Source organism: Lampris incognitus, chromosome 5 (genome assembly GCF_029633865.1).
Source record: "Lampris incognitus isolate fLamInc1 chromosome 5, fLamInc1.hap2, whole genome shotgun sequence".
NCBI lineage: Eukaryota > Metazoa > Chordata > Actinopteri > Lampriformes > Lampridae > Lampris > Lampris incognitus.
The window spans coordinates 23,371,269-23,430,331 of NC_079215.1; the positions used below are offsets into that span (position 1 = coordinate 23,371,269).

Consider the following 59,063-nt stretch of genomic DNA (forward strand, 5'->3'; position numbering starts at 1 on the left):
CCTCAGAGCCATAGAACTGAGCAGTGAGTTCTTCTGAGGTGGGCAGTGGATACTTATCAGGGACCACTGCCTTATTTACTGCACGTAGATCGACGCAGACACGCAGGCCCCCCGACTTCTTCTTAGCCACCACGAGGTTTGAGACCCAAGGTGACGCGTCCACCGGTTCAATGATGCCAGCTTCCAGCAGTTGTTGCAGCTCGGCGGAGACCGCATCACGGAGAGCCAACGGGATGCGGCGCAGTGGTTGGATGACAGATTTCACAGCAGGGTTGAGGAGAGGTTGATGGGTGAAGGCGGAGAGGCAGCCCAGCCCCATAAACAGCGATGGCCACTTCTGCTGCCAAGGTGTGGCGACAGTCAGGATTGCTGCCCCCCTTGTGTCTAAGAGGGAGAACCCCAGAGCGGAGAACAGGTCCAGGCCCATCAGGTTGGCCCCACGGCGTGCCACATGAAAAACTGCATTAGGCACCAGCTTGGTTCCATAGCGGACAGTCAGTTGGAGAGAGCCAACCAGATCGATTTTGGAGTCACCATACCCACAGAGGACAGCTGAGGGTGCGGACAGTGGCAGTGAACCGAAAAATTGACTGTAGGTATCAACATTCAGGAGAGACACACTTGCACCGGTGTCCAACAGCAGGGGAATGCACACATCATTAATGTTGACTGTGCATGATTTGAATGACACTGGCGCAGAGCTCACCTTGTGAATGACGGCGGTTGAAGACTGGGGGGTGTGGCCCTCTGACCCAGCCGGGGAAGATCGACAGACGTTGGCAAAGTGATTGTGCTTACCGCAGCTACGGCATGTCTGGCCACGGGCAGGGCAGTTCTGAGCCCTTGAAACATGAGACCGAGATCCACAGTTACCACAGGACTGTTGAGGGCGGGGCCGAGAACGCCGTCGTTGCAGTTGCAAGACGTCCCCAGTGGAGTCGGCGCCCGCCTCGCTCTGGCTGGGTTGCGTCCCGAGGGGCAGCCGTGAGTAGAGGGAGGAGTCGTTGGCAGCTTGACTGGAGGTGGCCACTTGCTGTGTATTTAGCATAGCAGCACACTCAGCTGCTACCTCAACCTGTAGTGCGATGGTAATTGCTGTGGACAGCAGCAGACCGTCTTTTTCCAGCAGGAGAGTCTCACGCACCTTTGCGTTGTTGGTGTGTTCGATTAGCTGGTCGCGAACCATCTCGTCCTGAAGCGCGCCAAACTTGCATGAGCTAGCTAGCCCTCGCAAATTAGCTACGTACTGCTGCACAGACTCACCTGGCAGTTGGTGTCGCTGACGGAATATAAATCGCCGAAGGAGGGCACTCTGTGGAGCAGCGAAATGGGTGCTCATAAGTCCCACAGCTTCGGCAAAGCTTGTGACGTTCCCCAGAGACCCGAGCACACGATGACCCTCTGCTCCCAAGCAGTGTATCAACAGAGCCGTCTTCCTAGCCTGGCTCACGTCGTCGAGCCCTGAGGCGATGATGTAATTTTCAAAACTATGTTGCCAGCGAGTCCATGGTACCGGAGGCTCGCCAGGTAACGCCAGGAAGGGGGCAGGTGGTGGGAGGGAGATATCAGCCATCCTCGTCGCCAATATTAGGTTTAGAAATCACGTCAGGACACAGCGCTGTCGCTCGACACAACCTCTCCGTGGCATTCTTTATTTAGACTGACACAGCATCAAAGGCAGACCCGATCAAACAACCCAGAGCCCGCAGGCATCACCAATCGATCCCAGCACAATAGAACAGTACCAAATCAAATGCAGCACTGTCGATGTGTGCATACATAATACATACAAGTCTAAAATAGCATAAAAACCAAAATAAGAACAATGCTCTCCATAACGCACAGCGCAGCGTGGTTGCCGCCAAAATTATACTTTAACTCGGTTAAAACACTTACAAATCACTTTCTATCGTTACTTTTCGAGAGCATTAGTTAGTACAACTTATATACATTTATATCCAACCCATAGTTTGCAAAGAAAAACATGTTCATTTATTAAAATATCAAATTATTCACGGAGCGCTCCCAAAGCCTGCTTACCTCCAGCGGAGATGGTCTAGCTCTAAGGTACGGATAGCGCAAATGCCCAAAATGTGTCAAAGCGAAAGTAAATAGACAAACAGTCGCGCAGCCTCATATTTAACCTTAGTGAATGCGGTACAACATCTGGGGTTTACACAAACCATCAAAAAGCATTGGATTACAATAACATGTTAAAATACAAATTTTGGGAGAATTCACTTTATCTGAGTGAGGTCATTTTCAACTCTGTTACACATACCCCTTTCACTAAGTGGAACAATCAACCAACTGTGGACTGTGTGTGCTCTCCTAACAAATTTTCAGAGACCACTGTTTTAAACCTTTGTTAAATTCAGCTGACAAGAAAATAGTGCACACAAACCTTAGATAGACTGAAACATATTTAACTTCATTTCAGTACAGTCCCATTTTTAGCCCACACCTTGAGATGAGCAATCACTATCTTAGTTTAGTAAACAATTGATGAGTTGAGTTGGTAGCGAGTTCCAGTTTATTGCTACAACAGAATGACAGTTGACCGAACATATTTTAGTTTAAAATGAACCAAAAGTTTTGTTAAAGTTAAAGGACAAAGAATGAAAATATTGTAGATGGGACAATCTAATGTATAAATATTGAATGTACAGAATAAAAATGAAATGTATCTTATTTTTTATTTTATTGTGATTAAACAGCTTCTTTGAATACAGCCCTGTGTGTGTGTCTCTCCTCACTGGCACAGGAGAGGCAGAAAGTACTCGAAAAAGAAAAGATCCAGCTTAATTTTCATATTGTGGTAAATGACGGTAGGTGCTCGAGGTTGGTAGTCCAAACCATGTTTGCTGCTGGCCCCGGTTGCATTGATTTCCGATTGAGTAAGAAGGGGGCGCGGCTAAATTCCCACCGCTTGGTTTTTTTAATCCAAGATGGCCGCGGCGTGAAATGGGCGTATTGCCTCTGGCGATGGGTAGGCCCTTCATCGGTCGATCAGTGACTGTCAGGAACTTGTGGGCCTATTGGAAGGAGCGGAATGGTGCCAGAGGGCGGGACTTGTGTAACTATGGGGGGGAAGAAAAACATGGCGGCTAACTAAGATAGACGGTGAACGTTTGAGCGTGGATAAGAAGTTGATGTTTGATTGTGATAACCTAACCAAAAGGTTAGTGGCAGCAAAACGGAGTTGTGCGAGTTCGGGTAAGCTGTCGAGACACAAGGAAATGAATGACGGCTGCCGTGTTTGAGGTGAACTGACCGTGCTGCTGTAGGAGCGGCATCATCAGCGAAATCTGTTCGGCAAGTTTGGATGTTTCTCCCTCCCTTTACTCTCACCTCCCTCCTGTGAGTACCCCCTGCCTCTTGGCTTCGTCCACTTTAGCACTGGGTTTAAGGAGGAATTCGTCTTTAGAACAAGGTTTTCGGCTATTCGGCGTGCGGCGAGGCGCTGCGCTGCTGTTCTTCATCCAGCGAAGCGGACACTGTTGACGGTTTAAATGAGTAGAAATTTACGAACTTTATACGAAAGATGTGTAGTTTCTTTTTCGTTATTTTTCCTGGAAACTTAACTGCTGTGTTAAGTTTAAATAAATCTGTTAGTGTTCCAGTTCACCATTCTACCAACTCTAGTGTGCTAGCTAGAGAGAGAGGGTGAGAAGCTGTGAGGTTCACACATTCACTTAGACCAGGGGTCAGGAACCTTTTTGACTGGGAGAGCCATAAAAGCCAAATATTTCTAAATATATTTCATTGAGAGCCATATAGTATTTTTAACGTATAATAAATTAAATATGTCTTACTTTTAATGCGACTTCTGGTGCTGCATGGCGTATCAAAGTGCCACTTTATATTTGACCGTTTCATCGATGCAATTTTATCATTGCATATTAGACATACCGCAGATCCTGCTCTCTCCACAAATGCAAATTCCTCTGTCCACGCAGCCTGGAATGCACGGTAATCATAGTCTTTTTTTCTTTTCGCCATCTTTTCCGTTACAAGGGTTGAAGCGGATAAACTAGCTGGCTATCTGATAAAATGGATTTCTTCACCTTTACAATGACCCGGACATGCTCGCGAGCCATTGGTTCCCGACCCGACCCACGGGTGACCCGTGACCCGTGAAATTTATCTTCAAAACTAATTTCTGTTTACTTTAAAATGACACAGTATTATTAAGAAATATCACAAGTATTTTAAAATCAGTTCCAAACTGATTTTTTTTTTCAACTCAAAATTGTCTGGGAGCCATATGCCGTCACCGGAAGAGCCATATATGGCTCGCGAGCCATAGGTTCCCGACCGCTGACTTAGACCTATAGTAGCACACAAAATGCAACACCCCACTGCATGGGTGTGGTTTACCCGTTACATACATATTGGTGGTGGTTGAGGTGTTTCCTCCCTTCACTGTGAAGCACTTTGGGTGTCTAGATAAAGTGCTATATAAATGTAATACATTTAATTACATATTATAACAGTTACACCAGCAGTCTTGCTTAGAGAACCAAGAGGATGAGTAGGAGTGTGAATGGTAATAAGAAAAAAAATATATATATATTTTAATATGAATATACATTTCTTATAAGACATTTCAGAAAAATAGCTTTTTTTGTGTGACAAGAGTTGGGTGTGGACCAGCTGTGGACCACCTGAGTTTGGCTAATTAACTTATCAGGACTTAGGCTAACTAACTTATCAGGACAGATGATCTGGTTCCACACCCCGACCAAGACACACCAGAGCCGGGGAGAGGGTCAAAAGCTGCGGGGATGTGGACCCACAGGGCTCTCTACCCACTGAAAAGACATTTAATGAACATTTGCTCTTAGTGGTTTAACACTGCCGTCTTGTTTGTCCAATGTAGTAATAATATCTGGCATTGATTTGGAGTCACTGGGTCACATGACATGGAAACTATTGGAAAAAAAAGATGAATTTTCCATCAAAAAAGTGTCGTCATCGTTGCCGTCTCTCGTGTCCGAGGATCCATTCCAAGAGATTAAGGTGTGTGCCTTGAAAAACTCTTGGAGCCATTTGCTAAAGCCTTGATTAAAGTGGTGATCAGGTCACGACGCTGGTCCCCACTGCTTGGCCTGGGAGGATCTATAGTTCCATGGCAACACAAGAGTGAAGACGATGGGATCCACCACAGGTTGCACCCAAGTGTTGGTCGGATTGGGAGTCCGGACTGCCCACTTGTTAGGCACTTACGAGCCAGGGATGTGTGGGATTTTTATAACCGCCAGTCCGTGGTCCTGATAGGCTTTAGCCAGCTGAGTGCTGCCCAGGTTATGCCAACTCCACAAGTGAAGTCCGGTCAATACCGCGAAGAGGAGCCTATCCGGGGTTTGTCACGCATGCAGGAATCGGTAGCCTGTACCTTTCAGCCTACATCACGTGACGCTATAGCAACCCCAAAAAATTATATATAATAGAAGAAGCACCAAAATCCAATATAAAGGGGTGTGTCTTATTTGTCCAGTGTAGTAATACAATTTGGAGTCACTGGGTCAAATGACATGGAAGCTTTTGGAAAAAAAAAACTGCAGTTATTTTTTATTCAAATACTTATGTAAAATAAATTAATTACACATTAGCAATCAAAATAGGTGTGATACATGAGACCAATTTAGTAAAAAAATTTAATCATAATGTTCACTAATATGGGCAAGTCAGTAAGAAGGATGTTAAAAATAATAAGGGTTATGTGTCATTCAAACAGTAATTTATTGATGGTCCCTAAGTGAAACGCCTGTGGTTAAGAGCGAGCACTCTGAGCTAATTATCGTCCTCTTAACTGTCAACACTGGGTGAAACTGAGTAAGAAGAAGCCCTGGTGCCCTCATTAACCTTCTGTGTCTGCCTCTCTGTTTCGGGAAACCCATGACCAGGGTTCCCCGCGCAGATTTACCACAGTCTTCATGTCTCACAATATTTGGCAATCATATATAAATGATTAATCAGAATTACATACATGGATATGAAGGCCAACAAGAGAGAAACCTCTCATTTTCCTTTACCATGTATAGAAAGTCAGATTGGCTTCTCTCAAATATATTGTAATTGATTGCTCTCAAACAGTTATGTTATGATAGATGCCTGTACATGAATAATGATAGTATGTGCATAGCTTATACTCAATATATATATATATATATATATATATATATATATATATACACACACACACACACACACACATATATACATACATACACATATACGATATATATGTGATACATATATGTGTGTATGTGTGTATGTGCTTGTGTTAGTGTTTGTGTGCATTTCTGAGTATGCGTATGCGCCTGCATGCATGTGTTAGAGGAAAAAGGAAGTTGCGGGATGAAGTTAAAAGCCTCGCGCTCACTGCACTTCTGCAGAACACCCACCACGGAAGAAAGGCGGTGAGTGCGAATTGCCATGCGATAATGAAAGAAAGACAAGAGCGCTGAACATAAAGTGAAGAAAAAGATATAGTGCCACGAAGAGATTCAGACGGTAAGGGCTTATTTTAATACTGAATGTAAAACTGATCCTAAATCTGGGTGCCACGGTGAAATTAAAGTTTATGACGAGGTCTGGAGGCCCGAGTGACAGCTTTGTTGTTATTTAGATTTAGGTTTACTGGAGGTCTCCTCAAGGACAGCGACGCGGGGAAAAAACCCCAGAGAAAGCACTTCTGTATGTGTTCTGTGGTCTAGACCAATAACATTTACAAGCTTGTTCACTGACTGAATGGTTGATAAGTGTGATGATTTTCATGTCAAGAGGGGTTGAAATGGAATTAAAACTTGCTGCGAGCCACTGCTTGTGTAATAACTTCATAGTTATCTGGATGTGACAAAAATGTCTTTCTTAAAGAGTCATTAGGTGGGAGGTTTTGATGTGTTTGTACCACTGAGAGATTGAACACTTCACACCTGTCTGAACTGCATGAGAGGTCTGCCAAAGCACTGTTTCTGTTTAAATTTATGCAAATTCTGCTGAGCTCTGCTAGCCAAGGGTGCTTTCAGAGTTGGATTTACAATTGTGTGTCGAGCAGAGTAACACAGCCTCAGTAGTTTGGGGTAGCCATTTTACTATCTTTTTATTAATGTTTACTAACCTCAGTGATCTACAGGGACAGTGTTGCTTGTCTAGAAATCTGTGTCCCTACTGTGGTTCCAAATGTTTGATGCGTCTCCTAATTAGTCTGTCTTAAGATAATAACATCAGATGTGCTCTTTGCTACACCTGCCCAAGATGGAGTTGTGGCGCCAGTGTGCAGCATGGTTGATCGAGTGCCGGGTCCTGCCTGAAAACCACAGGGTCACATGGGAAGACACGCAGGTGAGTGAGTGAGTGAGTGAGTGAGTGAGCTGTCTCACAGCCACGGACATCCACACACCCGCTCAAGCACCTTTTCACATACAAGCACCGCATTGACACATCTAAGCTGTTTCTTGGTCTGTGTGTGTGTGTGTGTGTGTGTGTGTGTGCGCGTGCATGGGCGTGTGTACAATGTGTTTCCACCAGGTGCGTGAGCTGGCGCATGCTCTGAGAGACGGAGTGCTGCTATGCCAGCTGCTGAATAACCTGCTCCCACAAGCTGTTAATCTGAGAGAGATAAACCTGCGCCCTCAAATGTCCCAGGTAACACACACACAAACATGCTCAAAGGTTTTCCTGTTCTATTTTCATAAGGCCATTTCCATAGTGACCAGGAGACAGTACTTTAGCCACCATCTCCTCCCCCTCCTCACCCCCTCGACCTCAGATAGGAAAATGCCAAGATTCTTATCTGTTAATATCTGAGCATGTGTAAAGCGAGTTGTTAGGAAAGTAAAGTATCGGCACAGTGATGTGGACAGAGGGTTGCGTGATATCTGGTTCTAATTACTTTTCCGTACACTTCTGATGATAACTATGTGATCAGGCAGCTGGGCGTTGGAGCTCAATGTGCGGCAGCTGAAATCCCCTGTTTGTGCTGAATTAAACTGACCTGAAGCAGATGGCTAGAGCAAGCCCGACATAGAGAAAGAGAGAGCTAAAGAGGGACACACAAACGAAGAGACATACACGGAGATAGACAGAACAGACATCGACAAACCACAGTAAATGACGACTTGTCATGTGATTAACTGGGTCTCCAAAGGAGGCTGACCGTGATGTGTCAAGTGTGTCTGCTGAGAATGTATGCAAGCACACGTGCAATTCTGGGAAACCTTATGAGGTCTCTCTCTTGCTCTCTCTCGCTCTCGCTCTCTCTCTCTCTCTCTCTCTCTCTCTCTCTCTCTCTCTCTCTCTCTCTCACACACACACACACGCACACACACTGTAACTCTTGTCACCTGCTACACAAGTCTTCCTATCCACAGAGAAGAGCAATTTGTAAATGTTAGATGTTCTGACTAAAGTAATTGGGTATGTAATCACACTTGTGCGGGTACTTGAGTGTTTGTGTGTGTGTGATTGTGCATTAGTGTTAGTCTGTGTTACTCATAACACAATGACATGTAAGAGCAGTAATATCAAGCAGAACTCTACATTTCCCCTTTTCTTAAATTGGACTTCTGTATTTCCTAATGCTGAGCGGAGGGAGACGGAGAGAGAGAGAGAGAGGGAGGGAAGGAGAGAGAGCAAGAGGAAGAGACGGGGCAAAGAGGGGGAGAGAGAGCAAGAGAATCCACTTGCAAGAGACTAGACCAGGAAGTTATGCAAAATGGTGCAATTGTATAACTGCCAGGCAATAATGTGCATTTTGAAATGAGTGTGAACGCCAAGGTTTTATATTAACGCCTATATTGTTGTGTCTCGGTGTTTAGTATCGAAATGATTGGGTTTGTTGTACTTATCACAGCTATTAGCAAAGCTGCATATGCCTGACAAGAAATTATTCTTACACTGAAAATGTTTTTCAAGCCAACTGTCATTCATTATGCAAGGAGAAAGATTTAACCTGGGCCATATCCACAATTATTTACTATTCGTGTGTGTGTGTGTGTGTGTGTGTGTGTGTGTGTGCTTAGTTCCTGTGTCTGAAGAATATCCGTACATTTCTCAGCACTTGTCAGGAAAAGTTTCACCTGAACAAGAGTGACCTATTTCAGGCCTTCGATCTCTTTGACGTTCGAGACTTCGCCAAGGTACCGTCAACAGCTCACCTATCTATCTAGCTATCTAGCTATCTAGCTATCTATCTGTATGTCTTGTCTGTCTCAGCTAGCTGGATTAGCAGCATGGTATCATGTTAATGTAGTTTGTGTAAGCTGGCGTCTATTTTCATGGAGCTGCTTTCACTAACTTGCACATAATACTTACATTTAAGTTCAACAAATTGCCTCCGCAAACCCAATTTGGTTTTGGTCACAGGTGCGTCGTTGAAGAAAGGTAATGCCTGATAGTGAAATGAGATCTCCCTACCCTGTGTAATTCACGAAAAAGGACAATTCATTTTTGTGACGTTTCAGTCATTTGACCTTCCTCGCCAAAGGGGTCAGAGTTCAACATATACATGATTTAGATCATTTCTCTTTCGGGCGATCACCATGTTTGTGTAGAATACTCTTCAGTATGGAGTTTCTGATAATATTGATTGTTACCAAAATGTCTATTGTAACGTTTTGTATATAAAAAATTGGGGCCCCCCACTGGATCATGGAAGGATTAACATAGGATTTGTTCCCAGTTTGAGATTTCTATTTGTTTTCTACTCATCATAGGGTGCAGTTTTTCTGTGATCCGTGGGGAGACCCAATGTAATCTAATTTTCAAATTCAGAATATCATGATAGATATTCTGGTAACAAACAATATCATCAAATGGTCTACTGTAAAGGTTATTCAGCATTAATCTGATAGTAGTAGTAATTTAAAAAGTAATATTTGTTCTCTATCTATGCACTGGAACCAACACATAGAAACTCTGACCCTTTTGGCGATGTGTTCGAGAGACTATATGTGGTTATAGCGTTTTGTCTGAAAAAGATCAAGCAACCAAAATGTCACAAAAATAGTCCCTCTTTGCAAGTTACACATTATGCAGGAGTTCTCGTTTCATACTCGCCTATAGGTGAATGGGCTTGATTGGCTTTTAAATTAGTCACTGTACAAAAAAAAAAAATATATATATATATAAAAATATATTTTTATAGTAAAAATATAATATATTGAAAATATAAGAAATATATGCTAAAAACATACATAAAGGTTGTCTTTTAATTCCGCTGACATCTATTAATCGCAGGAACTGTTCGACAGATAAGCGCAAACACAAGCTGTAGAGAATTCATCAGATTTGATAGCGTTTGCATGTTAAACATCTGTGATGTTAGAAGTAGCCAAATGAGGTCATCCCACTGTGGTTTTGCAGTTTCTGCTATGAGGTGTGGATGTAGTCTGCTTCTGCTGCTGTGTAAATGTAGTCTTACATATGAAGCAACTCATGGACCAGCGAAGCGTTCGTTTGCATGCTTGTGAATAGACGGTTCATCTCTGCAGGGGAAGGAGGGAGCAGAGAAACAAATAGAATAATGATAGCAGGGCTCTACAGTTAAAATGTGCTCTGGGAGGCTTGAGAGGCTTGAAGAAGATGAAATTACAAAACTGTTTGGACCTCTGTGAGTCCTTCTCAAAAGGATCGCGTTGTTTTTCCTCCTTCGAGCTGCTTACAACTCTTTAGTGATGAGTCCGGTCAAGTCAATGACCTGACTCATCACTAAAGCCCAATATCACAAAAGCCCAATATCACAAACTACAAATTTGTCTCAGGGAGCTTTAGAGTAACCCAACATCTTGTCCTTAGACTGAACACATAGAGTAAGGTTGTGCGCCGTGAGGACCTATTTTTCATGGCAAGCCGTTATCACTTTGAAACGTTTTTATATATGAAAATATACAGTTCAGTTTTCACTAATACAAATATCGATTTTACATATCATAAGTTGAATTACAACTAGTTAGAGGGCGTCCGGGTAGCGTAGCAGTCTATTCCGTTGCCTACCAACATGGGAATCACCGGTTCGAATCCCTTGTTACATCCGGCTTGGTCAGGCATCCCTACACCGTAAAATCCTGGGTGTTAATTTAACTTTCTGAGTGTTAATTTAACTCTGAGGGTGTACAAATGGACCTGAAAGGATCCATTTGTACACTCTCAGAGTTAAATTAACTCTCAGTGTTTTATTGTATACAGACATAATTGGCCATGTCTGCGGGTGGGGAGCAGGATGTGGGTATGTGTCGTGGTCGCTGCACAAGCACCTCCTCCTGTCGGTCGGTCGCCTGTAGGGGGGAGGGGGAACTAGGGGGAATAGCGTGATCCTCCCACACACTACATCCCCCTGGCGAAACTCCGCACTGTCCGGTGAAAAGAAGCAGCTGGCGACTCCACATGTATTGGGGGGGGGGGGGCATGTGGTAGTCTGCAGCCTTCCCCGGATCGGCAGAGGGGGTAGAACAGTGACCAGGATGGCTCAGAAGAGTGTGGTAATTGGGCAGGTACAATTGGGGAGAAAAAGGGGGGTAAAATCGATCCATCCATCCATTATCCAAACCGCTTATTATGCTCTCAGGGTCGCGGGGATGCTGGAGCCTATCCCAGCAGTCATTGAGCGGCAGGCAGGGAGACACCCTGGACAGACCGCCAAGCCATCACAGGGCCCACACACACACACACACACACACACTTTCACACCTAGGAACAATTTAGTACGGCCGATTCACCTGACCTACATGTCTTTGGACTATGAGAGGAAACTGGAGCACACCCATGCAGACACGGGGAGAACATGCAAACTCCACACAGAGGATGACCCGGGACGACCCCCAAGGTTGGACTACCCCGGGGCTCGAACCCAGGACCTTCTTGCTGTTAGGCAACCACACTAACCACTGTGTCGCCGGGGGGAAATAAATAAATAAATACATTTAAATTAAATTAAACAAATGTAGGAAAAAATAATTACAACTAGTTAGAATTCAGTTTTAAGAAATAAAGACTCCAACTGGTGACATCAAAAATTCTGTTGATGATGCCAAATGGAAACGGTACACAAAAAGTTGACTTTTTTAATATTTTTTGCATTTGCATATAACCAGCAAAATCAAAGTAACTTGATTTCAATTTGTAAATATAACGTACGCTTTAGATAAACTCTAGTCTATAAATACATAAATTACGTCACTTCTTGTGCAACAATAAAGATTTTGCAGGAAAGTATGGGACGTGCCCAGCAATCTGCGAATAGGCAAATCAGTAAATCCACAGTACAAAGTTTTTGTTTTTCATTATCACTGGGGCTTGGGGATATTGTCAACACCAATAGCAATTAATGTAGCTTTTAATAATGATTTTACCTTTTAAGTTTCGGTTACATCTGCTCTATTTCTCATGAATTTCAAATGTCTGTCATGATATAATTTACACGTTTAAGTTTTTAATGTGGCACGATTATTCCAAGCCCAATGGCAGATCATGAAGCATTTAACATTTCATAATTTAATTTCGATATTGACACCTTTTATTTTTTGGCAATTTCTGAGACTTCAGTATTATTTAACTCATGGCTCATCTCAACACACATTGTAATTTTCTTATCTCAACTTTACAGAAAAAAATATGAAAGTCGGATCTTTTCCATTTCTTCATGGAACTTTAAGCAATTGAATTGAACTGTAGCTCTACAATGTAGTGTAAAGTCATGCATTACATGTACAGATTGTTACACCCTTGTGTGTCCTATACACTTTCAGTTCTGGTCCAGGTCTGAGTAACCCCAGGGTGGAGCAGAATGGCTCAGTTCTCCAGTTATCTGCTTCTATACCTTACTACTACTATATCCCTGTGTGTGTGTGTGTGTGTGTGTGTGTGTGTGTGTGCATGTGCGTGCATGTGCGTGCATGCGCGTGTTTTACAGGTAATAGACACATTGTCAATCCTGTCCCATTGTTCTATTGCTACACAAAGAGGATTCCAGTAAGTCATTTCCAGCAGCTACACAACCGATGTGCTTGTCTGTGATTCTTGTTTTCTAATTTAGTGCTGTTGAAAGTATTTCATCATTTCCATGACATAAGTCAGTGAATCCCTTTGGGGTAGTAAGAAAAATAGGAATAACATGACAACCAAAAGCATACCAGCAACAACTGAGAACCAAGAGTCTTTACGAAAGGACTGTTGACTCATATTGCACGGAAGCCCTGAGAGGCAAGTGAGAGAAAAAAAAAATTCTGTTGATCCATTTTCTAAGTCTGATCTAAAATTGTTTTCTCTCCTTCCTGTGTATATGACTCAAGAACAGGTGGGGGAAAAAAGGGTTTTGCCAGGATAAGCTTTATAAATCCCATAATTTTTTTCATCTGTGAGATAGGTGGGAACAAAAGTTTTGCCAGGTGAAAAAAAAAGTTTTGTCAGGATCATTTTTCTAAGTTACTTTTTTCATTTATGAAACCAGGTGGGGGGGGACGTGTGGCAGGTGATTTTTGGGGGGGGGTCAGGATTCCTTTTCTGAGCGGTTGTTGTTGTAATACTCATTTCGACCACAAGAGGCTGCAGCGCTCCACTACCCATTTTCTAAATAATAATAATTATTATTATTATTATTATTATTGTTATTATTATTATTATAGGAAAAAAATGAAAATAGGACTGAAAGCATTCATTCAAAAATAAAAATAGGACTGAAAGCGTTCATGTTTTCGTCCAGGTGAGTTTTAACTTCTCCATGCACTCCAAACACAAGGTATGAGTGTTAGCAAATTATATAACATTACTGTTATGTCTTTCTTTTGGCTAGAAATGCATTTTGATTGGTGATCATCTCACGTTAGCCTTTAGCCCACTCGCTAGCGAGGGAAAAACATTTCTCATAGCTAACGAACAGCCTAGGTTAAGTCGACTGCATTTCTCTCGCTAGCTAGCGGGCTAACGTCAGTATAGCTAACTGCAGATTAGCGCCGATTGAAGTAAATTTCTAGTCAAAAGAAAGACATGACAGTAATGTTACATAACTCTGTAACATGTAATATATGTACCTTGTGTTTAGAGTGGGTGGAGAAATTAAATCTCCCATGGAAGAAAACTTGAATGCTGTGTCCTATTTAGAACATGGGGAAGTGGCGCACTTCAGCCTCTTTAGGCCGAAATGAGTATTACAACAGAAATAACCTGTTGTTACATGACAAAAAAGCAACTTAAAATGATCCCGGCAAAACTTTTTTTTTTCCACCTGGCAAAACGTTTTCTTCCACATCTTTCGCAGATGGAAAAAAAAACCATTAAGGAACTTAGGTTATTCTGGCAAGACCTTTTTTACTTGTTCTTAAGTCGTAAACACAGGAGAGAAAACCATCTGTCAGACTTAGAAAATGGATAACCAGAATTTTTTTTTTCACTTGCCTCTCACGGCTTCTGCTTCTGTAATAAACACAGGAGAGAAAACAATTTAGATCAGACTTAGAAAAATAGATCACCAGAATTTATTTTTTTTAACACTTGCCTCTCAGGGCTTCTTTGAAGTTGTTGCTTCACTCCTTTTTCTTTCCTCCCCCCTGCCCTGAAACATTCACACACATTATCCACACACAATCTCTCTCTCTCTCTCTCTCTCTCTCTCTCTCTCTCTCTCTCTCTCTCTCTCTCTCTCTCACTCACTCACTCACTCACTCACTCACTCACTCACTCACTCACTCACTCACTCACTCACACACTCACACACTCACACACACACACACACACCACTTTCACCTCTAGGCCATTTCCATTGGAAGGATGCACTCCTGATGATGAAATCTACACCAGCCTGTCTGACCAGATAGAGTATGTCTATTTAATGTGTCCATTATGAATGGCAATGTGATTAATCTTATCATCAGATATACCGTGCTAGATGATCCTACAATAAACAAAACAAAAGAATAAAATTACGCATTCTGCTTTCACCACAATTGGTTTGGATTGTGTAACTGTTGTCGGATCAAATTGTTTATGCTAGTGAGAACAAAATGACCTGAGAGATGTGAAACAAGATAATATAATAAGAGATATGAAAAATATATACTGCCATCCTTGCAATCCATCAAGGATGCAAGTCCATGGTTTAATGTTTATATCTGAATTGACTTTGGGATCGATAGAAGATTTATTTTTCCTTCTTATTATCATTATAGCAATGACAATGATGATTTCTATGGGAGAGAAAGATGTTGAGGCTGCTGCTGCTGATATTCTGTGTATGTGTGTGTGTGTGTGTGTGTGTGTGTGTGTGTGTGTGTGTGTGTGTGTGTGTATTTCAGTGACACAGTGGATGATGACCTATATGACTTTGTGGATGAGGAGAATGAGGGAGATGATATATATGAAGATTTGATGAGGACAGAGGAACAACATGAAAATGTGAGTCATGTAAACATTATTCTTTTCACAAGAAATATTCTTTGGGGGCTCTCTGATTAATAACACAGAGAACAGATAACCTTTATAGGGTTTATCCCTAACATGGGCAGTCTTCAAGGTGAATCACCGCTTTAGATATCATGTCATGAGTTGACATTACGGGATGCAACTCTTTCCAACTCTCTGCTGCCTTAGTCCAGGGTGTATCCCCGCCTGCCGCCCAATGACTGCTGGGATAGGCTCCAGCATCCCCGTGACCCTGAGAGCAGGATAAGCAGTTTGGATAATGGATGGATGATATTTATGCTGACTTTGATGGGTATTGGTGATCTAATATTAAGGATTATGATGATTATGTGGTGTGATGTTTGTAGTGATCAGGGGATTTGAAAGTAAAAGTTAGTGTGGGTTTAGTGGCTGGAGGTCATAATATTGTATGTAGTGTGTGCATGTGTTTCATGTGTGTGCATGTGTGTGTGTGCGTGCGTGTGTGTACATGTGTTTGTATTTACAGCAGCAGCAAAGGACTGTGGTAGACATGAGAGAGTGCTGCCTGCAGGAGATCAGACAGACAGAGGAGAAATATTCTGATACACTGGATTCTATATTACAGGTTCTCGCACGCACAAACACACACTCACCAAGGCAAAGCCTAAATCCATGCACACATAAAAGTCACTGAAGATAACAGGCACAAAAACAAATATGCACCCAGCTAAGACTAATAGTCCTCTGAGAAGGAGTATAAACACAGACACACACACACACACACACACACACACACACACACACACATACTGTCACATAGAAAATTACAAGCATGATTTTTTTTTGCAGCACTTTATGAAGCCACTTGAAAGATTCCTTCAGCCTCAGGACATTGAGTGCATCTTCATGAATATAATGGTATGGAAAGCAGATTTGCACTCATGGTCTTCATGTGTTCACATCGACATTATGTTTGCTTGTTCTAGTCGTAATGGCCTCTGATTGTTTTTTTTTTTTGTGTGTGTCTGTGTGCGTGTGTACGCAAGTGTGTGTGTGTGTGTGTGTGTGTGTGTGTGTGTGTGTGTCATTTACATGTTTGCAGGATTTGGCTGAGACTCATCGTAGTTTCTTGGAGCAGATTCGAAGCTCGATCTTGAACTATGGAGCCGAGAATCTCTACCAGGTTTTCATTAATTATAAAGAGAGGTATAGAAAACAAATGCACACACACACACACAGAACCCATGAACTCTCATGAGCTAACCATCTATAAAATATGTTCTGGTGTTCCCATCTTAATACACATAACTAAGCAAGTTCTCTGTCTGTCTGTTTGTCTTTATCCCTTTTCTTCAGGCTGTTATTGTATGGTAGTTACTGTAGCCAAGTGGAAAATGCAACTAAACACATAGACAAGCTCTCTGCCATGAGAGAGGATATCAAGATGAAGCTGGAGGTGAGGAGAATGAGTGGACTGAATGGTCGGCTGGCCCCGTGTTCGCTCTTCACTGTGGTGTGGCGCCATCTATGGCGGAAACAACTCTTGAGGATGTGCAGTTGATTTTAGCTAGCTGTTTTTATGTTAGCAGACAAACATCACATGTTCAGCTACTGTAGAGTCTACATAAATGACACCAGGCTCCATGTACACTAACAGGCCAGGTGTACAAGCATGCAAGCTCACTTCACAAGCTTCTTTACCTCACTCCTACTGAGACACCGAGACACTTGGGGAAGAATTAAAGTGTCGGTATACTAAGTTCAGTCTTCATGTTATGCATTCTGGGTAAACTTGTCAAACATTCTACTCACCAGTGCATGACTACCTGCAATTGGTTTATCATGTCACATGATTACTTGTGTTGGTTTGTGAGAGAGGGCGGCACGGTGGTGCAGTCAAGTCAAGTCGATTTTATTTGTATAGCCCAGTATCACAAATTACAAATTTGCCTCAGTGGGCATAACAGCAACACAACATAAAAACCTTTACAAGGAAGAAAAAATAGAAAGAAACCTTAGGGAGAGCAACAGTGCAGTGGTTAGCGTGGTCGTGATGGCCTGCGGCCTGTCCAGGGTGTCTCCCGCCTGCTGCCCAATGACTGCTGGAACAGGCTCCTGCGGCCCTGAGAGCAGGATAAGCGGTTCAGATAATGGATGGATGGATTGTTAGAGAGCATCTCCATTTCCTTTGTGTGCATATATGTGAACATCTCCATGCTTCCAATCTTAGATAAATGAACTATATGAAGCAGTAGCTAGTATACACATAAGCAGAGGTTGCAAAACCAGGTCCAGAAAGTGAAAATCCTAGCCATGTATTTTTTGTATTTTTTGTATTTTTTTTTGTATTTTTCCCCCCTTTTTCTCCCAGTTGTACTTGGCCAATTACCCTCTTTTTTCTGAGCTGTCCCGGTCGCTGCTCCACCCCCTCTGCCGATCCGGGGAGGGCTGCAGACTATCACACGTCTCCTCCGATACATGTGGAGTTGCCAGCTGCTTCTATTCACCTGACAGTGAGGAGTTTCGCCAGGGCGGACATAGTGCGTTGGAGGATCACGCTATTCCCCCCAGTTCCCCTTCCCCCCTGAACAGGCGCCCCGACCAACCAGAGGAGGCGCTAGTGCAGCGACCAGGACACATACCCACATCCGGCTTCCCACCCACAGACTAGGGATGGGGGCGTGTATACGGTTAATTAATCACTATCCGTTTAGGGCGGATTAACCGAAATCTTAATTATAAATAATCATATTAATTATTTAAATGTCATGTTCCTCATACAATATTATATTCATATATTTAAAGAATTTAAATATATCTGGATCGGAAATCTCTCGAGTCAACGGAAGTAACGATGATGGGAAAAATGCTGGAGTGAGTCACTGAATATGAGTGAAAGCATCAAAATGAGCGACGGAAAAGCTAAAGCCTGGAATTATTTTACAAAACAAGTCGACGGCAACTCAGTAAAATGTACACTCTGGTGTCGTTTTAAGTGTGAAAGGCGGAGTACCGGCTCAGTGAACAATCATCAGCGATTAAAACACACGAACATAGTGTAACGATCACGGATGAATAGGCTCAGTAGCCCTTGGCTAATGGGTCGGACCCTTTAGTCGACTGGTTAACGTTGTCGCCCGTGCTGCGGAATACACGAGTTCGCGCCCCGGCCGTGACGGTCCAGCCGGGGACGCCCTTCCCAAAGGAAGGGGACAATGTAACGATCACAGATGAATAGGCTCGGTAGCCCTTGGCTAACGGGTCGGACCCTTTAGTCGACAGGTTAACGTTGTCGACTGCAGTGCGGGAACCCCAGGTTCGCGTCCTTGCTGTGGCGATTCGCGGGGAGGAAGGGGGCAATGTAACTATCACGGATGAATAGGTTCGCTTAGCCCTTGGCTAACAGGCCGGACCGGTTAGTCGACTGGTTAACGCTGTCGCCCGCAGTGCGGAATACACGAGTTCGCACCCCGGTTGTGACGGTCCAGCCGGGGACGCCCTTCCCAAAGGAAGGGGGCAATGTAACGATCACGGATGAATAGGCTCGGTAGCTCTTGGCTAACGGGTCAGACCCTTTAGTCGACTGGTTAACGTTGTCGCCCGCGGTGCAGGAGATATGGGTTCACGTCTCGGCTGTGACGGTTCCTGGGCTGCCCCCCTAATTCGCTGCAATAGATTTTGAACAACATGCCACGGTGGGTAATGCTAGCACCCAACCCAGAATAGGCTCTTCTTCAACAAGTGCACTCCACAGAGAGCTGCGAAAATCACCCTGATGATCGCAGAAATGATTGTGAAAGACACAAGATCGTTAAGCGAAGTGGATGTGCCAGGCTTTAGGTCTCTGATGGAGTATGTTGAACCATCATACTCAGTCCCAAGCCGGTGGATGATTACACAGCCGATTAACGAAATGTATGATCGAGCCTTGGAGGAGAGAAAGAATCAGTTAGGGAAACAAGAATATATAGCGATCACAACTGATTCCTGGACAAGCCTAGCTGTGGAATCATATACCACAGTTACTGTCCACTACATCGACAGTGAGTCGAAGACACAAGGTGGAGTGATCGAAAATGCTGCAATGCCAGAAAAACACGGCTGAAAACATTGCAGCCTGCTTACATGACATTACAGACGAATTCAACTTCAAGAGGAAGGTTTTGGCTTGCGTGCACGACAACGCATCCAATATGATGGCTGCAGGGAGACTGTGCGAGTGGAAAGACGTGTCCTGTTTTGCACACACTTTACAGTTGTGTGTGAATGTTGGATTTGAAAAGTCTGGACTGAAGATCACCGTCGCAACAGCCAGCAACCTGGTCTGGTTTTTCCACCGCAGCACAGTGGCTTCAGCTGCTTTAAAGGCGAAGCAGACGCAGTTTGATGTTCCGAAGCATGCCCTGGTCCAGTCCTGCCCCACCCGCTCGAACAGTATTACATGTTTGAGCATCTGGCTGAACAGAGGTGAACATCGTGCGATTTCCCTGTTTTAATTGAAACCAGTATTTTTGTTGTTGTTATAGCCTACGTTATAGTTATTAAGCAGTTATGTGTAGCCTAGTCTTTCATTCAAAATGTGACAGATTATTAAAGGCGATTTTAAACATTGAAATGGCAATCGTTCATTCAAGAATGAGGCTATGACTTTATTAATTAAGATAGCCGATAAGTCTTGGCTACATGCCGTCTATCAGTCAGTGTGTTGTGGCTCTATGAATTAAATTTTGTTTTCTTTTTTTAAATCATAGGTGGCCTATCTCTGCGGGGCTCGCAGATCGAGTGGTTGTGAAGGCAGACGCAAAACTGCTGGAACCGGAATCAAATCAATTTTATTCGTATAGCCCAATATCACAAATTTGCCTCAGTGGGCTTAACAGCAACACAACATCCTGTCCTTAGACCCTTTCATCGGATAATGAACGACCCCCCCCCCCAAAAAAACAAAAACCTTCTATCAGGGAGAAAAACATTTTTTTGCCTGCCAAACAGACAGGCAAAAATGCAAACAAGAATTAACAAAATACTAAACACAGGAAACACGCCCTCACACAGAGGAGGCAGACGAGGGTTCAGGAGACACGAGCTTCCGCAGACCGACGCTAAGCTTCTCCAAGACTCGGCGAAGTATGTCTGCAAAGCACCCGGTCAAATAGTCCCCAGCACAGGTGCACCTAATCACAGGCCAATCAAGGGCAGGTGCCACTCATACTGGCTGACTATACAGGCCGATAGGGAGATGCATCACCTGCTAATGGCCAGTGATTGTGTCAGTACCCCCCTCCCAGGGACGGATTCCAGATGTCCCAAAATCAAAAGGACCCAGCAGGATGGACAGAGGGGCCCAGGGGGAGGACGAATGGGGCCAGGGATCTCAGGCGGGCGGCCCAAGGGCTCGGACCGATCGGGAGGGCGACTGGAACGTAGGAGGCAGAGCTTCTCCGGCGGGCGGCCCGAGGCCGATCGGGAGGGCAACCAGGCTTCGGAGGCGGCAGGGCAAACTGAAGAACTCGGAGGCAGCGTGGCAGCTGCAGGGCTAGCTGAACTCGGAGGCGGCATGGCAGCCGCGGGGCTAGCTGAACTCGGAGGTGGCATGGCAGCCGCTTGTGGAGCAGGTTTTGGAGGCGCCCCGGGGACGCTGGGTTCCCCAGCCCAACTGGTCGGCAGGAGTGGCCGGCCGAAAAGGGACCCGTAGACGGAGTCGGCCGGTGATTGGTAGTTGGACAGGACGTCGGCCAGCTGCTGGGAAACAAGGGACTGGTGGAGACTTCGGGGACCTCCCCGGGCCAGGTGAGTTCCCCATGATGGGTCCTGGGCTGGAGACGGCTCAACACCACCCCTCGATCGGTGGTTTACCGGGCGGTAGGCAGGATGGCGGCTAGCGGGTTCAGGGCCAGCAGACCGGGAGGCAGGCTGCCGGTTATTCAACCGAACAACGCCTTGCTGGAGGCCATTCCCCCGAGACACCGGGCTCGGCTGACGTTGTCTCCGCTGGGTCCACACTGGTCGGGGTGGGCTTCGACGACACAAGTGGCGCTGTCTGGGTAGGCAGCTGCCACTGGAGAATGGTGGCAAGGTCGGTGATGGCGGCCATCATCTGCTGCTGTTGAGCCTGGACCTGCTGCAGCTGGGAGTAATACGTTGTCTGCTGCGGAAGCATGGGGCGGATCTCTCCAACAAGGCTGGAGATGGAGTGGATGCTCACCTTCGGTGACTGCAGCTCGGTGTACTTTTCGCCCAGAGCTGCACCTTGAGCAGTAACGGCGATGCGCAACTGCTCCAACTCTGCTTGGTCCATTTCTGGTCAAGTCTTGCTGTAACGCTGTGTGTTTGGAGCCAATCGCAGAGAAGAGGCAGAGGCAGTTGGCAAGTACCAAGTCACTTTACTGGACTTCGGCAGACACACAATAACCAAAAAACCACTTCCAAACAGGCAGGCAAAAATGCAAACAAGAATGTATATACAATACTAAACACAGGAAACACTCTCTCACACAGAGAAGGCAGACGAGGGTTCAGGAGACACGGGCTTCCTCAGACCGACGCTAAGCTTCTCCAAGACTCGACGAAGTATGTGTGCAAAGCACCTGGTCAAATAGTCCCCAGCACAGGTGCACCTAATCACAGGCCAATCAAGGGCAGGTGCCACTCATACTAGCTGACTACAGGCCGATAGGGAGATGTATCACCTGTTGGTTGCTGATCCTCTGGCTAGTGATCGTGTCAGGTCAAATTTCCTAGATTTAGTTAGGATTCTAGCAGCAGCATTCTAAACCAACTCAAGACTTTTAGTACTAGAATGTGGCAGACATGAAAACACAACATTACTGTAATCAAGTCTGGATGAAACAAATGCATGTATTAGAGTCTCTGTGTCAGCCATGGAGAGAAAAGACCGAATTTTAGCTATGTTACATACGTGAAAAAAGGCAGTCTCGGTGATTTCTTTGCTTATCAAAGAAAAGGCTGGGATCAAACGTAACACCAAGATTTTTGGCTGCCACACTTTGTGAAACCACAGAGTTGTCGATTGTTATCATTACTTGATCAAATTGGTGTCTATGTCTTGCAGGGCCAATGACCAGCATCGCAGTTTTATCCGAATTTAAAAGCAGGAAGTTAAGTGACGTCCAGTTTTTCACAGTAGCCAATCGGGCCTCTAAGTTAGTGATTTGAGTATGATCATCAGCCCTTATAGGCACATATAGCTGAGTATCATCAGCATAGCAATGTAAATTTATTCCATAACTGCGTATAATTTGGCCAAGAAGTGTAATGTAAGGAGAGAAAAGTAGAGGGCCAAGAACTGAGCCTTGAGGCACACCATATTTAACATCAGAAAATGTTGATATAATATTACTATTGCAGCCACAATGTGTTCTTCCAGATAAGTAGGACTTAAGCCAAGAGGGAGCTAAGCCAGAGACACCAAAATTACAATTTAATATATCTAATAGTATACAGTGATCAATGGTGTCAAAGGCTGCACTGAGGTCCAGTAGTAGAAGCACAGAAGTGGAATCAGAGTCCATAGCTATTAAAAGATCGTTCACCACTCTGGTCAGAGCAGTTTCAGTGGAATGACAGGGACTGAAAGCCAACTGAAAAGGTTCATATACATGGTTTTCTTTTATATGGGTCGAAAGTTGTTGATACACAACTCTCTAGTACTTCAGAAAAGAATGGAAGATGAGAGACTGGTTGATAGTTATTAAGAGACCCTGGATCGAAGTGTGGTTTTTTTAAGTAGAGGTTTAACCACAGCTGTCTTAAAACTGCTGGAAACAATGCCAGTAGTAAGTGATAAATTAACAATGTCTAGCATTGTAGGTGCAAGAAAAGTCCAGAGGTCTTTAAAAAGTTTTGCTGGTAAGGGGTCAAGTAGGCAAGCAGTTGTTTTAGAAGCTGACATGAACTTAGTCAAAGTATCAAGAGAGATAGTCTCAAAAGCTGTAATAACTGGGACTGTCAGTCACTCATTGTATAGATATGAATTTGGTAAGACATGATCTGCAGGAGTAGATGGAGTTGAAGAACTAATTTTGTTTAAGATCTCATCAACCTTATTGCAGAAAAAAATCTAGAAATTCATAGGCAGTAAATGGTGAGCAGCGAATAGGCGGCTGATATTTAGTAAGTTTAGATACAGTATCAAAGAGAAATCTGGGGTTATGTTTATCAATGTTGATTAAATGAGAGAGATACGCTGTTTTTGCAGCAGATAAAGCACGCTTGTATTTCAATAAACACTCATTCCACGATAGGTAAAAAAATTTCCAATTTTGATTTTAGCCATTTACGTTCCAGTCTCCTGCAGGTCCACTTAAGAGCACGTATCTCATCATTAAACCAGGGTGTAGGCCTCTTTAGTCACCTAGCTCTGGTAGTGAGAGGTGCAACTGAATCGAGGAGACTAGAGCGGGCCACATTTAAGTCACTAGTGAAATTTTCCACAGAGTCAGTTACCACAGTGAAAGGAGCCAAGACTTCAGGCAGCTGCTGGCCAAATGCAGCTACAGTGGAGGGACCAATGTGGCGAGTGGCAATTACATCTGTGCTGACATTAACTGGACAGGCCAATAATGTGTCAAATTTGATGATAAAATAATCTGACACAGCAGATGTGGTTGGCAAGACATTCAGATCAGAAACAGCTATCCCTTTATTTAAAACCAAATCAAGGGTGTTACCACTGCAATGAGTCTACTCTTGAACAAACCGAGTGAACCCAAAAGTATCAACTAGTGCCAGAAAGCTTTTACTTAGAGGATCAGTAGCCTTATTCAGATGAATATTGAAATCATCCAGAATTGGAATCTCATCAGAGTGAGTAACAAGGCCTGAGACAAATTCTCCAAATTCTTCAAGAAATAATAAGTAACAGCCAGGAGGCCGATAGAGTATCACATTTTGGTCTGAGCCTAGTCTATTCATGGCTGAGGGAGATGGACCAAGAACAAGAGGCTCAAAAGACTGGAATTTAGATTCAAGTCTAGAAGTCAGATTGAAAATAGATTTATATATTAAGGCAACTACCCCACCTTGTTCATTTGCCCGAGCTACATGGGCACAAGTATAGTCAGGTGGGGAAGCTTCGTTTCAGGGAAGGAAAACATTTGGTTTCAGCCATGTTTCACATAACTCAATCATATTGAAACTATGTTCAAGAATCAGATCATTTATTAGTAAGGCTTTGGTAGACAGTGATCTGATATTTATGAAACCAAATATAAGCATCTTGTGGAAGTGATCAGTAGTAGGCAGAACTTTAGAGCTACCTTTAGGTGAAAGATTAATTGTAATTGGACACTTTGGACGATATGTGGTCACATTCTTGATAACATTAGCTATTTGGTTCTGTAGATTATTAGGTACTTTGTTGCACATTTCACCAATACCAGTGGTAGGAATAATTACTAGATTATTGTGAGTCACACGTTTAGGAGAGGAGAGCTTGGGAGCAATACAGCAGGGTAGGGAGACAGTCTCAATGTTATAGACCAAGCTATGAGACTGATAATCTACACTATGAGAAATTCCCTGAATAATCATATTAATTAAACTACTTGACTCCACATCTGCACTAGATTTAAACCTAGCAGGCTCTCTAATCACCTGCAACCTGCTGAATGATAAGTGTCACGTCCCTGCCTCGTCAGGCCGCTCCCACTGCCTTACCTAGCTCATCTGGTTCATCGACCTCACCTGGAGCTCTCCAGAGCTCACACCAGACCTGCATCTCGGCCAGGATAAGAAGCCACTCTGCTCTCTAGATGATGCCAGGTTGTTGTACCACTACAAACCTTTTGACCTCCTTGCAATTGCCTGGACCACGCCTGTACGAGTACCACGACCCTGCCAAGCCCGCCGCCTTTTGACCTCCCTGCCATCGCTTGCACCACGCCTGTACGAGTCCCACGACCCTGCCAAGACCAGCGCCTGCACGAGAACCTCGAACCTGCCAAGCCCACCGCCGGTACGGGAACCACGCCTCCGCTAAGCCCACCGCCTATCCGATAGCCTTGTCCCTGCCTAAACCCGGCAGACAATAAACGTGCCTCTTTGGCTTTTCTCCCCATCCTGTCTCTTGTTCTGCTTTTGGGTCCTACACCTGGTAGCCCTGACAATAAGTCCCTAGTGTCACACTAAGTGTAAACATCTATCTATGTATATTACAAGACAAAAGAGCGGGATTGGCAGAATGTATCCGACATGATACCAATTCTCAAACCTTTCCAAATTGCAACTCGGGCCATGTCGCTGGAGCAAAATGTTAAAATCTCCTCTGTCTATCCCATCGTCCATGGCCTGGTTACAAATCACTTGCAAGTCAGAGGAGATGCGGCAGCCCCCGTGGAAAAAGTTCAGAGCGACCGTTCTCAATGAGCTCACACGATGATTCCCGAACAGCACGGAGAGTGCGATGGTGATCACAACCGCACTTGACCCACACCACAAGCACCTCTCATTCCTTCCTCCCGATGTTCGCTCCGAAGTGTACAACAAAGTCAAGCAGTTGACGATTGCCATGTCAACTATGCCCCCTCCTGACGAGAGTGACGAGTCAACTGAAAAGCGGCAGCGGTTGGGTGAATTCACGGAGTCACTCCACGGAGTCAGCGCTGTCTTTCCCCCTTGGTGGACAGTACGGAATGGAGGCCGTTGAAAAAGACGAGTTGACCAGATACAAAGAGGAGCCTGTTGAAGAGCTCAGTGTGGATCCTGTGAATACTGGAGGAAAAACGAGGCCAGGTTCCCCCTTCTGGCAAAGAAGCATCTTTGCATCCCAGCAACCTCCATTCCGTCTGAGCAAGTTCTCTCCGGTGCAGGCCTTCTGATCAACAAGCTCAGAAACCGCTTGATGGCAGAAAATGTTGACATGCTACCGTTTATAAAAAACAATTCAAGTACACCAAGTTGTGAGTTGAAATATGCTATAGCCTAGTCTGGCCAAACTTGAAGTCTAGTTTTCTCATTTAAATAGCCTACAGAGTAACGTTAACATAGTAACCAATTAGACAGTCAACAAGTACGGTTTATTGTAGATCAGATTCTTCTGTAAGTTTTTGAAGCACTGCAAATCCTCACATTAGGCTACTGTCAAGCACAAAATTGAACTGGTTCAAGAATTGACTTTTTTGTCGAGATCGATAAATGCTGATGTCAATGTTTTGTTTATTCCAAATAAAAAAACTTTGAGCTTTTCTTTATTCATTTATCATTATCATTATTATGAGTATTATTAGTAGTTATATAATGGACGTATTATAATAATACTAGCCTACCCTGATCTGTAATTATAATCACGAGAGGCATGTCACATGATATAATCCGGACACGGTTGAAGGTCTGTCACAATAACAAAAACACTCCGTGATTGAAGTGTATTGTAACTTGCATAGATAGGTAGACACGTTAGCCCTTGGCTAATGAGTCAGACTCTTGTCGAGCGGTTAGCGATGTCTCCCGCGGTGCAGAAGAGACGGGTTCGCGTCCCGGCTGCGGCGGTTCCTGTGGTTGCCCCCCGAATTCGCTACATTGGTGTCAGAAGTGGGACGCGCTTCCCGAAGGAGGGGGGGGGTAGTGTAACGTGCATGGATAAGTAGATCGGACCCTATAGTCGAGCGGTTAGTGATGTCGCCCGCGGTGCCGGAGATACGGGTTAGCGTTCTGGCTGTGGCGGTTCCTGCCGTTTCCCCCAAATTCGTTACATTGGTGTCAGAAATGGGATGCGTGCGGACGCGCTTCCCGAAGGAGGAGGATGTTGTAGGGTAATGTTATGCAGCCAACAGCTCCCCCTGGGGGCACTGATGTATAATTGTCCTGTGTAACATGCCTCAGTTGCGTTATGGGCACAGCCGGTGAATACATGTTACTAAGCGACACAGCCCGACTCTGTCTGTTATTTATATGCACCTACACTTGCAACATGGTGTCAGAAGCTGTATTGGAACCCAACGTGAGTCTTACGTTGCCTGTTGCTTGAACAGTGTGCGTTTATTTTTTTACTAAGCGTAGCTAGAAGTTTCAGTTAGCCTGCTAGCATTAGCATCGAGCCAAGACGATGGCTTCCAATATTCCGCCGCCGGAGCCCATGAAGATGACTGGGGATCTTCACAGCAACTGGGCTAGCTTTCGATCAGAGTTTGAGGATTATTTGCTTGCGACCGGGATCGACAATGCAGGGAAGCCGGTGCAGGCAGCGACGCTCCGGAGGCTAATGGGGAAGGAATGCCTCCATGTTTACGTGTACAACCTGGGACTCACAGCGGAAGAGCAGAAAGACGCCGGAGCGATACTCGACAAACTGGGGGGATACTTCACACCTACCAAAAACGTCATCTTTGAGCGGTATGTTTTTGGCAACCTTAAACAAGAGGAAGGAGAACCTGTGGATGCTTTTGTCACGAGACTGAGAGAAAAGGCTGCCACATGTGAATATGGAGCTATAAGAGACGAGCTTATAAGGGACAGAGTTGTTCTTGGAACAACTGATGAGGGCGCCAGACGACGCATGCTAAGAGAAAAGGAGCTTAAGTTGGAGGGAGCTATTGACATTTGCCGTGCAGCGGAGGTGTTGGACAATAAGTTAAAATCCATGTCACTTAGCAGCTCTGTGACTGCGGAGAGCATCAATGTAGCACATGGACAGCGACCAGGACGGAGACCTACCAGCAGGCAATCCGAGCCCACCAACACATCTGCACAGCCGCAGAGAGGCACAGGTGAATGCAAGTACTGTGGCACACCGCACAGATGGGGGCGAGACCTGTGCCCCGCATTTGGAAAGTCATGTCGCTTGTGTGGCACTGCTAATCACTTTGCCAAAGTATGCATGAAAAGAGGCCAGCAAGCACGTCAGTTGAACGCTGTGGATGACCCGCCGCTAGGGGACCCGGAGGACAGCGACCGCGATGAGAGGGATGTGTACACGGCTGAGAGCGTGGGGGCTGTGAACACTCAAAGGAAAAAGTGGTTTGTAAACCTGCCACTTCACAGAGGGGTCCAGAGGTGCCAGCTTGACTCTGGAGCCACCTGCAACGTGATGAGCTTGAAAGACAAGATGAGACTGGCGCCTAGAGTGCCTCTTCAGAAAAGTCTCACCAGGCTGAGACTACAACAGTGAGTGGATGAGCTCAATGGGCGTGTACAGCACACTGTGTCATCAGGGGCAAGACGCACAGACTGGACTTTGAGGTTGTGCGCACCAGCCAGAAGCCCTTGCTTTCAGGGGAGACATGCGAGAGACTTGGCTTGATACGCTTCACCATTCCCGAAGAGCTGAATAAAGTGGAGCACTGCAAGACAGGTGAGCTAACCAAAGGCTGTCTCATTAACACTTACAATGACGTGTTCACCAGCCCAGTCGAGTCACTGCCGGGTGATGTTCACTTCGAGTTGGATAGCACTGTGGCCCCTGTCCAGTGCGCACCAAGAAATGTCCCGGTGGCCCTCAAGGCAGCTGTTAAGGCACAGCTGGACCAATATGAAAAGGATGGACACTTAACCACAGTCACTCAGCCCACAGACTGGATTAGCAATCTGGTCATAGTGAAGAAGCCAGACAAATTGAGGCTTTGCATCGACCCCAAGCCACTTAACCGAGCCCTGAAAAGGTCCCATTACCTCATGCCCACTTTAGATGACGTGCTGTACAAGCTGCCTAAGGCACGTATCTTCACCCTGGTGGATGCGCGCGACGCATTCTTGCAGTGTCACCTTGATGAGGAGAGCAGCCTGATGACAACATTCTGGACGCCGTGGGGTAGAAAGCGATGGCTGAAGCTCCCTTTTGGCGTGTCAGTCGCACCAGAGCTGTACCAGAGGAAACAACATGAGCTGCTGGCCGGTTTGAAAGGAATTGAGCCCATAGCCGATGACATCCTCATAGTCGGCTGTGGGGACACGGAGGAGGAGGCCGTCCGCAACCACAACGCAAACCTCATTGCTCTGATGGACAGATGCAGGGAAGTGAAGCTGAGGCTGAGCATAAAAAAGCTACAGTTTCATGTGAGGGAGGTCCGCTTCCACGGCCACATACTGTCGGTGGAGGGCCTCAAAGCTGATCCCGAGAAGGTCAGGGCAGTCCTGGACATGCCAAACCCCACGGATGCAAAAGGCGTTCAGCGGTGTGTCGGCTTCGTTAACTATTTATCGAGGTTCATGCCCCGCTTGTCAGAGGTGTGTGAACTGCTGAGAAGGTTGCTGGACAAAGGTGTGCTGTGGCACTGGTTGCCCAAACATGATGCTGCTATGAAAGAAATCAAAACGCTGGTCACGGCGGTGCCAGTACTACGTTACTATGATGTCAGCAAGCCAGTCACCATACAGAGCGACTCCAGTCAGACCGGTTTGGGCTGCTGCCTGCTTCAGGGGGGACAGCCGGTCGCGTTCGCCTCCCGCGCGCTGAACCAGACGGAGCAAAACTATGCACAGATTGAGAAGGAGTGCCTGAGCATCGTATTCGCTTGTCAACGCTTCCACTACTACCTATATGGGAGGGGTGATGTGACTGCAGAGACCAACCACCGCCCGCTGGTGTCAATCTTCACTAAGCCCCTTCTCAGTGCACCAAAGCGCCTTCAAAGCATGCTCCTCACACTTCAGAACTACTGCCTCACGGTGATGTACAAGCCAGGCCCTGAAATGTACATCAGTGACATGCTCAGCAGAGCCACCACCCCGCCACAGAGAACGGACACTCAGTACAGACGTGAAATGGTCTGCTGCATGCAACAGGTGCAGTACGACATGGCAGCCATTCAGCAGGCAGACTATCTAAACGTCACCAGCCAACGGCTCGCACAGATTCGAAAACACACAGAGGAGGATGTGTGTCTTCAAACACTCAAGTCGGTCGTGCTGGAGGGATGGCCAGAACACAAAGAGGAGAGCCCCATAGCCATCAGAGAATACTGGGCCATCAGAGATGAAATAAACGCACAGGATGGTGTGCTTTTTAGGAGCCAGCGTGTCATCATTCCGAAAGCTATGCGTCCTGAGATGCTGAAACGGATCCACTACAACCACGTGGGGGGTGAGGCTTGTTATAGACAGGCCCGGGATACTCTCTACTAGCCAAATATGCAGGGGGAAATCAAAGACTATGTGCAGCAGTGCTCAGTGTGTAACGAGTATGCACACGAGCAACAAAAAGAGACTATGATGTCACACCCGCGCCCCACACGTCCCTGGCAGCCAGTGAGCATGGACTTGTTCGGCTACGCAAGGCAGGACTTCCTGCTCATGGTGGATCACTATTCAGACTTCTGGGAGATTGATCTACTCCCAGACCTGTCGGCAGAAACGACCATCCAAAGGTGCAAGGCGCAGTTTGCACGGTACGGTATCCCTGACCGGGTCATTTCCGACTGCGGAGGTCAGTTTTATTGTGGAGAGTTTCGGGCGTTTGCGAGGGAGTGGGGCTTCGAACATGTCATGTCCTCCCCGAGACACGCAAAAGCTAACGGCAAAGCAGAGTCTGCAGTAAAGATTGTGAAAGGCCTATGCAGAAAAGCAGACCGGGCCGACGAAGACCCCTGGAAGGCTTTTCTACACTGGAGAAACACGCCCACTGAGGACTTGCGCTGCAGCCCAGCACAACGGCTGATGTCACGGAGGCTGAGAACTCTTCTCCCTGTGGCCGACCAGCTACTAGCACCTCAGATCATCACTGGGGTCACAGACAAGCTGAGGGTGAAGCATCAGGCAGCGAAGTTGACATATGACAGAACTGCGAGGGATCTGCCAGAGCTAAACGTCGGCCAGCCTGTCAGGATGAAACCAATCCCGGGTGACAGGACAAGCCGATGGAGGAGAGGAGTATGCCTGCAGCAGGTGGGACCGCGGTCCTATCTCGTCAACGTGGAGGGAACCACGTACCGTCGCAACAGGGTTGATCTCCGACCAGCAGAGGTTGCCCCTCCACAGCCGTCAGCCCACACAGAATGGCCACCGGAGCAGCCTGTGGGCGCGTGTGCAGCTGAAGGGGGCCATGTGAGCGGGGGCAGCATGGAGGAAGTCGTCAGCAGCCCTGTAATGTCTCCAAGGTCGTCAGCCCCGAGGTCACCGCCATCTCCCCCACAGGCTGTGACCACACCATGCCGTGAGTTACAGGGCCGGGCCTTCTCCCGGAGCGGAGACACGCTCACACGCACACACACACACTGGACTGTGGACATTAAAAAAAAAAAAAAAAAACGAAACAAAAACTGTGATGTTCACTTCTAATGTTCTTATTCAGTGGTCTTGTGGATGTTCTGGTGCTACCATTTTGTCGTTATTGTTCTGCAGAGGTTTTGGTTGATATTGACTTGCTGTTCCTTCTTGATGCACTATTTCCATTGCACTATTTAATATTGGGATATGAGCACTAATGTTCTAATGGCTAATACTATCCATTATATTATTTAGTATTGTATTCTACGAAAGGAAGGGAGATGTTGTAGGGTAATGTTATGCAGCCAACAGCTCCCCCTGGGGGCACTGATTGATGTATACTTGCCCTGTGTAACATGCCTCAGTTGCGTTATGGGCACAGCCGGTGAATACATGTTACTAAGCGACACAGCCCGACTCTGTCTGTTATTTATATGCACCTACACTTGCAACAGAGGAGGGGGGTAGTTTAACATGCATGGATAAGTAGACACGTTAGCCCTTGGCTAATAAATCGGACCCTTAAGTCGAGCGGTTAGCGATGTCTCCCGCGGTGCGGGAGATATGGGTTCGTGCTGCGGCGGTTCTTGTAGTTACCCCCCGATTTCACTACAGTATATTGATAGCAAGCTGTTTTATTTTAATTTCATGGCACTAGTTTATTTTATGAAAACATTTTGAAACGGTAAATCATATTCTGACCTATATTTACCTCCTAACGTTAATCCTTCATCACTGATTGCTTACTTACAACCAGCTACCACAGAGTTTCCGAACATTACCGTTGGCCTCTATGGCTATGACGTCATTGCATAAGCTATGACGTCATGTCACGGTTAACCGCGGGTACCCGCCAACATTCATAAGTGTAAACGTGTACAAAAAAAAAAGCCAAAACCCCCATCCCTACCACAGACATGGCCAATTGTGTGTGTAGGGACGCCCTACCAAGCCAAAGGCAACACGGGAATTTGAAGCAGGATCCCCGTGTTGATAGGCAACGGAATAGACCACTACGCTACCTGGACGCCCACCTAATCATGTATTTGCTCGGATAAACCAGTTGATTCTAATCAATGCCAATCTTCAGCTAGGTAGGGGAAAGTAGTTTATGAAATCAGCTGATTTAGTACATCTCTCTCTCTCTCTTTCTGTGTCTCTCTAGCTCTCGCTCCCTGGTATTCATTCCCTTTCAAATTAGTTAATGGAATCAGCTGATTCAGTACATCTCTCTCTCTCTCTCTCTCTCTCTCTCTCTCTCTCTCTCTTTCTGTGTCTCTCTAGCTCTCGCTCCCTTGTATTCATTCCCGTTCAAAAGTAGTTAATGGAATCAGCTAATTCAGTACATCTCTCTCTCTCTCTCTCTCTCTCTCTCTCTCTCTCTATAGCTCTCGCTCCCTTGTATTTATTCCCTTTCCATCCCTCTTCTTTTTCAGGAGTGTTCAAAGAGAGCGAACAGTGGACGGTTTTCTCTCAGAGATCTACTTATGGTCCCCATGCAGAGGGTGCTGAAGTATCATCTACTGTTGCAGGCAAGCCCGTATTAATGCAAGGGCTTACCGGGGCTGAGCCCCGGGGCCCGACAACATGAGGGGGCCCACGAGGCTCGGGGTCTTCTGTGTCTGTACTCCCGACTGATGTGTGTGTGTGTGTGTGTGTGTGTGTGTGTGTGTGTATGTGTGTGGCAACCGCTGGCTGCCCTCGGGGGCGGGGGGTGCTTAATATCTGACAAATCACAATGTCAGACCCGTTGATTGACGGGTCTGACAGTGACATTAGGCTACCAATCACATGTATGAGGTGCCTGTCAAGGCTGTCATTATTGTCAACTGTATATAAGAACTAGTAAGTGACCCGCAACCAAGTTGCGGTGATCATGACGTTTATTAGCTATCCACCCGTCTAAATCTCCCTCCTCTTCATCCTGCCAGCTAACCGCCTTCCCCCTGCCCCTAACCCCCCCCCACTCCAATTCCCTCCCCCCAAATGCTCAGAATCACTTGAAATGCCGAGAAAAGTGGTTTTTAGCCATTTTTAGAAAAATGCATATTTTGCATAATTACGCATAATTTTAATTTTCTGGGATTTTTCCCTTACTCTCTGAGACCACACCTACCACCTCCAAAAAGAATTAGGATTATAAATGCTTTAGTTTTCGGTCCCGCTATCTACACTAACACACACTAACACCACACACACACACATTCCGAAAATATATGAGTAGAAGGTGCGAAAGTACCCACACCTGTACGACACGTCACAGAGAGGATACATACCACCGTCTATTCAGTTTATTTTCTTGTAGAGCCAGCAGGCAAGAGCATCTCTTCCTTGTCGTCAGTGTCGGACGCCATGACAGAAGAGTGTAAACAACACGCAAGTATTGTGGGTAATGTAGTGTTTCACGGACAGTTTTACAGGAAACTACAACGCGGAAGTGCGGTCGACTATGGAAGCCCAAATGACTGCGGACATTCCTCGTGGAGTCCGCTCCGCGTACGTTCCGCCCGAGTATGTTTGGGCCTTTAAATCTGATTCATCAGATTGTGGTGGACACGTATTGGGGACAGAATTCAACCCAGGAACTAAGGGTTAAGTCATGGTTGCCCTGGCAGGTTAACGCAGGGTTAAGTTATGGTTGTCCAGCCAGTTTTCTGGTTATTCTTGCCACCTCCGCTCAGTCGAGCTGTGGTTTAGTCTCTCTGATTTACCGTGGATTAAAGAAAGTTGCCTACACGGCTAAAGTGTGAACCTACGGTCTTCTCCGTTCCTTCGGCTCTACACTGGTGACCCCGACGTCGGTTTTCGGATAAGTTTTCTGAAACCACACACATTATGGCTACGAACGCCGTTCAATTAAACTGCCGGAGTTTTGGGAGTCTTCCGCGGCTACATGGTTCGCGCAGGCTGAGGCACAGTTCGCGCTCAGAGACATAACAGCAGACGAGACCAGGTACTACTACGTAGTGGCAGCGCTGGGGTGCGCTACGGCTTCCAGGATAAGCGGTTTCATAACCAACCCACCGGCCGATGGTAAATACGCCGCACTTAAACATCTCCTCCTTGAAACTTTTGAACTGTCAACAACGGAGAGAGCACGTCGCCTCTTCGCAATTCAGGGCTTGGGAGATGGAAACCATCGGAGCTAATGAGCAGGATGTTAAACCTACTGGGTCAAGAAAAGCCATGTTTCCTGTTTATGGAGCTGTTTCTGCGCAACATGCCGCCCCACGTCCAGACTGCGCTCGCTAACTCCACCATCACTGATCCCCGTGAGCTGGCAAAGGAGGCTGACCGATTCTTCGTCGCTACACAACGTTCCTCCCATGCCGGGGTGCTGGCTCCTACCTTCACTGGCCCCCCGCCGACATCGCGGGCGTGGCCCGACGGTGGCGCCACAGCATCAGACCGCTACAAGCCCTCTGGACTCTGTATGTACCACGCTCGATTTGGTGCGAAAGCTAAACGGTGCCGTTCCCCCTGCAACTACAGGCCGACGGGAAACGAGAGGGCCAACACTCAGTAGTGGCCATGAGTGTTGGCGATACGAGCAGGCTACTCTTCATCCTCGACACCCTCTCCGGTCGGCGATTTCTTTGTGACACGGGCGCACAGAGAAGCGTGCTCCCTGCTACTGACGTCGACATCATGGGCGGGGAGCGGGGCCCCCAGTTGGCGACGGCTGACGGCAGCCCTATCCACACCTACGGCGTGCGGTCTGTAGAACTGTGTTTTGGTGGACAACGTTTCACGTGGGAGTTCGTCATGGCCAATGTAACGCTTCCCCTCCTCGGAGCTGATTTTTTGTGCGCTTACGGTTTGCTAGTGGACATTCAGAACAGCCGTCTGGTCGATGCCTTAACCTTCTCCTCCTTCGCATGTACGCGGAGGGAAGCGGCCTATGCAGGTCTAGCCAACTCTCTCTCAGAGGCAGACAAGTTCAACCGCCTCCTCGCTGAGTTCCCTGACCTCACCCAGCCTACCTTCTCTGCACCCACCGCTAAGCATGGGGTGGAGCATCACATTGCTACGAAGGGGCCCCCGGTCTACGCCAGAGCCAGGCGTCTCGACCCCGCCAAACTCGCCATTGCCAAGTCTGAGTTCGAGCACCTGGAACGCATGGGGATCATCCGCCGCTCTGACAGCCCGTGGGCGTCCCCACTCCACATCGTCGCTAAGCCTGATGGAGGTTGGCGCCCATGCGGGGACTACCGCCGACTAAATGACGCCACCACGCCCGACCGCTATCCTGTCCCGCATATCCAGGACTTTTCTGCAAACCTGTCTGGCAAATGCGTCTTCTCAAAAGTCGACCTGGTCCGTGGTTATCATCAAGTTCCCGTGCAGCCCTCAGACATCCCCAAGACAGCGGTGACTACCCCATTCGGCCTATTTGAATTCCTACGAATGCCATTTGGACTCAAAAACGCGGCCCAGTCCTTTCAGCGGCTGATGGATTCAGTGCTCCGTGGCCTTCCTTTCATCTTCGTCTATTTGGACGACATACTCATCGCCAGCGCCTCCGAGGAAGAACACCTGTCCCATCTTCATGCCCTCTTCACACGCCTCAGCCAGCATGGGCTGATCGTCAACCCGGCGAAGTGCCGGTTCGGGCTGACAGCCATTGATTTCCTCGGGCACCGCATCACTGGGGACGGGGCAGTCCCGCTGCCCTCAAAGGTGGAAGCGGTGGCGGCCTTTCCGCGCCCCCAAACAGCTCGTGCGCTCAGGGAGTTCATCGGGATGGTGACATTCTACCACCGCTTCATTCCCCGAGCCGCCTTTATCATCCGGCCACTGTACGAGGCGCTGAAAGGCATGTCCCCCAACCAGGCGGTCGACTGGACAGCAGAGCGGGACCGTGCGTTCACCGAGACTAAAGCTGCGCTCTCCCAGGCTACCCTGCTAGCGCATCCTTCACCTACAGCGCCTATTTCCATAACCACGGATGCATCGGACTATGCTGTTGGTGCGGTTCACGAACAGTGGGTGGGGGGGGCTTGGCAGCCTTTGGCCTTTTTCAGTCGCCAGCTTACACCCCGAGAGCGCAAGTATAGTACTTTTGACAGGGAACTCCTCGGTCTCTGGCTCGCCGTCCGGCATTTCCGTTTCCTGCTAGAGGGCCGCGAGTTTACTGCGTACGTGGACCACAAGCCCCTCACGTTTGCCATGTCCAAGACGGCTGAGCCATGGTCCGCTCGCCAGCAGCGACAACTCTCCTACATTTCGGAATTCACTACCGACATCCAGCACGTCGCTGGTAAGTCTAACCAGGTAGCTGACTGCCTCTCTAGGGCAGTGATTGGAGCGGTCCACCTAGGCCTTGACTATGCACAGATGGCTGCTGACCAGGCCACGGACCCGAGCATCCTCCGTCTCCGGGCCTCCGACACGGGGCTCCGCCTGCAGGACGTTCCTTTCAGCGACACAGGTGTCACCCTCCTGTGTGACGTCTCCACAGGACAGCCCAGGCCCATCGTCCCGCACAGCTGGAGACGCCCCGTATTTGAAGCTGTGCACGGCCTCTCTCATCCAGGCGGTAAGCCATCCGTGCGCCTGACCTCTGCTAAGTTTGTGTGGGAGGGACTTAAGAGAGACGTGAAAGCGTGGGCCGACTCGTGAGTTGCCTGTCAGCGGGCTAAGATACACCGCCACATTAAGGCGCCCCTGGACCGCTTCGCAGTGCCGGAGAGACGATTTGACCATGTCCACGTCGACCTGGTTGGTCCCCTACCCCCCTCCCATGGGTTCACCTACCTCTTCACTGTGGTGGACAGGACTACGCGCTGGCCTGAAGCTGTTCCCCTGGCATCCACAACGTCTGCTGATGTGGCCCGGGCTTTTATTGGGTCGTGGGTCTCACGTTTCGGTACGCCTTCCGACCTTTCATCTGACCGCGGGCCACAGTTTACCTCAGAGCTATGGAATGCTGTGGGTGAGGCTCTGGGCGTCAAGCTTCATCGCACTACCGCCTACCACCCTCAGGCGAATGGCCTATGTGAGCGCTTCCACCGGTCCATGAAGGCTGCGCTTCGGGCTACTCTCAAGGACTGCAACTGGGTCGACAAGCTCCCATGGGTCATGCTGGGCCTGCGGACCGCCCCGAAGGAAGACCTACAAGCCTCCTCTGCGGAGCTGGTGTACGGCACGCCGCTGCGAGTCCCAGGCGATTTCATGCCCAATGCAACGCGTCCCTGGTCAGCTGTGGACCAACGAGCCTCCTTGCTGGACGGGGTCAGAGCTTTCACACCCGTCCCTACCGCCCAACACGGCGCTCCGGTGTCCCAGGTGCCCCCAGGTCTGCAGTCAGCGGACTACGTGTTCATCCGTCACGACGCACACCGCCCCCCTCTGCAACCCCCTTATGACGGCCCCTTCCGCGTCCTGGAACGGGGAACTAAGCACCTGGTGGTGGATTTTGGGGGCACGGCCGAGCATGTTTCAGTGGACCGAGTTAAACCCGCACACCTGGACTTGACGCAGCCGTTGGAGTTAGCCCAACCTCCTCGTCGCGGTCGTCCCCCGGCTCCGCCTCCTCCCCCCGTGGAGGCCCGAGCTGCCTCTTCTGCTCCTCAGGCCGACCTCCACAGGCCCGCGTCAATGCCTCCCAGAGACACTCCGGCCCCTGTTATCCGGAGCCGCCGCGGACGGCCTGTCGTCCCCCCGCGCCTGCCTGACTTCGATTACTAGGGCGAATTCTGGGGGGGCTCATGTGGTGGACACGTATTGGGGACAGAATTCAACCCAGGAACTAAGGGTTAAGTCATGGTTGCCCTGGCAGGTTAACGCAGGGTTAAGTTATGGTTGTCCAGCCAGTTTTCTGGTTATTCTTGCCACCTCCGCTCAGTCGAGCTGTGGTTTAGTTGTCTCTCTGATTTACCGTGGATTAAAGAAAGTTGCCTACACGGCTAAAGTGTGAACCTACGGTCTTCTCCGTTCCTTCGGCTCTACAAGATAAGACACTCGGACACTTCCACGCGCGCAACAGCGGACAACTTTATTGTTCGTCAGACCCGCCAAAACCCGAACCGCCCGCACGCGCTGATTTACATTCAAAAACAGAAAACTTTATTGAGTTCACTTCACGTGACAGTCGCCATATACGCCCGTGCTCGACCCATGCAAATGCGACAAAGCCGTTAAGAACGCGAGGTTTGTGCGAACGGCGGAAAGAGCCGAGGCGTGACGTAGCCAGAGCCCGCCATCTTGTTGAACTGCTCAGGATTCTGAAGGGATTCCACATATTTTATGCATATTCCGCATATTATGCATAATTTTAATGTTCTGCTATTTTTTATAGGTGCCCCTGATCATCCCCAATAACCTCCAAAAAGAATCAAGGCCCCAAGTGCTTTAGTTTGGCCATTTATAGACTCCCACACAGACACACACCAGACACTGAAAATACAGGAGTCGATAATGTTACCACTCAACTTGCTTGCTGCTTGAAACTTGCTGTCTGAGAAAAAAAAACATGTCTGGAAACAAGAAATGTGAAAGTGGAGCTCAGAAAAAGAATAACCAAAGAGAGAGAGAGAGCAGCGGGAGTCACAGTTATTAAGAAAAATCCCCAAACTGACTGGATATTTCAGAGCTGCAAGCCCCGACTCCGAGGCTGAAAACTGCTCAAGTGAAACCACGACAGCGTCGAGGACACCGGCGGAATTGCCACCTGCTTCTACGGGTTAGGTATCTAGCAAGCTAGGTCTTAGCGAATTTAGCGAAGCAATTATTATGCGCAATTCCAGATAGTTATAAATTTGAGCTGTACGCTAGTTAATATTAGCTACGGTGCTAGGCTAACTACGGTATTTATAACCGTCCGTCCCAGCCTAGCTGCCTAGCATTAGCATTAATGTGCTGGTGACACTTTATAATATGGGTACAAATAATCATATACTTAATAAAACGCCTCACCAATGCATGACTCGAGATGATTTAATGCATGAATTAATGCAGCCAGGATGTATCATGAATTCGTGTTGCTCACATTATTCTCCACACATTGGCAACTTGTTTATTTTATCGCCATCTCCAAATGCCAAATCAATGTGTTTAATTTGCAACAAGTGCTTTATGGCAGCGTTAATTTCGTTAAGGAAATGTTTGACGAAAAATGTGCGTTAACGACCTTTTCCCCATGGCGTTGATGTGACGAAAACTGATCTTTGAAAATAAACACTAAATTTAGTTTTACTTAAGTTGACGAGACGAGACTCAAATGTTAGTGGTAGCTAACGAACAATTAAAAATTGAAAACAAAGAAAATAAAAGTGCGCAGGCCTGGCTTCAGTTAATAAGGAAGAGGAAGCTGTCATCATTTTTCCCAAACATGGATATAGCCTTCAGGATTTATTTAACTCTCCCTGTAACCAATGCCTCTGGAGAGTGCTCCTTTTCAAAACTTGGACTTGTCAAGAACAGACTGCGCTCTACAATTAGACAAGAAAGACTCAGCCACTTAACATTGATGTAATTGGAAAGTGACATTGTTAGAGCCCTGGACTTCACCGCTCTAATCAAAGACTTTGCCACGCATAAAACCAGGAGGAAGTCGTTTTAAGGGTAAGAACAGACTTTAGTACCTGCGGTTGTTATTGATTGATTCGTGCAATATTCTTATGTATGCTTGCACTACTTTTGAGTGGAGGAACACTGGACTGAAGGATGCATGCAGGCTTCACTTGCCAGTGTTGTATGAGTTTGTTTTTGGACATTGGACATTTTATTGTGGCCATTTAGACTGTATGGCACTTGAACTTAATAGGCAAAGCAAAGGGCTTGCTTTCATCTGTTTGTGTGTGTGTGTGTTTGTGTGTGTGTGTGAGTGTGTGTGTGTGAGTGTGAGTGTGTGTGTATGTGTGTGTGAACTGCTATGAGAGGAAAGATAAGTGGAATTAGTAGAGGGAGAAGTCGGCTGCTTCTCTCTCTCATACCAGCAGTTGGCAATGTGGAACATGTGTATCAGATATTGTGATATGAGACTATATATATTGCCTTAGATTTTGTGACATGGCATAAGTGTTATGTTTTCCTGGTTTTAAATGCTGCATTACACTAAAGTGAAGTAATCTTCTGAATTTACCAGACTGTTCTATTATTTGCCTTTACTCACTTAGACATTATATCCATCATCAAAAATCTCATTGTGTCATAAAATAAAACTGCAGTCTTAAGTGGTTGTTGATGGGGGGGGGGGGCTTGACAAACTCATAACCCCGGGGCCCATGTTACTTTAATCCGGCCTTGGTTGCATGTATGTGTGTGTGTGTGTGTGTGTCTGTCTGTCTGTCTGTGTAAGTATACTTGTGCATGCATCTACACAGTTTTATATAATTTGACAACTCTTGTTTGTGTCCCCAGGAGCTGACGAAGCATAGCACTGACCATACAGAGAAAAACAACCTTCGCACTGCCCTTGATGCCATGAGAGTGAGTGAATCCAAGCTTGTGTGTGTGTGCGTGCGTACGTGTGCGCGTGCATATGTGTGTGTGGGTGTCTGTCTGTCTGCCATTACAAGTGCTCAGAGGGTGTGAAAAGATAAAAAAAAACTCAAATGTTGTAATACATTCACTTTTATCTGTTTTTATGTATGGATGTGCCCCAGGACTTGGCCCAGTGTGTGAACGAGGTGAAACGAGACAATGAGATCATCAAACAGATCACCAGCTTCCAGCTGTCCATAGAGAATATGGTGAGGTCACAGCCCAAACCTTGTTCAGCACCTCTCTCATTTATAGACGTTGCCATGTAGTATGTGTATTTACTCTATGTGAGGCTCTGTACAAAATGGGAAACCAAATTACCTCTTGTGAGGACAATAAACTATCTATCTATCTATAGCTCACCCTCTCGTTCTCTCACTAATGACACTATAATATTTTCCACCGTCCTCTAGACACAGTCCCTAGCACTGTATGGTCGTCCTAAGGTTGATGGGGAGCTGAAGATCTGCAGCTCAGACAAAAAGTCTAAACAAGACAGGTGTGTGTGTGTGTGTGTGTGTGTGTGTGTGTGTGTGTGTGTGTGTGTGTGTGTGTGTGTGTGTGTGTGTGTGTGTGTGTGTGTGGTTTATGATTCACCGTATTTAGAATATGATACCCTATTGTTTAACTTGTTTGTGTTTACCTGTCAGGTATGCTTTCCTCTTCGATAAGGCAATGGTAGTGTGTAAGAAGAAGAGTGGAGAGACATTTGAACTAAAGGAGATCATTGAACTACAGTACTACCAGTTACGGGATGAAACCTCAGGAGAAAAGGAGAAAAAGGTCTTATCTCACCCACAACCTCACCTCTTCTCTTCTCTTCTCTTCTCTTCTCTTCTCTTCTCTTCTATTGTTCCATGACAACAACATTTCGTCTGGAGCTGATTTTGTGTGTCTGTGTTTGTGTGCATAGTGGTCCCATATGTTCCTCCTGCTCAGCCCATTTGGACGATGTGGGTATGACTTGATCTTTAAAACGAGAGAACTGAAGAAGAAATGGCAGGAGCAGTTTGAGATGGCTATGTAAGTGTAGAAAACTAGATTTCTCATACACACAGGGGTACTTAGGGGTAGTAAAGTTATACTACTTGTGGTCCATCAGTTCAAGTCAAGTCAAGTCAATGTTATTTGAATAGCCCAATATCACAAATTACAAATTTGCCTCAGTGGGATTTACAGCAACACAGCATCCTGTCCTTAGACCCTCTCATCGGATAAGGAACAACTCCCTAAAAAAAAAAACCTAAATCACTAAATCAATCTTGAGCAGGAACAGAATTCAGACATGCCAACACGGGGATCGCCAGTTCAAATCCCATGTTACCTCCGGCTTGGTCAGGCGTCCCTACAGACACAATTGGCTGTGTCTATGGGTGGGAAGCCGGGTGTGGGTATGTGTCCTGGTTGCTCCACTAGCGCCTCCTCTGGTTGGTCGGGGTGCCGATTCGGGGGGGGGGGGGACTGGGAGGAATAGTATTTTCCTCCCACGCACTATGTCCCCCTGGTGAAACTCCTCACTGTCAGTTGAAAAGAAGCGCCTGGCGATTCCACGTGGATCAGAGGAGGCATGTGGTAGTCTACAGCCCTCCCCGGATCAGCAGGGGGGCGGGGGTGGAGCAGCGACTGGGATGGCTCAGAAGAGTGGGGTAATTGGCCAGATACAACTGGGGAGAAAAAGGGGGGGAAATTTTTTTTTAACATGCTACATTTATTGCTATGCTTGTACTATCTAAGGTCAAACATGTGTCCAGACAATGCCACAGCCAACAACCATGACTTTCAGATGCACTGCTTTGAGGGTACCACATCCTGCAAAGCCTGCTATATGCTGCTCAGGTACTCTTTCTCTCAGTAGCCCTTTCTCTTTATCAATCTCCAAGCTTCATTCAGATTCAGTCTCAACCAAACCTACTGACTCAAGCTAAATCCCTCCACCTTTCCTTATAAGAGGGATATTTTTCCAGGGCTATCGTTGCACCCGATGTAAAATGGCGGGACATAAAGAATGTTTAGGCAGAATACCTTTCTGTGGACAAAACTCAGGTATGTGTTAGTTTGTTTATACATACCATAATAATGTTTCAGGAGGGTGAAGGGAATGTAATTGTAATATCATTCAGTGATTACCTTCTATTTCATTCAGATCATGCTGGCAATATAAGGAAGGTAAGACTTAATGCTTATTCATCCGAGGATACTCGACCTGATGATGATGAAGACTTATTGTGCTTTGTCAGAGCAATACTACAGCAGTGGAAAATCTCTATTATCTGCAGTGCCCGTGTGCACATATATAATATTGGAAGGGTTTATCTGAGATGAGAATACTGTTTATGTTGGCATATCTCAACATGAAGTCTGTTATAGTCCATAACTCTTTTTCTCCACTAGAATAAGACACGGAGGTCCTCCCCACACGGACATTACAATATAGGTGAGACTTTTATTCTGCAACACCCTTAGCCTGAACTTGCATGTTTAATGCCTCCAATGAGCTTTAGTATGAAATATAGGTCTTCATTATATTTCACTGTATAGCGAGTGCATCTCATTCACCAACAGGGTGAATGAGATGCACTCGCTACACAAAGAAATGGAAACGGATGAAAGAAATGGAAATGGATGATCCGCTGTGGCGACCCCTAACGGGAGCAGCCAATAGTAGTAGTAGATTATATTTCACTGTGTAGTGAGTGCATCTCATTCACCCTGTTATCCCCCATTCATAACATCTATTTCAGTATCTCTGATATATTCTTTGCATCATTGCCCATTATCACCTCTTATTTGGCCTGTATAAGTTAATCCTTGTGTATATATCTGAATATTGTTGTGTTGTGGGGTTGTTATTTTATGTTAAATACACTGAGAGTGACAAAACTGGAATAAAATTCCATGTAGTGCAAACCTACATGGCCAATAAACATGATTCTCATTCTGATTCCTGTGCATTTCTTCGGAATAAAATACAAATGATTGGAACGGATAGAATCAAAAGTAGCTGCATGGATGTACATTATATGAAAAACCTCTTTAACCCTTTGTTTCTCAATATCAACACTCTCTTAGGTCTCCCTAAGATGGAAGTGTGCCAGGATTATCATAATATACCCCCACCCCCTGTAGGCTTTGGCCAACCTCTCTATCTCTGCAAGGGTGACATAGTTGAACTGATCCAGGCTGGGGCTGACCTACCATGGTGGGAGGTAATATTGAGTGCCATGCACAGTACTCACTTCCTTCTAAGTACACATTCAGCGTTCCCAGTGCTGTGTGAATTGCGTGTGTTTGCACGTGGATGCAAAAGCATACTGTATGTCGTTTTGCTGCATTTTCAAAGCACGTTTCCTGTGGGTAACGAGTAGGCGTGAGACGCTCCTGTCTGTTAGATTCTTACTAGGCTTATTTTCCCTCTGCATTTCTCTCCTCTATCTTCACCTTATTCTTCTCACTCACTACCCTTCCGCTACACTGCTACCACTGTGCTCATCTGTACAATTGATTTGACTGATTCAAATTGATACTTTACCAACTCCAACTTAATTCAGTACAATAAAGGGGATGTCATCAACTCACAGAGCCTCAAACAGCTCCATTAAAATAGACTGACCAGTTAAATCCGATTGCGGGATATGATACCGAATTTCCCCTTGGGGATGAACAAAGTATTGTGATTCTGATTCTGATTCTGATCCTTAGTTGATTTTACTTACTAACTGCCATAAGTGTTGATGAGGAACCAACTCAATACAACAGTGGGAGGCACTATATGAGCAGGAATTCTCGTGGGGTGCTTTGAATAAAATGTTGAGCCATGTCTGAGAAGGTGGAACACGATATTATAGGAAGGGATTTCCAATGCTTTTTGAGGTACATTGAAGTGTTACTTCACTGGCTCATAGGCTAAAATCTTAGTTATCATGCTTACGGCTTTGGGAAAGACTTGTCTGTTTATACAAACCACTAAACTATCTACTACTACTACTACTACTACTACTTTTGGCTGCTCCCGTTAGGGGTCGCCACAGCAGATCATCCGTTTCCATTTCTTCCTGTCTTCTGCATCTTCTTCTGTCACTCTAGCCACCTGCATGTCTTCCCTCACCACATCCATAAACCTCTTCTTTGGCCTTCCTCTTTTCCTCTTCCCTGGCAGCTCCACTAAACTATCTGACATCACTTAAATAACATGTGGGAACATGTGGCCACTGTTCTTTCATCTACTGTCTGTGACAAATACATAGTATGGACTCTTTGGAGACTGTTTAGGTGTGTCTGACATCGCTGCCTATTTGCTATGATATAGTGCACTGTATTCACCTTACACCATTTTGTTTGAGTGTCAGAATTCCAACTGTAAAATTCATTCGCTACATCCATCCATCCATTATCCGAACTGCTTATCCTGCTCTCAGCGTCATGGGGATGCTGAAGCCTATCCCAGCAGTCATTGGGTGGCAGGTGGGGAGACACCCTGGACAGGCCGCCAGGCCATCACACAGGGCCCACACACACACACACACACACACACACACACATTCATACCTAGGGACAATTTAGTATGGCCGATTCACCTGACCTGCATGCCTTTGAACTGTGGGAGGAAACCGGAGCCCCCGGAGGAAACCCACGCAGACACAAACAGAACATGCAGACTCCATACAGAGGATGACCCGGGATGACCCCCAAGGTTGGGGCTCAAACCCAGGACTTTCTTGCTGTGAGGCGACTGCGCTAACCACTCTGCCACCGTGCTGCCCTATTCACTACACCGTCGCCTGAAAATTTCTGCAACTAAAATTGCAGTGTCCAACACATGTACACTACTTGATGTTAAAATAATACCACAATGCATCGCTTTGCCCCTTGTCTGCTCTGCTCCTGCACTCTTTTTACTATCAAATACGGTGTGATGGGACGAGAAAACACCGCAAAATTATGATTCACTAGTTTCCGAAATCTCCGTTTATTAATTCCTGTAGAGTACTCCACTGAGTGTTTCATATGTAGGGAATAGTGAATGGGTGAACGGGGGAATTGTCCCAGACAACGCTTTTGATTTATTTTTTTTTACTGTGTGCCATTCAGGGCAGGAATTTGACCAGTGGTCAGATTGGCCGGTTCCCCTCCAGTAAAGTTCAGCCCTTTGTGTGTGTAAGTACAATCCACTCATAACCTTCAATTCAATTCAATTTTGAATTCAAGTTTATTTTCATCATACTGATTCACGGGAACTATAATGAAAAGTTTGTTTGCTGGTCTCTCAGTGCAGCATACATACAGCATACAATAGTGCAGTGATACCAATATATATAATATTTGTACCATGGTCTGGGTGATTGGCTGCAGGTTGTCCATTAATTCCTGTTAATGGATACCTACTAAGTAGTTTCAGTTCACCATTCTTAATTAATGCACTGGCTAAAATGAGTAATTTATTCAACTCACTACTTCAGGCTGCAGCCAACAGTACAGTACATTTGGCCTATCATTTGTTTGTGAAAATCTTGATATTGATTTGGGGACAATGACTCGGCTGGATAGCTAGCTAGTCTTGCTGTTAAATTAATATTGTTAAATTAATATTGTCAAATTATATTTACTGTTTGTCAACCACACGCAATGTTATTGACTTTTAATCTTGCTAGCATAACGTTAGCTTTCTGGCTCATAGCTGAAGGGTTCTATGAGCTGAGGGACTAGAAATATCTCCCGTTGCCAAGTCATATTTTATGCTGCATTCCATTCAAAGTCCAAGGTCGGAATTTTCAAGTTGTGATTTCCAATTTCCAACCTCCAAACATTCCAGGCACATGACACCTAAACATAAAACATGGCTGCCCGTGATAAACAGGTGTTTTTATTGGCAAGTGTATCAACAATTGAATTGTCAGCAGTGCAGCCTCCTTGCATAAATAAATGAAACAGAGGAATATCTTTTGTGCAGAAATAACTTTCAGAGATTGTTTACCATAACCAGCTACTTAATAACATTGTCGATATATTTTGACATCAATTTACATGTAAAACAGGTTTAACTATATGATAGTATGTATTATTTCGATTAAATACAGGCAAATATACTTTACATTGCCTTAGTTGATGGTTTACCATTTACACATTGCACCTCCTTTGGTGCTGCCATTGTTGTGTGACGTCAGACAGCTGCTTCTACATGAAGTTGGGGTAGATGGATTTGCCCCAAGTTTACAAGTAGGAGCTCCGACTTAAAGTGGCATTCCTTTGTAGTTTTTCTAGTACGAGGTCGGAAAATCTCGATTTCCAAGTTGTCTGGAATGCAGCATAAGGTTTATCCTATTTACTGGAGTAGTGAATAATGTTTCCATTGCATAAGAACCTTATGGGACGGTAATGATTGTTCCAGATATTAGTCAAGCACTCAGGTGTTACCAGGGAAACTGAGTTATGGCTTGTGAAAAACTTTAGATTTTGATTGCGAAACGCATGAAAATATGAATTAATAGACTTAATTTTTTTTCTTTGGCAAGTCGCCATGGTATAAGCGGGATAATGCCCTTCGAGGTGTCCATAATCAGGAATTAATGGACTCTGCTGGCACCTCATTGGACATTATCCCATACATAATGCATAAGATATTATATATATATATATATATATATATATATATATATATATATATATATATAAATGCATAATGCATTCTGTAAAATAATACACAAGTGGTACAAATGTATAACATAAAATAGGCCTGTTTGATAAAATAGTTAATAATAGATATAGTACTGGAAAGATATACACTACCGTTCAAAAGTTTGGGATCACCCAAACAATTTTGTGTTTTCCATGAAAAGTCACACTTATTCACCACCATATGTTGTGAAATGAATAGAAAATAGAGTCAAGACATTGACAAGGTTAGAAATAATGATTTGTATTTGAAATAAGATTTTTTTTACATCAAACTTTGCTTTCGTCAAAGAATCCTCCATTTGCAGCAATTACAGCATTGCAGACCTTTGGCATTCTAGCTGTTAATTTGTTGAGGTAATCTGGAGAAATTGCACCCCACGCTTCCAGAAGCAGCTCCCACAAGTTGGATTGGTTGGATGGGCACTTCTTTGAGCAGATTGAGTTTCTGGAGCATCACATTTGTGGGGTCAATTAAACGCTCAAAATGGCCAGAAAAAGAGAACTTTCATCTGAAACTCGACAGTCTATTCTTGTTCTTAGAAATGAAGGCTATTCCATGCGAGAAATTGCTAAGAAATTGAAGATTTCCTACACCGGTGTGTACTACTCCCTTCAGAGGACAGCACAAACAGGCTCTAACCAGAGTAGAAAAAGAAGTCGGAGGCCGCGTTGCACAACTGAGCAAGAAGATAAGTACATTAGAGTCTCTAGTTTGAGAAACAGACGCCTCACAGGTCCCCAACTGGCATCTTCATTAAATAGTACCTGTTAGAGCCTGTTTGTGCTGTCCTCTGAAGGGAGTAGTACACACCGGTGTAGGAAATCTTCAATTTCTTAGCAATTTCTCGCATGGAATAGCCTTCATTTCTAAGAACAAGAATAGACTGTCGAGTTTCAGATGAAAGTTCTCTTTTTCTGGCCATTTTGAGCGTTTAATTGACCCCACAAATGTGATGCTCCAGAAACTCAATCTGCTCAAAGAAGTGCCCATCCAACCAATCCAACTTGTGGGAGCTGCTTCTGGAAGCGTGGGGTGCAATTTCTCCAGATTACCTCAACAAATTAACAGCTAGAATGCCAAAGGTCTGCAATGCTGTAATTGCTGCAAATGGAGGATTCTTTGACGAAAGCAAAGTTTGATGTAAAAAAAATCTTATTTCAAATACAAATCATTATTTCTAACCTTGTCAATGTCTTGACTCTATTTTCTATTCATTTCACAACATATGGTGGTGAATAAGTGTGCCTTTTCATGGAAAACACAAAATTGTTTGGGTGATCCCAAACTTTTGAACGGTAGTGTAGATACAGTTATAGAAATAGCTATATAAGATATTTTAATAGAGATATTTAGTGGGGCATCCGGGTAGTGTAGCGGTCTATTCTGTTGCCTACCAACACGGAATAGATCGTGGATCAAATCCCCGTGTTACCTCCCGCTTGGTCAGGCATCCCTACAGACACAATTGGCCTGTCCGCGGGTGGGAAGCTGGATGTGGGTATTTGTCCTGGTTGCTGCACTCGCGCCTCCTCTGGTTGGTTAGGGCACCTGTTTGGGGGAGGGGGAACTGGAGGGAATAGCGTGATCCTCCCATGCGCTATGCCCCCCCCTGGCAAAACTCCTCATTGCGGGTGAAAAGAAGCAGCTGGCAACTCCACATGTATCGGAGGAAGCATGTGGTAGTCTGCAGCCCTCCCCAGATCAGCAGAGGGGGTGGAGCAGCGACCGGGAGGGCTCGGAAGAGTGGGGTAATTGGCCAAGTACAATTGGGGAGAAAAAGAGGGGGCGAAATTTGTAATATAGATATTTAAGAATAATAACCTTGAAAAACCACCCTCAAAAACTGTGAAAATGCACTGAAACATTAAAAATTATCGAACCATCCACTCCATTATATAATTCAACATAATCTAAGGCAACCCCAATATATGACCTTGACCTTTCTAAGTCTAAAACTGTGACTGTTTACACATTCATCATCTAATATCTCTGTCACCTCACCCTTCCCAGGCACCGACCCCTGACCTGTCTGGTTTCCACTGGTAGGTATCAACATTTATTCAATTCAGTTCAATTCAATTCAATTTGTCATTAAAAAACAACGTGCAGGCACATGTGTAAAAATGAAATGAGGACTGCGGCTTTGGCAAACAGTGCAAGACAGACATAGACAAACATAGCAACCATAGTATAAGATATATACAGATGAAGACTGAAAGCTAAAGATAAGTTTTAAAAAAAACAGAATGAGTATAAACATACAGTTAAGGTCAAAATTATGAGCCCCCAAGGAACTCTGGAACATTTCCCTAAAATTCTGCCCAATGTTTGCATCATTCATAAAACTTTACATAGTAATGCATTCATCAATGTTAAGGCCCCTATTTGGTACATTTTGGAACGTAAAATAAATCTTCAGGTTTGCTTTATACCGATTGTAGTGAAAATTGAGTCGGTCAAAATTATTAGCCCCCATGTGATTTTTTTTGCTTTCAAAACACACCTGACCAATAAATCAACTTTCAAACTACACCTGAGCAATCAGTCAGCATTGAACTTTACTTACGGGACTCCAATGAACAGGGCTAGTGGCACTTGGAACACTTGATTGAGAGGGACTACTCTTAAATTCTTGGTAAGAAGTAATTTCATCATACCATCATCCTGTAGCGCCTCCCAGAGCGCAGGGGGGTGAACAGTCCATGGTTGGGATGGGTGGGATCTCTGCTGATGCTGAGACCCCTTTGAAGGCAGCATTTGTGATAAATGTCTTTTATGGCTGGGAGCTGGATACCGATGATATGTTGGGCCGCCTTGACCCGCTGCAGAGCTTTCTTGTCTACTGATGCGCAGTTGCCATACCACACTGAGAGGCAGCTGGTCAGGATGCTCTCTATGGTGCAGTGGTAGAAGTTGGTGAGAATTTTGGGGGATAGACGGGCGCTCCTCAGCCTCCTCGGGAAATGTAGGCATTGTTGGGCCTTTTTCATAAGGGCCTGGGTGTTTGATGTCCTGGAGAGGTCCTCGCTGATGTGGACTCCGAGGAATTTAAAGCTGGAGACACACTTCCACCCCATTGATGTGTATGGGGGATTGGCCACTGCTTCTAGACCTCTAGTCCACAATCAGCTCCTTCATCTTCTGCACATTGAGGGCAAGGTTGTTGGTGGTGCACCATGATGTGAGGTAATGAATTTCATCCCTGTAGGCCGTCTCGTCATTGTTGGTGATACGGCCTACGACTGTGGGGTCATCCGCAAACTTAACTATTACATTTGAAGGGTGAGTTGACAGGCAGTCATGGGTAAATAGGGAGAAAAGGAGGGGGCTCAGAACACAGCTTTGAGGGGCACCTGTGCTGAGGGTCAGGGTGGAGGAGGTGTGGTTACCTAACCTAACAGACTGAGGTCTGTTGATCAGGAAGTCCAGGGTCCAGTTACAGAGGGAGGGGTTGAGGCCAAGGGAGAGGAGTTTGGTGGTTAGTTTGGCGGGGATGATAGTGTTGAAAGCAGAGCTGTAATCTATGAACACCCATATGTATGTGTTGTTAAGTTCAAGGTGGGTCATAGCAAAGTGCAGGGCAGTGGCAATGACGTCGTCCATAGACCGTTTGGGACAGTAGGCTAACTGAAGTGGGGTCGAATGTGGGGGGTATGGTGTTTTTGATGTGAGCCAGAACCAGTCTCTCAAAGCATTTCATGGCAATGGGGGTGATTGCTATGGGTCAATAGTCATTCAGACATGTGGGTGTTGATTTCTTGGGGACAGGAATGATAGAGGTGGTCTTAAAGCATGCCAGGACTATGGATTGGGACAGTGAGAGGTTAAATATAGTTGTGAAGACCTCATCCAGCTGGTCGGAGCATTCCTGTAGGACCTGACCTGGTATGCCATCCGGTCCAGCAGGCTTCTGTGTGTTCACTCTGCGCAGTGATTCTCTGACTTCTGCAGTCGATAGAGTGAGCACCTGGTTTTCTGGATGGGTAGGGATTTTTGTGGCTGGATTAGTATTGTCCTTGCCAAAGCGGGTGTAGAAATGATTTCACTCGTCTGGGAGGGAGGCATCATGAACAGTGGAACCGCTATTGGAGCTTTTGTTGTCTGTGATGGACTGAATGCCTTGCCACATTCGCTAGGGATCGGAGTTATTGTGAAAGTGGTCCTCTATTCATAGGGAAGTTATGTTTGGCTTTTCTAATGCCTTTTTGAGGTTGGATCTGGCTGCGCTGTAGGCCTCGCATTTACCTGACTTGAACGCTGCATCCCGGGCTTTCAGCAGCTGCCGGACCTCGCTGGTCATCCAGGGTTTCTGGTTTGGAAAGGTGCGGATTGTTTTTTTTGTTGTGACATTCTCAGCGCAAAAGTTAATGTAGGATAGCACGGCAGATGTCTGTTCATTAATGTCTATATGGGAGCCATGGGTGGCTGAATGTGCAAAAATACTCCAGTCTGTGTTGTCAAAACAATCCTGGAGTTCAGAGACTGCTCCTTCTGGCCAGACAGTGATTGTCTTTACTGCTGGCTTGATCTGTTTTATGAGGGGTTTGTAGGCTGGTACCAAGAACAGAGAGAGGTGGTCAAACTGCCCCAGATGGGGGCAGGGAGTAGCCTTGTATGAGTCCTTAATAGAGATGGTCCAGGGTGTTTTGTCCCCTAGTGGGGCAGGAGACATGTTGATGGAATTTGGGAAATACAGCCCTGAGGTTAGCCTAATTAAAATCACCACCTATGATAAAGACATTGTCCGGGAGTTTGGTCTATTGTCTGCTGATGGCACATTGTAGCTGCTTAAGTGCTACCTTACCATTAGCATGTTGGGGGATGTACACAGCAGTGATGGCAATGGCTGATGGCTCCCTAGGCAGGTAAAAAAGCCTGCATCATAATAAGCTTGAGATCAGTAGAGCAATGCCTTTCAACGACCTTTGTATTGTTGCACCAAGAGTTATTGAAATAAATACTCAAACCTCCTCTACTGATCTTGCCGGAGTCTGATGTCCTATCGGCACTGAAGGCTGTGCGGCCTGCTAGCTCGACAGCTGAGTCAGGTATGTTGCGGTTGAGCCAGGTCTCCATAAACATCAGCAGACAGCAGTTCTCCAGCCTTTTCCGAGAGGATAGCCTGAGTCTTATCTCATCCATTTTGTTAGCTAACGATCAGACATTAGCCATAAAGATGCTGGAAAGGGAAACTTTGAAGGGAGCGCTACTTAGCTTAGCATGTAGCCTGCCCCGCTTCCCCCTCTTCTGTTTACGTTGCAGAAGGGGGCAGTATTTCCACTGCGAGACCAGTGAGTGGATAATATTGTAACGATCACGGATGAATAGACTCACTAGCCCTTGGCTAATGGGTCGGACCCTTTAGTCGACTGGTTAACGTTGTCGCCCATGGTGCGGGAGATCCGGGTTCACACTCTGGCTGCGGCGGTTCCTGGGCTGCCCCCGACTTTGCTACAATATCCATGGGGAAATTTTCCGTGATAGTAGAGGGAAGTGAGTAATCCATTCTGAGGTTTAAAAGTTCCTGACGGCTGTAGAAGATCACATAACCTACACTTGTAAATAAACTTAAAACTAACATATAAATAACAAAGAAAACATAGCACTGAACAGGAAGCCGCAGTAGCAACTGCATCCACTGTGACGCCATCTGCGTCCATTTACTAAAATATCACAAATTTAAATTATCACTGTGTCAAATCACTGCAGTACTCTTAAGTTTTCACAAATAATCAAAGTACAAGATACAAAAACTAAGGAGTTTTGGTGTTTAAAAATTTTATAGTTCATGCTCAGCTGACAGAACAGTCTTACTTTGATAACATCTAATGACACGGACGTTTGTTGGATGACTCGTTTTACCCATAGCTACCTAGAAATTATGTACTGATTCCTCTTTGACATAAGGTACTTAAAACAAGCAACAAAAAAGCTTTGAATTGTTACTCTTTCTGAAAAGTGTAGACAGATTACCTAAAAACATTCTCCACCTCTCGTTTTTAATATGTGTACAGGTAAATTTGGAAAGTATAGTAAAAGCATTTTGACATGAATTCCGATCAAGGCAACACTGGCTTAGGCCTGACGTGTCAGAAACATTGGTGATTTTCTTGAGAAAGGATTGAGATCCTGGCTCTGTTTCTCCTTCAAGGTTTGCTGGAAACATGGACCGTTCAGCCGCCAAGAACATGCTAATGTCCCGGTCTGATGGGACATTTTTGGTCCGACAGAAAGAAGGGGGAGAATTTGCAATCAGCATCAAGTAAGCTGGCAGCTGTCCATGAGTCATAAAGATGGTGTTGTGAGAATACCAATCTGTAGCTGGTGCTTTGTGTCCATTTCATTCATCTTTTGTTCCGCTCTCTCAGGTTTAACATGGACATACGGCACATAAAGATCACCTCTACTGAGGGTCTTTTCCGCATCAATGAGAAGAAGGCATTCAAGGGTTTAATTGTAAGTCTTTTGTCAGCCATACACAGAACCCCCCACCCCCACCAAGACAGAGCAGATAAAGCTTGACCAGGATCTTCTCCCCTCTTTATACCTCCCAACCCAATTCTCTTGCTCACTCATACACTTCTCCTTTTTCTTGGTGTAACCATACCTCCATTACCTTCTTTCTCTTCCTCTCTCTGCTAGGATATGGTTCAATATTACCAGCAGAACTCATTGAAAGAGTACTTCAAGGATGTTGATACCACACTGCAGACTCCTTACAAACAACCAGAGCAGAGCAAAACATTAACTACCACACACTCTCCAGGTATATTTTGCTAACTTAACACTTACACATGACCCACCCTGACTTTGCCAAATTGGTCCACGCTGTGATATGCCATGTCCGTTCAACAGGAGGCACCATGCAAGCTTTTGGCGTAGCAAGAGCCAGGTATGACTTCTCCGCCAGGGACCGGACGGAGCTGTCCCTGCATGAAGGAGATACCATCAAGATCATCTCCAAGAAGGGTCACAACGGCTGGTGGAAAGGAGAGGTTTATGGCCGAGTAAGACTCAGTCACGCTGTGTATAAAACACAAATACAGAGCTCACGAGGTTTCCTTTTGTTGACTTGCATGTATCGCTCCTGTCTTTCCAGGTGGGGTTATTTCCAGCCAACTATGTGGATGAGGACTACTCCGACTACTGCTGACCCAGCCCTCAAAGAGGCATGTGTGGGTAAACCTCCAGTCTGTACCCTGGTACGTGGGTCCGGTCTGCTCAGCAGCTCACCTTCAAACATTTGATTATACCAATGTACGTGAGTGTTGTTGTGTTTTGCATTTGTTTGTAAGAGTGGATGCTGTTACTTGTGATGATCTCATGGCTGTCTGGCGATGTAAATAACATTTTTTTTTCAACTGAATCTACCTTTTTGCCTGGTCCTGTGCATCAGAGTAAAGAGCAAAGCAGCCGTTTTAGTAAAACATTACAAATCAAAGCGCTTCCTATTAATGCATTTTCAATGCTTAATTTAACAATTAATCAAAGATAAAATAAGATGTACTTTATTAATCCCCGTGGGGAAATTTATCGTCTGCATTTAACCCATCCCAAAACACACACTGTGGCTAGGAGCAGTGGGCAGCCGCCGTGCAGCATCCGGGGACCAACTCCAGTTCTTCTTTCCATTGCCTCGGTCAGGGGCGTAGGCAGGAGTATTAACCGTAACATACATGTCTTTTTGATGGTGGGAGGAAACCGGAGCACCCGGAAGAAACCCATGCAGACACGTGGAGAACATGCAAACTTCACACAGAAAGGACCTTGGACGGCCTGGGGTTCAAACCCAGCACCTTGCTGTGAGGCAACAACGCTAACCACTGGGCTTCCGTGTTGAGTTAAGATTTGTTGTTAAAATGAAACAGCACAGTTCCTGTTTTTATACACTTTTACAATTGGCAGTAGTTGTCTCAACATGATTCTTGGAAATGGAAATTTTTGGAAATCCCCTAAGATTTCATGATTCAACATGATTTTTCACAACACAGCATATGAAGGGCAGAAGTAATAAGTAGATGAAAACATGCACAATAAACTAAAATGTGTTGGTGAATACAGTGATTTTGATGAAGTACTGTTTTTGACTCGCGTTCAGTTTTATCACCTCTACATTTACCGGGATACCCTTGGAACAATAAAATGCAAATTAGAAGTTGAAATTTTTTCAACTCTTGAAATTATACATGGATGAAATGTCTGTATATAACATAACTACCCTGCTTTAGCGCGCCACTTCAAAACTGTAAGCGAGGATGCATCTCGCAATGACACCGAGAGGAAGAAATTCCTGGCGCTATACAAACACCTCAAAAACTCTGGGTTTTTACTTAATCTGGCTTGCATGAAAAACATACTCTGTGAGCTACAGGGCCTGTCACTGAAATGCCAGCAAAAGAGACATCCCTCTCTCCTCTGTCCTGATACTCCTGGACCTGTTGGCTGCGTTCGACACAGTGAACCACCAGATCCTCCTCTCTACCCTGGAGGGGCTGGGTATCACAGGCTCTGCACTCTCAATATTTGCATCCTAACTGACGGGTCGCTCCTACCAGGTGACATGGAGGGGATCTGTGTCAGAGCCTCGCAGACTGACTACATGCGTTCCACAAGGTTCGGTTCAGGGTCCTCTCCTTTTCTCCCTGTACACAACATCCCTGGGTTCTGTTATTCACTCGCATGACTTCTCTTACCATTGTTATACCGATGACACCCAGCTGATCTTGTCCTTTCCTCCCTCTGACACACAAGTAGAGACACGCGTTGCTGCGTGCTTGACTGACATCTCAGAGTGGATGGTGACACCACCTGAAGCTCAGTCTGGACAAGACGGAGCCGATGTTCCTCCCGGGGAAAGGTTGCCCACACCGAGACCTGGCCATCACCATTGACAACACCATGGTGACGCCAACTTGGACTGCAAGGAATCTGGGTTTGATCCTGGATGACCAACTGTCACTTGCTGCAAACGTTGCATCGGTTGCTTGCTCCTGCAGATTTCTCCTCTATAACATCAGGAGGATTCGCCCATTCCTCACCAACGAGACGGCACAGGTGCTCATCCAGGCTCTGGTCATCTCCCGGCTGGACTACGGCAACTCCCTCCTTGCTGGCGCCCCGGCGTTGGCCATCAGACCTCTGGAGCTTGTTCAGAAAGCTGCAGCTTGTCTGGTGTTCAGCCATCCTACGTTCTCCCACACAACTCCCCTTCTCATGTCCCTACACTGGTTCCAAGTAGCTGCTCGCATCCAGTTTAAGCCCTACACCCCCGCCTGACCACTTCACTCTGCTGCCTCGGGACACCTGGTTGCCCCGTCGCTCAGAGGCCCCTGCTGCCGATCGACCTGGTTATGGCTCTTTTCTGACCTGGCCCCACAGCGGTGGAATGAACTCCCCACTGATGTCAGGACAGCGGAGTCGCTGCCCATCTTTTGGCACAGGTTGAAAACTCACGTCTTCAGGGACTACTACCCTGTTACTTGCACTTAGTGCTTATTGTAGTCACTCATTTAAAAAAAAAACTCTTTCTTGCGCTTTTACTTTAACACTGGTTTTGCTCTTAGATGCTTGTTTAGAGAGAAGGTGCGCTTATGTCCTCTGATGACTAGTAGTTCTCCTGATTTCCTACATTAAATTCACTTATTGTAAGTCGCTTTGGATAAAAGCGTCGGCTAAATGACTGTAATGTAAAGTAATGTAATGAAAGAATAGAAAATTGTCGATAATAAAAATTGGATTTGTTTATCAAATCACCAGTTTTTATTTGGATTTATACAACCAATTGACACTTCAGTTATCCTTTAACTCTTTACTTTGCATGCAATTTTGATCACCTGTTGCTCTGTTTACAACAGTTTTCATCTTATATACCTTTATTCTTTAATCATTGCTACCCTCAGTTCTTATAATTACCTAAAGGTCAAATGGACAATGAAGAAGACTGGTTTTGTGCAGTCACAATTACAAACCCCAATTCCAATGAAGTTGGGACGTTGTGTAAAACGTGAATAAAAACAGAATACAATGATTTGCAAATCCTTTTCGACCTATATTCAATTGAATACACTACAAAGACAAGATATTTAATGTTAAACTGATAAACTTTGGGTTTTTTTGCAAATATTCACTCATTTTGAATTTGATGTCTGCAACATGTTCCAAAGAAGCTGGGACAGGGGCATGTTCACCACTGTTACATCACCTTTCCTTTTAACAACACTCAATAAGCGTTTGGGAACTGAAGACACTAATTGTTGAAGCTTTGTAGGTGGAATTCTTTCCCATTCTTGCTCGATGTACGACTTCAGTTGCTCAACAGTCCGGTGTCTCCGTTGTATTTTGCGCTTCATAATGCACCACACATTTTCAATGGGAGACAGGTCTGGACTGCAGGCAGGCCAGTCTAGTACCCGCACTCTTTTACTACGAAGCCACGCTGTTGTAACACGTGCAGAATGTGGCTTGGCATTGTGTTGCTGAAATAAGCAGGGACGTCCCTGAAAAAGACGTCTCTTGGATGGCAGCATATGTTGCTCCAAAACCTGTATGTACCTTTCAGCATTAATGGTGCCTTCACAGATGTGCAAGTTACCCATGATGCTATGGGCACTAACACACCCCCATACCATCACAGATGCTGGCTTTTGAACTTTGCACTGATAACAATCTGGATGGTCCTTTTCCTCTTTAGCCTGGAGGACACGACGTCCATGATTTCCAAAAACAATTTGAAATGTGGACTCGTCAGACCACAGCACACTTTCCCACTTTGCGTCAGTCCGTCTCAGATGAGCTCGGGCCCAGAGAAGCCGGCGGCGTTTCTGGGTGTTGTTGATATATGGCTTTCGCTTTGCATGGTAGAGTTTTAACTTGCATTTGTAGATGTAGCGACGAACTGCGTTAACTGACGATGGTTTTCCAAAGTGTTCTTGAACCCACGTGGTAATATCCTTTACAGAATGATGTCGGCTTTTAATGTAGTGCTGCCTGAGGGGTCGAAGGTCACGGGCATTCAATGTTGGTTTTCGGCCTTGCCGCTTACGTGCAGAGATTTCTCTGGATTCTCTGAATCTTTTGATGATGTTATGGACTGTAGATGATGAAATCCCTAAATTCCTTGCAATTGTATGTTGAGAAATGTTGTTCTTAAACTGTTGGACTATTTGCTCATGCAGTTGTTCACAAGGTGGTGAACCTCGCCCCATCCGTGTTTGTGAATGACTGAGCCTTTCGGAGAGGCTCCTTTTATACCCATCATGACACTCACCTGTTTCCAATTAACCTGTTCACCTGTGGAATGTTCCAAACAGGTGTTTTTTGAGCATTCCTCAACTTTCCCAGTCTTTTGTTGCCCCTGCCCCAGCTT

The 59,063-nt window shown here is 45.8% G+C and overlaps 1 protein-coding gene across 1 annotated transcript; it reads left to right on the forward strand.

Annotated features, from left to right (window-relative positions):
* The first annotated feature begins 6,416 nt into the window (after window positions 1–6,416).
* Window positions 6,417–56,064, forward strand: LOC130112287 (proto-oncogene vav-like). The gene is made up of 30 exons (XM_056279607.1): window positions 6,417–6,519; window positions 7,264–7,350; window positions 7,537–7,653; window positions 9,030–9,146; window positions 12,917–12,975; window positions 14,752–14,817; window positions 15,294–15,393; window positions 15,908–16,006; window positions 16,231–16,299; window positions 16,484–16,587; window positions 16,738–16,837; window positions 32,976–33,071; window positions 40,903–40,971; window positions 41,148–41,234; window positions 41,439–41,524; window positions 41,676–41,808; window positions 41,939–42,048; window positions 42,760–42,861; window positions 42,974–43,068; window positions 43,169–43,191; window positions 43,417–43,459; window positions 44,095–44,231; window positions 46,114–46,179; window positions 49,709–49,740; window positions 53,850–53,960; window positions 54,067–54,154; window positions 54,341–54,464; window positions 54,554–54,705; window positions 54,798–54,955; window positions 55,274–56,064. The coding sequence occupies exons 2-29, from the start codon at window positions 7,264–7,266 to the stop codon at window positions 54,849–54,851; spliced, it is 2,526 nt and encodes an 841-aa protein (XP_056135582.1). The 5' UTR covers window positions 6,417–6,519; the 3' UTR covers window positions 54,852–54,955; window positions 55,274–56,064.
* Window positions 56,065–59,063: the final 2,999 nt, after the last annotated feature.

Excerpts from the sequence above, each read along its gene's own strand:
- LOC130112287 (XM_056279607.1), top strand. The coding sequence starts at position 7,264 with ATGGAGTTGTGGCGCCAGTGTGCAGCATGGTTGATCGAGTGCCGGGTC. Across the intron at positions 42,049-42,759 it reads GAGCAGTTTGAGATGGCTAT|GTCAAACATGTGTCCAGACA; the intron begins GTAAGTGTAGAA and ends GTACTATCTAAG. Across the intron at positions 54,706-54,797 it reads AAGGAGAGGTTTATGGCCGA|GTGGGGTTATTTCCAGCCAA; the intron begins GTAAGACTCAGT and ends CTGTCTTTCCAG.